This window comes from Echeneis naucrates, chromosome 3 (assembly GCF_900963305.1).
Source record: "Echeneis naucrates chromosome 3, fEcheNa1.1, whole genome shotgun sequence".
Classification (NCBI taxonomy): Eukaryota; Metazoa; Chordata; class Actinopteri; order Carangiformes; family Echeneidae; genus Echeneis; species Echeneis naucrates.
The window spans coordinates 14,437,215-14,498,162 of record NC_042513.1 but is presented as its reverse complement, the minus strand read 5'-3'; the positions used below and the strand labels follow the sequence as shown (position 1 = coordinate 14,498,162).

The 60,948-nt window shown below is 42.1% G+C and overlaps 4 protein-coding genes across 14 annotated transcripts; 2 read left to right on the top strand and 2 right to left on the bottom strand.

Annotated features, from left to right (window-relative positions):
- The first annotated feature begins 4,076 nt into the window (after positions 1-4,076).
- On the top strand, positions 4,077-6,267 carry cart3 (cocaine- and amphetamine-regulated transcript 3). Of its 3 annotated transcripts, none has more exons than XM_029498165.1 (4): positions 4,077-4,276; positions 4,722-4,805; positions 4,909-5,043; positions 5,744-6,267. In XM_029498165.1, exons 1-3 carry the CDS (start codon positions 4,085-4,087, stop codon positions 5,014-5,016), a joined length of 384 nt encoding a protein of 127 aa, XP_029354025.1. In that variant the 5' UTR covers positions 4,077-4,084; the 3' UTR covers positions 5,017-5,043; positions 5,744-6,267. The 3 variants fall into 3 exon arrangements, with proteins under 3 accessions (XP_029354025.1, XP_029354024.1, XP_029354023.1); XM_029498164.1 differs by having other exon boundaries at positions 5,709-6,267; XM_029498163.1 differs by lacking the exon at positions 5,744-6,267 and having other exon boundaries at positions 4,909-5,410.
- A 3,091-nt stretch (positions 6,268-9,358) lies between these two features.
- cdkn2aip (CDKN2A interacting protein) lies at positions 9,359-12,993 on the bottom strand. Of its 3 annotated transcripts, none has more exons than XM_029498432.1 (4): positions 12,873-12,993; positions 12,247-12,496; positions 12,016-12,140; positions 9,359-11,417 (listed from the first exon to the last, which is right to left on the bottom strand). In XM_029498432.1, exons 2-4 carry the CDS (start codon positions 12,492-12,494, stop codon positions 10,828-10,830), a joined length of 963 nt encoding a protein of 320 aa, XP_029354292.1. In that variant the 5' UTR covers positions 12,495-12,496; positions 12,873-12,993; the 3' UTR covers positions 9,359-10,827. The 3 variants fall into 3 exon arrangements, with proteins under 3 accessions (XP_029354292.1, XP_029354289.1, XP_029354290.1); XM_029498429.1 differs by having other exon boundaries at positions 12,633-12,916; XM_029498430.1 differs by having other exon boundaries at positions 12,861-12,909.
- Positions 12,994-13,217: 224 nt separating this feature from the next.
- On the top strand, positions 13,218-19,001 carry tubgcp4 (tubulin gamma complex component 4). 3 transcript variants are annotated; one of them, XM_029498563.1, is made up of 18 exons: positions 13,218-13,375; positions 13,808-13,927; positions 14,305-14,427; positions 14,507-14,560; positions 14,680-14,736; positions 15,030-15,109; positions 15,388-15,589; positions 15,671-15,836; positions 15,908-16,032; positions 16,116-16,166; positions 16,244-16,349; positions 16,463-16,570; positions 16,835-16,979; positions 17,068-17,245; positions 18,250-18,384; positions 18,462-18,578; positions 18,660-18,799; positions 18,881-19,001. In XM_029498563.1, the coding sequence occupies exons 1-18, from the start codon at positions 13,298-13,300 to the stop codon at positions 18,885-18,887; spliced, it is 1,992 nt and encodes a 663-aa protein (XP_029354423.1). In that variant the 5' UTR covers positions 13,218-13,297; the 3' UTR covers positions 18,888-19,001. The 3 variants fall into 3 exon arrangements, with proteins under 3 accessions (XP_029354423.1, XP_029354421.1, XP_029354424.1); XM_029498561.1 differs by having other exon boundaries at positions 13,799-13,927; XM_029498564.1 differs by having other exon boundaries at positions 13,309-13,375; positions 13,486-13,927.
- Positions 19,002-19,143: 142 nt separating this feature from the next.
- tp53bp1 (tumor protein p53 binding protein, 1) lies at positions 19,144-37,277 on the bottom strand. 5 transcript variants are annotated; one of them, XM_029498556.1, is made up of 28 exons: positions 36,763-37,277; positions 35,883-35,970; positions 35,691-35,775; positions 35,537-35,604; positions 35,299-35,421; positions 34,810-34,870; positions 34,568-34,737; positions 34,061-34,187; positions 33,870-33,964; positions 33,593-33,780; positions 31,675-32,785; positions 30,855-30,971; positions 30,556-30,747; positions 30,376-30,442; positions 29,722-29,814; positions 27,387-27,636; positions 26,822-26,890; positions 26,579-26,731; positions 25,612-25,832; positions 25,118-25,288; positions 24,044-24,441; positions 23,528-23,719; positions 22,520-22,699; positions 21,514-21,702; positions 21,332-21,426; positions 20,300-20,496; positions 19,542-19,678; positions 19,144-19,459 (listed from the first exon to the last, which is right to left on the bottom strand). In XM_029498556.1, the coding sequence occupies exons 1-28, from the start codon at positions 36,940-36,942 to the stop codon at positions 19,275-19,277; spliced, it is 5,202 nt and encodes a 1,733-aa protein (XP_029354416.1). In that variant the 5' UTR covers positions 36,943-37,277; the 3' UTR covers positions 19,144-19,274. The 5 variants fall into 5 exon arrangements, with proteins under 5 accessions (XP_029354416.1, XP_029354418.1, XP_029354417.1 ...); XM_029498558.1 differs by having other exon boundaries at positions 29,722-29,811; XM_029498557.1 differs by having other exon boundaries at positions 34,810-34,867.
- Between the last annotated feature and the right edge of the window lie 23,671 nt (positions 37,278-60,948).

Here is a 60,948-nt window from a genome sequence, read left to right as displayed (position 1 = left end):
AAAATAGGACCTCAAACTTTGCTTTTAGAGAACAGAAACAGAGGTAGACCGAGTGCAATCATTGTTCTATGCTGAGCTGCTGCAACATAAACAGATAAAGATGGAAGATTATATAATAAGACTATTCCTAAGAAGAAAACAATTTCTCAGGCATGACTGTAGTAATTACTAGAGCGCAATCACCTCTACCAGAACCAGTGCTTGTTGATGAGGAGGTAATGAGAGCCCAGCACTTTATACTGAACATGCAGAAAGTTAACGCCTTTATTAGGCACCTTCGATTTTAAACACAGAGCTCATTAGAAATTCTGTCAATTGAGTCACCTCCAGGTCAGGGACACTCAGTGAAATGTTAAAAAAAATGGAGCCGCTAAAGTTAAATCCAAAAACAAGAAATTAGGGCAGAATCATAACAGATATAAATGTTCCAGACAGCACACGAAGCGACACTGAAAGCTTCCTGCGTCAGAATTATTCACTGTGTTTTTCACAGTCGTCCTCTAAGGGAGACTTTGGAGCAGTGTTTTGCTTCACGAACCTCCGTTATCAAGAAACAGAAATAATGCCCCAAACAGTCATGTTTGAGGCACTGCACCCTTTAACAACATTGTAGAAAACTGCTGATGGCTGAGGGAAAAATAAATTCATTCATTCATCTTCCACCACTCATCAGTTTCCGGGTCACAGGGGATGCTGGTGCCAATCCGAGCACACCCTGGACAGGTCACCAGTGCGTCACAGGGCCAACACACAGAGACACGGTGGGAGGAAACCCACGCAAGCATGAGGAGAACATGCAAACTCCACACAGAGAGGCCACGAATCTGAATCCATGACCTTCTTATTGTGGGGCAGTAGCGGTAAGCACTATGCTGCTGTGCTGCCCCTGAGGGAAACATGTCGGACTTTTTTTCTCAGGTGATAACATTTTTTCAATGGCAATAAAAACAAGTAGTTAAAGCTGCAGCGGCTGAAAACAATCTCAGTTTTGGAGGTTACTGTTAACCCATAAACAAAGTTAATATTCAGTCATGGGATCAACAAAGCTGTTACAAGTGAACAACTACACTAACATTTCACAAAAAAAAATATAAATATCTATAGATATCAACCACATGTTAGTCACATTCATTCAATCATATTTTACTGCTTAACATCAAACTTCCGACCGTGTTGCTGTGAGCCAACAGCGCTAACCTCTATGCCACCATGCTGACACCTCATGTTAGTGCAACAGGAAGCATCAAAGGAGCACTGAAGTCAGGAAGATTCATCCTCAGGGGACCGAAAGTGCCAGTATTAAAATTTCATATTTCAGTCTGGATCAAAGTGGTAAACCCTTCAACCAGCAAACAGACCAACCATCCCTAGAGCCAGACCGCCAGCCTGGCTGAAATGGTAGAGACCTTAAAAAGAGCAACACACGTGAACTGCTATTGTTTATCCTGAGGAGACAGAAATAACTCCAATAAAATGAAACTGTAAACAGAGATATATTTAATAGATAGATCGTGCACATACATCTTTTATTGCTGTTTTTCTTCCTGCTGTTATCTGTAAATAGTTCATTGTCCCTGTCACCAAAGTAAGAGGTGGAGATAATGGGATTTGGCTCCTCACAGAGACACAGTGAATATTCAAGAGGGTGAATTCAACAAATTCATAGATGACAAATAAAGAGTTTCACAGAGAAGTATTGCAATTGTAATCTAAAACACTTATTGACACCAAAAGGCAGCAAAACCTGAGACTCTCTCTCTCTCTCTCTTTCACTGCAAGTGTTTGTTCACAGATTCGTTATTTGTGCAGGACTGAACATTCTTGGTCACACTCTGCAGGTATACAAGGCCAAAGTCTATAGCTATATCCTAAACATCTCGCCAGTCTACCATCGAAACACAGTGATTCTGACATCCAGCCCTCAGAACTGGCTTGTACATGGACAGCTGAGGACACCTCGTGTAGTAGCATGAGCAACAGCCAAAGCCTGAGGAGTTTTCTGTTGGGTTGTCCATCCACAGTTTCATTGTCCCGTCCATCCAATGCTTCTGAACTTATTATCTCAGCAATGCCTTCACAGAACGTCTTCCAATTTGGCACAAGCAGCCTCTGTGACTCATAGTTGAATTAATCATTGGGGCCTCCAAAACACTTTGTGGAGACATCCTGGTTTAAATTTGTGCTCCATGCTACGATCATGGGCGGCGGATAGCATTTATTTTTTCATGCATGCAAACTATTAATGTAATGAAAATGGAATTATTATTTTATAACTTATTATTTTCAATTTGGGTTGTTGAGGTCATTAAAATGGTTGACCTGCTTACCCAACCATGACTTTTGTTTTTCAAGCCCATGTGCACCAAGTACCCTCAACATGTTCTGGCCATGTACATAAAATACTGCACAGGGAGACCTTCAATTCAGAACCTCACACACACCACACAAGGTAGAAGGGATCATCAGTAAATTAAGGGTTGGAAAGTCAAAGCTGCAGACTCTTCACCCTGTATGGAAGATGTGTGGAGACCACCAACTTGGAGGAAACTATTTCCTACCTTGTATTGAAATTATGGGAAATTTACCCTTCTGATTTATTGCCTCAGGAAAAAGTCAAGGAATGCATGTTTAAAAACAAACTGGTGACGCCAGTGACATTTGTTTTAAACCCAGTTTTTTATCCCCCTCACAACAACGTCATAATTCTGAGGCTTCCATGTTCCATTCAAAAAAAAAAAACAAAAACCTATACATCCCAAATTATATCTATTACTGTTTCTGCAGTTTTGAATCAGCCAACTCTAAATATAATCTGTTCAACTGAATTCTTGTTATTCATGCTTGAGAGAACATAGTTTCAGGGCAGATTGAGCCAGATCGCTCATGCCACCCAGAGTTGAACCAAAAACAGAAAAACTAATCAGAATGGGAAAGCGGCTCCGACAGACCGGAGAGCCATTGGCTGACTGGCGTCGGGGACAAGATGCTAAAACTAATGAACTTGTGGCTGTGAATGAAGAAGCCAGGTTGTTGTGAATGAAATCCCAAATTGGCACCTCATTCATTAAAAGTGGTGAAGAGGAAAAAAAACATGAGTCATGCAGCCGTGAGCACAATCTGAGCCTCCTGTTCCCCCTTCCACTGTGATGGACACGAACAGCCGACTGACGATAATTCAAGCACAGGATTAAGAACACAATATGAACCAGCAATATACTCACTGCCGTTACAGTTGGCTCAGTGGTTATATAATTGGTAAAATGATATCATACTGTGGCTGCAGAGTACACACCATGTTTGGGCAAACACGCAGTCAAAAGTGCATTTTGTGCAGCTGATTACATTAATCTTTCCCAATAAATGACATTTGTTTCCCTGCTGTGTTTCTCCATCTTTTGGCCTGACAGTGATTTTATAGTATTTAATACGTTCGGAGGCTATCAGATTTTCATTGTTCAGACAAAAACAGTTAAGTAAAAATGTTGTCATGATGCTTTGTGTTGTGCACATATAGTGCACATAGTATATTAATTAGCTGAGTAAGCTAAAACTGTACAATAAGTCATGATCTGCATATTTCTTCGAAGACTGACAAAAACTGTGTTGCTGTGAGACGGCCCACTGGAGAAATGCCTTCAGTGGCAGGAGAAATAGTTACCTCTCAGTGAAGGTTTCATTGTGGCTAGTTTAGTTTAAAACTAGTTTAAAACTCTTTACCTTCATGCAAGGATCCTGGCTGCTTTGACTGAAATACAGCAGACTCAGTGTGACTGAGTCACCCAGCGGAAATACAGGAGAGGCTGAAAATGCCGTGTAATAATGGAAAAGTAGCATTATGGACCTTAAGTAACAAGTAATTATTTACTTAGACTCTAATGACGCTGCTGCTGTCTTTGTTGTTGACTTTTTCAGGCATATTTTGCCCAGCAACTTTTATGGGATGACTCACCCAAGGCGGCTGTTACGCATGACAAAAAAGAAAAAAAAAAATCAAAGGATAAGGTGGAGCGAGCAGATGGCAGGAATCAGATAAAAAGGTGTTTGGCGGGGGCTGGTCGACCACTGAAGCCGGGGAACGGGCCACATGCTGCCGCACATCAGGACCATGCGGAGCTCCGGGCTGCCCAGCGGGATGCTGCTCTGCGCGCTGCTGCTGCTGCTCTCCGGAGCCGCCGGAGCCGAGCTGCTGGACGGCGAGAGCGAAGAGGAGCTGAGCCCCAGAGCCCTGCGGGACTTCTACCCCAAAGGTCCCAACCTGACCAGCGAGAAGCAGCTGGTATGCCTCAAGTCTTCTACTTCAATCTGCAACTTCTGTTATTTTAGCAAGTACATTTCGCCGAAATTTACTTTGAATTTCTTTTGCATGCTGCTCATTGCATGGGACACCCCCCCACCCCAAAAAACAACAACAACAAAAAAAAACCCAAAAAAACAAAAACAAGAAACAAACTAGCACCATTCAAAAGTGCATGCATTTAAGCTGCATTATGGCTGATGCGATTAATCACATATTTGCCTTTATCCAATGCATGTTGAGTCTTTGTGCGCAAAATGTAGCTCTTTTTCCTGCTAGAATATATTTTGCTACACGTTAGCAGATAATAATAATAATAATAATAATAATAATAATAATAATAATAATAATAATAATAATAATAATAATAATAATAATAATAAACTGCCCATGAATTGAGCGAGTTTTTCCCGTTTTGATCGTGCAGCTTGGAGCTCTCCAAGAAGTTCTTGACAAGCTGCAGGGGAAACGGCTTCCTCTGTGGGAGAAGAAATTTGGCCAAGTCCCCACGGTACAGTTCACACGAAAACACCGTGCTGTGCAGTCACAGCGTTTCGGTGCTGCAGCAGGTAGAAATGACGCTTTCTCTGTCTCTCTCTCTCGCTCTGTGTCAGTGTGATGTCGGGGAGCAGTGCGCAGTGAGAAAAGGCGCTCGGATCGGGAAAATGTGCGACTGTCCCCGGGGAGCTTTCTGCAACTTTTTCCTGCTCAAGTGCTTATGATCTGATGTGGAGGTTCAGACTGCAGCGGTGAGATGATGAGTGAGGAGGGGGGACACGGAGAGAGAGAAAAAAAAAAAAAAAAAAAAGGAAAACGGTCTCTCCATCCTTGATAATTACTGTTGTGCAGCGGAGGAGCAGGTGGGATGACCGCCCCTCCCTGAGGAAACAAAAAAATATAATAGTTCTATGACAAGAATATATTTTATAAGTATATCGTATTACCATATTAAGCATATTATTTCAGAAAGCTATTATGATGATGGACGCAAAACTATGAAGAAGAATAAAGTTAGTTTACTATTCATATATTCAGATCCACTTTATGTCTGTAGAAAAAAAAAAAAAACAGGATCGTTGTTGTGATGTAGTAAGAGCTAAGAAATAACCCATAATGCACAGCAAACCTACCTAAGGACCATATCCACACTAACAGCAATATTATAAAATTATAAAATTATAAAATGACTTCGTCTGGGCAAATCCAAACTGTCTTTTGAACTTGAGCTATTTTGTTTCAGATGAATGTTTTGTGCATGATAATGATAATATTAATAAAGTGTGGATAAAAAGTGTGATATTGTTTTGTAAAGCAGTGAAGTGGCTGCTTCATCTTTGAAAGTGTCCTTAAGCTGCAGGCTGAATCAGTTATATAACAAGACTTGAGTTATTTTAAAATGATGTCGGTTTGATAGGTATTTGTGGCACAATGACCTGCCTGTGTCTGCAGTGACTTCATACCCCTCCAGGAGGTGGGCTCCATTGACATTAACCATGGAGGGGGCTGCACCTGATCCAGAGCATGACTGTCACATCGCAGTCAAACAGAGCGTCCCACTCAGACTGATCCTAAATTAAACGTATCAGCATCACATCTAAGCTTTAAATGAACCTGTTTGGCAACTTTGACTTTTGGCATTTGATTTTGCTTCTTACTCAGATAGCCTGAGCTTCACTGTGCCCAGTGTTTTCGCTTATTTTGTAAAACGAAATTATTTGACCAATACATATAGCTTATCACTACATATTATTTTATGGTAATTTATATTCTTCTGAAATTTTGTCGTAAGATATATTACAATTACATTGATGTGATGTCATATAAATGAAGACTATTGTTATGTTTATAAATTTTTTTGAACAGTTGCATAATCCATGTCTATATTTTCTTCTTCTTCAGACTCACAATCCCAGCACACACACACACACACACACACACACACACACATCCAGACTCCTGACATATCAGAGGTTTGAATTAATGGCTCAACTGATCGTGTGTAAAAGCAAGCAGTTACTTGAATGACAGAACTGGCAGTTAATTGGCAGCCTGCCATATTTAATTACAAGTGATTTTCACCCCACGCAGGTATGACAATATATGCTGGTTCGTAAAGGACACTTCTGACCTCTAAAGACTGAGTGCTACTTGTTAGGTGCTCCTCTCACACAAGTCATATCTAAATCTCGTTAACAGATAGACATGAATTTTCCCAGGCACATCCAAGGTCCACAGAATGGGCTGTTACAGTCTGATAAATCTCAGCCTCATTCAAAAAAATGCTGGATCTTCTGTCAAGCAATCAGCTTTGTGAAACTAGTAACTCATGACCGTTGCAATAAAATTTGCCACAATCATTCATGATTCCCACAAAATGAATTCTGTTGACTTTGGTGAGCTTCTGGCCTAAATCATCACACAATCAAAGGCCTATCCAGACAGATAATATAATGAACTGGACCTAGCAGACCAGGGATTTTATTTGAATACAATTTTCCTAATTATCTTTTCAACACTGTATCCCCCTTGAAACGAACAATCATTGTGCTTCCATTTCCCTGGTTTATTCTCTTCTGTGGACCCCACACCTGATCTGAAAGTCACCAGCCACTCATGTAAATTGAGGAGTCAGTTAGTCATCTCTGGTCCTTTAATATAACAGGATGTATGTTGTGATGACATGGGCTCATTCATGTTCCTAAGAGAAAGATCACTTTTGAATTTTGTGAAATAGACGTTAGAAGCTGTTGAAAATGTAATTTGTACTTACCTTTAGAAAACATACTCACGCAATTCCATTAGTTTGTGCACACAGTAGAAAATCGCGCACCTAAAGAAAAAAAAAAAAAAATGACACCATGTTCCCTTTATGGCAGAATCCTCTTGGACCCATTCCTGGCAGCTAGTCTGAAAATAGCAATGTTTACTTTTTTCCCTGAATGGTATTACTTTCTCCAGACAGCGAGGATTTGTTATTGATTCCTCAGGGGGATTACCTCCACTGCCAATAGAAATTGCATGTGCGGATAAGGGCTGTTTTCACACGATGAGACAGTTCAAACCTGCAGCAATTGCAGATTGAAAGAAATGATTGTTTGAGTGTGATAATTTGACAGAGATCTACAGAATGAAAAATGGAGATGCTGATGGAAATGCTGAGAAACTGAAAGGGAGGAAGAGGCATGGGATGATTGAGCATGTGATGGATGGAGATACAGGAGCAGGAGACAAATGATACAGGCTAAAATAGAGATTGCGCATTGTGTGGTGTAAACCATCAAATACGTGAACACCAGGCAAAGCTTGAGGCGAGGGAACTGATTTATAACCTGTAACACTAATAACATGCACACAGAACATGTGTTTCTGCCTATACAGTGCAAACCACGTGTAATTTAACAGCCCTCACTATTGTTATGGCTGATCGTGAAAAATACAAACGGCCAAATCACCCTCTGCCCTGTTCCCATTTTATCATTAACACTGAATATTCTGATAATATTAGACTGATACCTTTACAGTTTAGATTCATACCCATCATACAACAACTTCAGGGAGGGAACAGGCACAACTAAAACAAACAGCCAGCCCCCAGAGCATCACGGAGTCAGTCTAGGATCACATGGAGAGACACAAGACAGGCGGCCCCACTTTAAATGGCACAACAAGCACTGCTGCTCTCTAGTGGAGCAGCTGCGCAACAGCTGTGTGCAAAAATAAAACCTGCTTAAAGCAACATTTTGGATGAAAGTTTCTATTTCTCATATTAAAAAATGCCAAACTCCCACTGTAGCTTTACACAATAAGTTTACATTAAATCCAGTCCTGTCTGTAGAAATCAGTCTTCCTTGACGTAATTGTGGCGAAGTGTGTTTTATAGCCAGCAAACAAGCTTCCTGACGCCTTCAGCATAACCACAAATACCATGGTGGATTTTACACTATATCTTTGTAAATAATGTAGAATTGTACAGATGATGGGTCTCTCTGATTGTGTCTTCCTTCTCATATCACCTTGCAATCAGTCACACAATCACCTTAGAGTTGCTCCTCAATGTTACTTTGTGACTTGGGAGAGGGACGGACCATAAAATTGTGTCCCTGCTAACATTCAGCTGATGTTTTTATTTATTTTAAATACACATACTGACCTGTACAACCCTCTTCTCCAGCATGTATACATGACGTCCATCTTCCAGCATAGGGTGGGAAACGGTTTATTTAAGGCATCAGCAATGTTGCAGACCATTAGAGAAAGCTGGTGTTCACATTGTCTACTGACTCATCACGATGCAGCCATGTGAAAAAAGCGGTGTTGATGAGGCCAGAGGGAGTCCTGTTGACACAAAAGATGGTTAGTTTCTGCTGTGTGTTTGTGTGCGTGGGGGATGTCAAGCATGAATGTAACCGAGATTTTATAATTATATGATCGGGCACTGCTAGACTAAATTTGCTAACAATGAGAGTCAGGAAGTTACAGTCCAGAGATTGAGTTATTTTTTTCACTTATTAGGAAATCTTAAAACCACACTGTGACATGCTGCAGCATGCTGACAGTAGCAACATTTGCTGAACACAAAATATTGTTGACAGCTGGTTGGTATGGTGTGGAACGCCAGCACTAGTCAGCCACTAATGAAAACAGGCGCCTAACATTACATAATGACAATGATAGAGAAATAAAAACTCAGAGTGCTTTGATGGCCCACCTGCTGACCAGGCACTCCTTGTTGCAAGCCCACCTGTCTTCTGATCTTGTCTCTTCTCTCTGCACTCTGCCATTCCCCTGTGTTTAAAAATGTGGGGAGAGCCAACATTCATGCACCAACATGAGCTGCAAGCATATGGTGTGATATGAAATGGGTCTAACTGAAAGCACTGCAGGCTGCAAAGGGATCCCTGATACTGGAACAATGAGCACAGAAACTCAAGATTATAACAAAGACAATGTGATTTTGTTCCCTCTGCAGGATGCCATTAATATATCTTCGACTATAACTGTGCAACTGTAAAAGTGCCTGGCTTGATTTCCTGCGGGAAGAAACTGTAAACTAGCTTTATTTGCTTAAATTATGTTTATTTAAAAAATATACAGAAACAGGACCACTGGTGTAAACATACAGTAACATGGAACAGTGTATATATTCACACTCCAGTGCAACCCTGTTCAACTTCAACTGGACCGAAAATCAAAAAGAAAAAAACAAAACAAAAGAACACACACATCACAGCAGCACTTTAACCCAAACACATAACTGTATACACTGGATTTAACTGTCTTCAAATGATTATTCTTAATTATGGCACACTATGTTTTCAACATAGTGTGGGCCTCTGAACTAATAATTATCTTAAATAAAATAAAGCATTAGCTGTTAGTACTTCCGTGTACAGTATGATGGGTACTGTAGTTGGCCAGATATTTGAAAAGAACAGGAAAACTGAAAATCCAGTATAAGTATGTATATATATGGTGGAATGAAATTCAACCCTTCAATTCGTTTAATTAGTCTGAATGAAGAAAAAAACTCTGCATGGTTATTTGTTTAATCCCTGACCAGAAGGACAGGACTGACTGAACATTGTCTGCCATTTTTCTATTGAGTCCCAGTCCTGTGTTAACACAGTTGAAGTGCAGGTCACTTAGGAATGCAGCTCCAAGCTATCTCATGAGATGATCCCTAAAACTGAAAGAGTTGATAGGTACAAATTAGAATAGCAAAAACATAAACTATATTGGCTCTGAGCATCTGACAACCAAAAGTCAATTATAGTTATAGAAACTAAAATATAAAAACTAAGTTTGGGTTGATACTAAATATGCAGGTATGTTTGTATTCCCAAAGACCATCATTTTGATAAAATGTTAGTCTGGCTGGATTAGTTTTGACTACATCCTGCAGCCAAAATTTGTCCCATGACAGAACAGCAGGTGATTCCAACAGTAAAGGTCATTTGTTTGTTCATGTGACTTTGTTTGTTTCCTATCTAAGTGAAAAGTGGTAATCTAAACAAACCAAAATACAAAAAAATGAGGTTCACTTCCATGGTTTGGAGTAAAAAAATTAAAGAGTTGGGACAAAGTATAATCACATCACATCAGTATAATTCAATACCTTTTATGATATTAGGATTAGGATCATATGATCTTTTGAGCTGTCTTTACTTGAAGTCTTAAACTGTTTCACCCTCTGGCACTTGGGTTTATTGTCATTTTATGGTTGACTTGTAAACTATGGCACGCTAACTAATTCACTTATGTGAATACAGAATTAGATGCTTTCTTTTTTGCTGAAGTGACATGTATGTCAAACATCAAATTACCTGTGTTATGGGATGAAAGTAATGTGAGAAAAGCATCATAATAGAGAATTCTCTGAGGGCTTAATGATTCTCAAGTTGAGTTGATTTTTAGCTGCATAACAGTTTGGTCCCATTGTAGCTGTAAATTCCTCCAGTAGCTCCATTCAGTAAATACCACTTGTCGATGTTCCGACTGGGAACACAGGAGGGCACAGTCACAGTCTGTCATCTCTACGAAGAACTGTCTTCAAGCTGGTCGTCCTGAAAAGGGTAGCTGAGAGCAGGAGGAAAGCCTTGACTCCGAGGCTGTTCATCCAACAACATCAAATCCTCCACATCTTTCCCTTTGTACCTCCGTCTACAGATTTTTACTGTCACTTTACGCCCCTGAAAGACTTTTAGGGCTTCTTTGGAAGCCATTGCTCTGGCAGCAGCCTCATCCCGCCCATATCCTGTGCCCATGTAGACAGTCTGACAACGTATTTCACACACATGGCCTTCCTTCTGTGTTCGACCTGCAGGGAGGCCTGTAATGTCTTTGAGTGGCACAAATACACAGGTCAGGGTCTGTTTACATGACTCTACACAGCTACGAAGTATTTCGAAATGGTCCAGGTTGGGCCCAAAGCCCCCCGCCGACACCAACTTCCATGCCACAGCCTTGTAGAGGCGGTTGAAAAAGGGCTGATGCTCTGCTGGGGCCTGTGGAGGAGGTCCTGCTTTCTGACTCATTGCCCATGTGGATGTCCTGCCAGCAGGCCGACTGTCAGGCTCATTAGGCCCACATTTGGCTCTTTTCACAAAGCTTTCAGCATCGCCCTCTGCAAATGATGATACAAGAGGCAGGATGGTGTTGACTGGACAAAGAAAACATAAAAGTACCAAATATATAGCTACCTAATATGGAGACAGACTCCAGCTTTCACATGTGGGTGTGTAAAAGAATGTAGATAATTACACTATCATCCTGCTGTAATAGAAACACGCACTGACACATGTTGGTGGTCCATAACAAGCAACGGGAAGTGTGTGGGTGTGCCGAGTCCTTCCCACCATTTAACGCCTAATGAAGGCAGTCATAAAGGTTTTTCAAGGCAACCAAAAACAAAACAAATGGGAATGTTCACTTTTTGAGAGATCTTTTGAATTATTACATTTACAGCTCATAGCTCAATAGATAGAAATTAAACTGTTGCATGCGTGTTTGATAAGCCAAAACAAGCAGCTCCAGCTCCATAAGCTGCCAATGTCAAATATGACATTAATTAAAATTAAAATACTAAAACAATGGCATGTGAACATCTGTCAATGCAAGAACTGAGATGTTGGCTGTGCTGTTTCTAACTGACTTCAAAAGACTTAACCCACATTTTACACCGTACCAACAGTGTGCTGTGTTTAAAATGTGCATTGCATTACCAGTTGTGGCACTCCGCTTTCCTTTTGCCAAGGCTTCCTCTTTTGTCGTTTTGTGAACAGGAGGGTCCTGGACAACAATTCCCTCACCCATATCCTTGATCTTGGCCATTACAGTCTGTGGATAGCTGAGGAATGAGGACAGACAGACAGACAGACAAGTCACTCCTCACTCTCAGGGTCAACATCTGTGATGTGTGTTTGCTGTAGTTCTGATGCGTCCCTGTCTCCTACCTGCACCCGAGGAAAACGTGATTAGCCCAGACCATGGACAGAGAGAGCAGCCTGTCCAGGCTGCAGCTGGGGACTCCTGGCTCCACGGTTGGGAAAGCCTCCAAGTTTCTCAAGATAAACTCCCTCCGAGCGAGCCACTGCTTGTTGGTCTCACAGTATCCCCGGAGACTTTCGACCCACTGAGCCAGCTGCGGGTTCTGGCCCAGGTACTCTGCAACTATGTCCTCTCCGCTCCTCTCCCCCGCCATCTCTGCGAAAACAAACAGTGACTGCAAGAAGCTCTAAAACACACACACATGCCCTTATATGTTTCTCGAATAAAAGCAAGTACAACCAGAGTTAATCGGACTCATTAACATTATGTATAGACATAGATGTGAACCTACTACTCGGCGGATCAGGCAGCATTCAGCTGTGTTTGGTTGCCTAGCTGTAGCCTCGATAAGCTAACAAGTCAATGTTTTCTAAAGAGGAACGGACTTTAGCAACTGTCAACAAACGGCTAGTTCAGATCCGTTAGCTCAAGCAGAGACAAAGTTGGTAATTATAAGTCTACATTAATCTTTCTTAACACAACGATACGAGTAACAGTCATCGTGGAATCGATATTTTACCTAGAAACATACCAAGCTTTCTGTTGTGAGGTGATCCTAGCTAACTACATGACCGAATGATGACGCAGGTTGGCTCCTGGCGTTAAGAACTACATTTCCCAGGAGCACCGGGCCAGCTAACAAGTTCAACATGCTAATCGTCGTTGGCTTTTACGAGGCTTATTTATACCTCTTTAAATGCAATGAGGGTGCTAACATTGCACCATAACAGTTCTAGTACAAAATAAAATGTACAAGACATACTTTTAGTTTTGTTACACTGTAAAATGCAAGCTAAATATTAGCAAATAAAACACGGACCGTTGGTTTACGCAAGCGAGTGCATCCAATGATGCTTTGCGGCGTGACGTCTCTAGCTTGCGACAGTTCGGGCGGCTTGTCTGAATGAAAAACTGCGTTCTTCATTTTTTTTATATTTAAATTAAAGTTGAATTAAAATGATTCACGAGCTGTTGCTGGCATTAAGCGGATACCCAGGGACAATTTTTACATGGAACAAACGAGTAGGTTTACAGGTAAAGTGACAAGAGACACAGCTACGCTTCTGTACTAACAGGACCCTGCCAGCGGCAGTGTGTCTTCAACCTGAACCCTCTGAGCACTGTTTTTGTTTTCATTTTCACAGGCCACAAAGGTCACACAGGCATTATTATCCCTTGGAGTGACATAACATTTGAAGAGGGAACGAGCGGGTTCAGAGTCAATGTCTAATGAAATGACGTGATACTTGAGTTCACACTGTAATAGTTTAAAGTCTTCTGTTAGCTTCAAATTCTGTACAGTCTGCAGTTTCTTGGGCGTATTTAGCCAAAACCATCGCAGTTAGGTTTTGTCTTCAAGGCTGTCGTTTGTGCAGGTCATTGTTATTTTGTGTATCGTCATAACCTCTGTGCATTGCAGGCACAGCTTTTCGAACCTAAACTATGTGGCTTCACTAGGTGTCCCAGGACCTGCCCTTCCTCCACCCCAGTGAGACCAATGTCCTCAACCGGATCTGTAAACTGGGCTCCGATTACATTCGCTTTACAGAGTTTATAGAACAACACACTGGCCATGTGCATCAACAAGTAAGTTGTGGTCATGCATGGTGATATTTATACACATTTGAGATCTTAATTAATAATTCACTGTCTGCATCTTATGTGTGTCTTCCATCCATTCACCCGTCCATCCAATATCTACGCCACTTATCTGTCATGGTCAAGGTTGAGGAGGCGTGGGGCAATCCCAGCAGACACTGGCCTTCTCTTTTAATCACACTAATCCTGTCTGTGAGGAAATTAAAGACATGTTGCTCACTGGGTTCTTCCACACAAAGGACACTTTAAAGAAAACTGACTGACCTTTACTTCTTTAAATAAATTTCAAGTGAGAGTTTGGGAGTGTTGTTGGGATCAGTGTATCACATGAAATGTTGAACTAAAGTGTTTAATTTGGTTTATAGGAACACCACACAAACCAGCCCAATCAGACTGGACTGCATGGAATTTACTTGCGTGCATTCTGCACGGGGCTTGACTCTATGCTACAGCCGTACAGGCAGAACCTGTTGGACCTTGAACAGGAGGTAAAATGACAATACAGATAACAGCTGTGAATAGAAAAGCACATGAAAAGATGCTCATTCAACTTGTGTTGTATTTCAGTTCCTCGGAGATCCACATTTAACAATATCCCACGTGAATTATAAGCTTGATCAGGTAAAGCATCTTTTAAAGTTGTCTGAGGAGATAATATTTATATTCTCAGGTACAAGTCTGTCAATATCGAAATATTGCTTTCGTTGATTGTTTGACACTATTTTGTTTTTTCCATCAAGTTCCAGTTGTTGTTTCCCTCCGTGATGGTGGTGGTAGAAACTATAAAATCACAGAAGGTAAGGAAATTCAAATTAAGGGTTGATAAGACTTGATGTCAGTCTACCTAATTTTACTGTTTCTACCAGAGAATGAATGTTTGTTCCTGCGCTGGTCAATATTTAATATTAATGGTGTGTGAAGGTGTATCTCATTCATCCTCCTCTACATTTTAAACAAACTAAATAAAGCCTGAGTGACACAGGACCTAAGAGCTGGGGGGATGCAGGAAAACCAGATTTATTAAAATAAATTACAAATGGGTAACAGGCCTGACATCCATGTTCTCTCTGTTGTTTGTGTGCTGCTTTAGATCCATGGCTGTCAGATCCTGGAAACCGTGTACAAGCACAGCTGTGGGGGTCTCCCTCCTGTACGCATGGCCTTAGAAAAGTAAGTCACCTTCATTTGGAGTTTAGAAGTTGTATTCTGTTTTGATTTGCTACTAATGCATGTTTTATATATATTTTTGTGGGGCGACAGTGCTAACCACTATCCTACCGTGCTGCCCTGGAACAACCTTGTTTACATGTATTAATCTTGTACGTGTTCACAAGGTTACAGAGTTTGGAAGTCACATATCACGACATCATCTGAACCTAAGTTGTGCCACTCTAAATTCTAAACCATTTTTGTGTTTCTTGTTTTGTTTTTTTTTTTCTTTTCTGCAGGATTCTTGCTGTGTGTCACGGTGTGATGTACAAGCAGTTGGCAGCTTGGATGTTGCATGGGTTGCTGCTGGACCAGAGCGAGGAGTTTTTTGTGAAGCAGGGGCCCAGCGCAGGGGGAGCTGCTGCCAGCCAGGAGGAGGAGGAGGAGGACCTGGGACTCGGAGGCCTGAGTGGTAAACAGCTCAGAGAACTACAGGACCTGGTGAGAACTCGTCTGACACACAGGCACGCCTAAGAAGCGCTCAGGGGAGTCTTGATTATGTCCTATGCTGTTGTTGTGCAGAGGCTGATTGAGGAGGAGAACATGCTGGCTCCATCTCTGCAGCAGTTCTCCCTGCGAACAGAGATGCTGCCTTCTTACATTCCCATCCGAGTTGCTGAGAAGATCCTCTTTGTGGGAGAATCTGTCCAGATGTTTGAAAATCACAACCACAGCCCATCTCGAGCTGGTAAATTACAGTGAATCTAGGTGAGCTCCATCATTTAGATGTGTTGCTGAAGCATAAACACATTATTTCAGGCTCGATACTGAAGCATCAGGAGGACATATTTGCTGCTGAGCTGCACAAACTCAAACAGCAGCCTCTTTTCAGCCTGGTGGATTTTGAAAACCTCATTGACCGCATCAGGAGCACAGTGGCAGAGGTGAGCTCTTATAGTATCACCTTCTTTGAACTAACATCTGTGTAAGTCACCACACTCATCCTCACAATCTGAATAACCTGCAGCATCTATGGACTTTGATGGTGGAGGAGTCAGACCTGCTCGAGCAGCTCAAGGTTCGTGTTCACCAAGCTTAAGTCTGCATTGTAACCAGCAGCAAAATGAAAAGATAGATTTCTTTGTTTTCCTCCAGATAATTAAAGATTTCTATTTGCTGGGTCGTGGGGAGCTCTACCAGGTTTTTATTGACCTGGCACAGCACATGCTGAAGACACCTCCGACAGCAGTCACCGAGCATGGTACTGAGTTTACACGTCTGAACATGGCACATCAAACGCATCTGTCCAGGGACAAAGTGTGTTTTCAGTCAGGGCTCATCGGTTTGGATTTTAATGGGATTTCTGTCCCTCAGATGTGAACGTGGCTTTTCAGCAGGCAGCTCATAAGGTGCTACTGGACGACGACAACCTCCTGCCTCTGCTGCACCTCACTGTGGACTACCAGGGCAAAGAGAGCAAAGGTGTTCAGCTGAATGAACTGAAGTGTTGTATAAATCTATAAAATGATGTCGTGTGTTTGTGTTCTAGTGCTGAAGAGAGACAAATTCTTGATTATTTGACAGGCGTGACAAACAGAAGTCATTTTTTTTTTTCACTTATGTAATAGCTAAAACAAATATCTTGAGTGCTTTGGGAATGTTGGTCAGCCAAAACATGCAGTCACATTCAGCTCTGAACTTCCATTTATGGATCAAAAGATAAATAATTTAATTTATATTTTCCAGAGGGGTCAGGCCCTAGAGACGGAGCCAATCCCCCACAGGACACCTCCCCTCGTGAGATCCCGCCCACAGGCTGGGCAGCTCTCGGCCTCACATACAAGGTCCAGTGGCCACTGCATATCCTTTTCACCCCTGCTGTGTTGGAAAAGTGCGTCTGCTATCCTACTGAAGGTTTTACTGGCTCATGTTGTCATTCTGAGAGCAGCTGGTAAGCATCTCCTCCTGTGTGTCTTCAGGTACAATGTGGTGTTCAGGTACCTGCTGAGTGTGCGGCGGGTACAGTCGCAGCTGCAGCACTGCTGGGCCTTACAGATGCAGAGGAAACACCTCAAGTCCAGCCAGACTGATGCTGTGAAGTGGAGGCTACGCAACCACATGGCGTTCCTGATTGACAACCTGCAGTACTACCTACAGGTAATAGCAGAGTGAGTGGGATGGTTCAGATCAAATTATATAATTAATATAAATTATAGAACTAACACACTGAAAGGTTTGAAAAAGCAGTCCTAGCTCCAGTTTATGCCTCATCATTTAACAACCTTCACCACAGTTTCAGCCTCCTAACACACCCCACCCTTATATGAGCAAATTACATTTTGGGTTCTTTTCACAATTATACTTAATTTTGCTTAATTTAGACCTGTTGGCCTCATTTGTGGAAACCACCAAAGCACATTACAATGATCACTTTACAGTCAAATGGTCAACAAGTCCCACTAACACGTATACCAAATAAGAAAAAAGGATCTCCAGAATCTTCAAAGATCCTCCTGGACATCTGAGTTCTCCAAACCTCTAATCCAAAAAACATGGTGGCCAGAAGAGACATGATGTGATCCTAGTCACTTGAAGAGAAATGTGGTGTCCCGTAACTGAAAAGGTGAAAAAAAACGGACATTACACCATAATGTTTTTACTATCAAGTTATGTTGTTATTGAACAAAAGGAGCTATTCCATTGCAAAAAAATGTGAGGGACACATCTAACAGAAATAATGTTTGGTTTTCATTAATATAGTTTATTTTTCAATCCTGGGGACTCAACTAAAAGTTATTGATTAGCTTTTGGAGGCTTCATGTTACAGGTGACCGAGGTGTGGCTGATTGTGGTTTACTGGTATAAATGTGAAGTTAATGAAGGTGCTGCAGCCTTGGTAGGTTGTTTGCATCGTGACTTCACCAGTGATCAGAGATAATTGAACTCTTTCTGTATTGCTAACTGTCTCTTCATCCAGCTATGGCTCACTGTGGAGGTAGAAATCTGGCTGCCGTATTTAATACATTTTGATAAGACACAGAGACAGTCAGTATTCATCAGCATTTGTGGCTTGGGAAAGATGTATTCCTAGTGTGTGCGAGTAAAAGTGTGCATGCGCTCACGTACCTTTTTATTTGAGGTGTTTTCATGTTTGTCTTCAGGTGGATGTCCTCGAGTCTCAGTTCTCCCAGCTGCTCCAGCAGATCAACTCCACCAGAGACTTTGAGAGCATCAGACTGGCCCATGACCACTTCCTCAGTAACCTGCTCGCCCAGTCCTTCATCCTCCTCAAGCCGGTATTGAAGCTACATCAAGATAGTTTATCTAAAACTCCTGCTCATTTCAGATGGTGTACTAATTCCTCTGTCCTCAGGTCTTCCATTGTCTGAATGAAATCCTGGAGCTGTGCCATAATTTCTGTTCACTGGTCAGTCAGACGGTGGCTTCGCTTGACGACAGAGGAACAGCACAACTGGACATCCTGGTCAAGGTAAAGTCAGAGCTCCTCTTTGTGGGAAAATGTAAAAAAAAAAAAGTTTCTAATATTAATAACTTCTCAATTGAATTTCAGGGTTTCAGACGGCAGTCATCCTTACTGTTTAAAATCCTCTCAAGTGTAAGGAATCATCAGATAAACTCTGACCTCGCTCAGCTGTTACTGCGATTGGACTACAACAAGTACTACACACAGGCAGGAGGCACCCTGGGCAGGTAGGAAACCTGATGCATCGGTCATTATAAAGCAGAGCTAATGACAAGTCCATAATGGAGAAAATCTCTCTCTCTTTTCAGTGTCTAAGAAGCACAGAAAGGATCAAGATCATCTTGAGTCATCTTTCAATGCTGTTAAATTATAAAAAAAAAAAAAAAAAAAAATCTACTGCATTGAGGCTGACAACACATTAAGAAAAACCTGAAATCCAACTACGATTAGGAGAAAATGCTTCATCCAAAATGCAGTTTGCTCTGCTCTATTAACTTGTATAAATTGTAAATACTAAAACCTTGTTGCATGTGTTGTTTTCTGTAGAGAAAATAAATGTAAATGCTTTAAAATGAAACCAGGGTCACAATTTATTATCCCATAAAAACAGACAGGATAAAGTTATATACAGCTGAGGCATGCAACAGAACTAATGTTGAACATTAAACATGGTCGAAGGCATTTTGCACACGCGTAGTCAGATTAGGAAGAGTAGTTGTGGCGATACTGAGGCTTGCTGTGAAAACCTAGGCGCTCTCCGCAGATGAGACTCTGAATGAGCCACTCAGGAGACACCAGCGGTACTTCCTGTGATGTCACATTTTTCTCTACCAATGGTGGACAGGCACGGTCTGTCACCACAACATCGTACTTGCCAGTAGGAATGTCTGCAAACAGATGGAAACACAAACTGTCCATTATAACGGAGTCACATGATTAACATAGTGACATGCCTTGTTGTTTCTGTACCTGCGCTGTCCTTGTCTCCCTGGAAGTGTCGGACGAAGGACCCTCCCCCCATGGTGATCAGCTGTGCCCAAAGCTCCACGGGCTGCTCAAACACCAGAAGCACCCGCAGGGCTTTGAACGGACTGCTGCGGGGATGCCTGACAGATGAGAAGAAAAAATGCATTTAAAGCTGGATAATGACTCCTCAGTAGAAGGAAAAATCTACTCAACCATGTTTAGCTATAAAACTGAGGATCTGCTGCTTCTACGTCCTCCACTGCTGGTCAAATGAAACAAGACATTTAAAGATGCCACCGTAGATCCTGCAGAGTTTCAGCATAATGTATCATACACAAAAGTATTAATGCAACACTCCCATGGGCCAACAATGAACACAACAACGCAACCACCATAAGTTATTTGTTTTTGTTAGCTGTTTACATTTACTCATCTGTAAAGACCAATAGTCAAAAAAAATGTAGTGATATTAGCAAGGTTGGTTTACACATTCTGTCAAACATCCATTAAGTGTAGGTAGTGCCAGTTGAAGTGCATATGAAAGGAAGTTCTCTCTGAATAGATGATTTTCAAGAGCTTAAACATAAACACGTAAACATTTTCCTGAGTGAAAACAATCCCAGGGACGTGTAGCCTGCAGTCTTTAAGAAACTAAGGGATGAGCATTGCTTGACGTAAAAAGAGTTTCACCACAGTGTGATTTTATCTATCAGTGTAGTGACAGTGCACAGCAGGAGGTGAAGTCTGCGGCCAAATCGTACCATTCTACGACTCCGTCATCTGGGCCCACGCCGGCAGGCAGCAGGTAGTTCCTGTAGTTGAGCAGCTTGTTGTCTTTGCAACAGTCTCTCACCCACATATGTGACACACATGGCACGCCACTGGACAAACACAGCAGGTACTTCCTGGTACGGCAGTGCTGGTCTGCAATGAGCAGGCTCTGGTATGCTGCATTACACTGAGGAGGGAACCAAACGGGATGATGAAGAGCCGATCAATATGGAAACAAACCTTTGTCTCTAATGTTTATTAGACATTACATTTAAAATAACGTAAGCGCGAGCACGCTCATGAACTTGCAGGCTACTGATGTATAACGATCAGCCATCATGGCCACCTGTTTAATATTGTCCAAGTCTCTTTAGCCACCAAAATTGTCCTGACCCTTTAAGGCCTGGAGTTTGTGAGGTAGAGCCTCCATGGATCAGACTAATTCCCTTCGTTGGACCACTTTTAGTAGACCCTGGTCCCTGCAGACCAGGATCGCCAACAAGAGCTGCAGTGTTGGAGATACGTTGACTCAGTTGTCTGCAACTCAGTTTGGTCCTTGACAAAGTTGGTCAAATCAACACACTGGAGCATTTCTCCTGCTTTAGCACATCAACTTCAGTACTAAATGTTCACCTGCTACCTCATCTATCCCACATACTGACAGGTGTCATGGTAACCAGATCATCCATGTTTATCCTGTCTGTGGTCGTAACATTATGGCTGCTCAGCGGCTTTCTGTAAGGATTTATGTGACGGTCTGGAGATTTTGCTAAATTCTAAATCAGTAAAATATTTCAGTATAAAGTTTTTGAAGTCAACGAAATTCTTTTGCTCAGGGTTGGGGTTAGTATGTATGAAAAAACAAGTGTATTACCCAAATGAAGATGAAAAATTGAAATGAATGAGCAGGTAAAGGAATAAATTATGGCCCATCCTCCTCATTTGCAGATATAAATACTGTTACTGTATTAAATAAAATAATTACGAAACGTCGCCACAGATGGTGTTTTAAGCGGACTCACCTGTTCTTCATTGAAATCTGGCAGGATGAAGCCTCCACCTGCCAGCAGCTGGGACTCTGTGTAAGTTTTGTTGAATGGACCCGTCTCTACATAATCTGTTGGGAGAAGAAACCTTAGATTTACTCTTGAATGCCGAAAAGGAACAGGAAGGGTATCAGGTACACACAGAGTCTCTGCCTCACCCTCCTCGTCATCTGAGTTGACCTTGTTGGTCAGCCGGTCGGTCTCCGACGAGGCCGTCATCATGAACACGAAGCCCATGAATAGAGACGCGTTCTGGGGCATTGGACCAAGAGTCTCTGCCACATCACATGCCTGAGCAGGGAGATCTGTGCCGCTGCCAGAGGTGTTACACACACCAACCCGCTGAGCTGTGAACAAAAGGACCAATTTAAATAGGAAAGTCAAACAGTGAGCACAAAAACTTTTTGAGGATCTAGTCACCGAAATACTGATTAAAAAGCACTTCTCCCAAGTTTTATTTGAAATGTTGATATGCATTAGATGAGGGAACCTGATTCTATCTTCTGATTAGCTGACTGATTTCTGTTCAGTCAAGCTGGATACAAAGTTTTGTCTTTGCGAGAAAAAATGTTTTAGGTGATTTGGCCGAACACTTGAGCAAACACGACAGCTATGTTAAAGTGGTTGTTAAAGTAAATACACCCACGAAACAAACTTTGCATCTCCCCTCCACCGGTGGACCAACACCATGATAATAAAGGTGGCTTGTTATTAATTACCAGTCAGTCTCAGTAGCAGTTGGCAAACAGCAGCCGAGGGTGGAGACACTCATATCATCAACAGCTCTCAGTTGCACACAAAAAAATCATACATTACAGATTCCACACAACACCAGCATGAACATTAAAAATCATCAGACTGCTTTTAATTTTCTTCGTGCCAGTCAGAGACAGGAAACTTAAATTTAAAAAGGTGTCATGGCATATAGTAAAAAAAAAAAAAAAAAAAAAAACATGTTAAAAGTCTTTATTTAACTAAAATAAGTTAAAATCATTCACACCTGAGTCTTCTTTGTATTTTAAATCTAGTTCTGCCTGTTTTTACAAACAAGCTTCAGTTAAGAAGTGTGTCAGGACAGATAAACATGGGATAAAACACGTGTATATAAAACAACCCGCTCATCTCCACTCAGATATGCTCATGGCTGTAATGAGGTCTCTGTACCGGCTCTGGCGCCGGCCCCCCTGCGGCCTCTCTTGGCTGGCGACCTGTTGTTCTCAGAGGTCATCAGCTTCCTCTTGCCGGAGGGCCCAGGGCTGCGGGGGCTGCTGGAGGAGCTGCGGTTTGGAGTGTTCTGACCACCGGGGGCCACTCTGCGCCGCCTCTTTCCCTCCACCAGGTTATCTAAGGAAAATAATAAACACACTTTACTAGAAATCCAACAACTGGTCAACTGGTTATTTTGCTACTTTATTACTGAGATGAATACAAAAGACAATTGCACAGACATTCATGTTTCCCAGAGCATAAAAAGTACTGACCCCTTTTTTCCCCCCATTGCCACCATGAGGTAAACATTTTTGTGAGACAGTTGTATCTCTCTAGCTTCAGATCATATTTATTTATCCTGAGTCATTTAAAATATTCAATGTTTGTGGGAAATCTTGTCATATCTGCTATGTGAAATCTTGAGTAAAGGTAAAAAGGTGCTTTGTGAAGTATCAGAGATCATGATCTGTGACCAAAATAAGTTGTGCAAAGGTGCAAACATTCACTTGGAGTCAAAGGCGTTACTGAGATGTCACATTCACGTTTTGTGAGGTCACCCACCAAAATCCAATCAGCCCATTCTTGAGTCCAAGTTAATGTTTCTGCCAAATCCGAAGAAATCCTTTGATGTTAAAGAGTTTGCATCAACAGGACTGTGACCAACAATCTAATGCATGCTAATCATTACTCATCAATCTCTGCATAATGCCAGTTGATGATTGAAGATAGTGAAAAAAAGGATGTCGTCAGATGACATAATGATTAGCCATAATATTAACAGACAGGAAGGATAAACCTGCTACACGTTAGCACATCAGCCCCATCACCGTGTTTCAGCCATCACCTTCCCTTCCTCTCTTCTCTCCTCTACCAAGATAATAGCTCAATAGAGCAAAGAGGCATGTCCCTGACTGTTAATCTCTTTAAAATAATGTGTAATATGTACAGCTTTGGTCATCTCACCCAGACTGATGTCGGAGGCCTTGGCTAGCGGAGTGGAGGGCTCATAGGGCCCGAGGCTGTGCTGCTCCCTCAGCCGGTTCCCCTGCTCCAGAGAGAGGATGACTGAGGTCCTGTTGTACCACTGCCTCTGGCCGTCTTTCTCCACACTGTAGAACAGATCCTGGCCCTCTGTTTTATGGCCCCTTACAACACCTAAACACAGACACACACAAGAACCAAGAGTGTTCAAAAACCCCCTTCACATTCAGTCTGAATGATCAAATCTTGAATGTGTCTTTGGTGCATTAACTCCTGAAGTTAGAGCTGTCCACTTGGGATCCGGTTACCTGAGGTGGATGGTAATACTTCAGAGATAAGAGTACTTTATTTATCCCACATATGGGAAATTCCTTGTTGCAACAACAACCATAGGTACAGGAAAAAAGGACAAGAATATAAAACAAATATAGTCAATATATAAACAAAAAATACAAACTAAAAAAATGAGAAAACTGTTACCCCCATCTGCTCCCTCACCTATGCTGAAGTACTCGTCCTCTAGCAGAGCAGTGACCTCTGTCTCCAGGGGAATGGGATCACACAGCAGGATGTCCTTCCCCACTACCTCGCACTCGTAGCCGTCGTCAAATCGTAGGCGGAACCTGCCCTCCCCAGCATCTTTGATAATGCGGCCAGAATAGAAGTAGCCGTTGGATGACCACTTGGCCACTACTCGCAACCCCACAAAGCTGCTGCCGGCCAGGCTCGTCTCTCCGGGTGATGACCTGAGGGAGTCGGAGTGGCTGGGGAGCTCGGCCTCGGTGGAGCTGATGGGGAGGCGCGGGGGAAGCATACGGGTATAAGGCTCGTCCTCTGAGGAGGACTGACGGTGGCCATGAGGACCAAGCCTCTGCAATGAGCCAACTCCACCTCCCCTTGAACAGAAACATGGGGTCTGATCAGAAACTGTTTATCAGGCTCATGCTGTCCCCATTTTCTGAGCATTGATCACAGATAATCAAATGTGGTGGTGCTTACATCACAGCTCATGTTTTGTAAATATACAGGGTCTCACTCACTCACATTCATTAGAGTCTTGAGTTCAGATTGTTAATCCTTTAAATGAATAGTCTAAAATGGAGCTGAATGGCACACAAAATAATCATATTGTGGTTATTTTGGCAGATACTGAGAAAGCTTTATGACTCAAAATTTTAATCTCCACTGAAAAAAATTCTAAAAATGACCAAACAAATGCATCCCTTACCTCATTTTTGAAAATGTTTTCTTTTTGCCTTAATACAAAACTAATTGTTTGATTAATTCATAAGAAAGTAATTTCCTGGTTTCGGCTTCTCATTTGTGAGCATGTGCAGCTGCTGTTTCATAAAGACTAAGTGAAAAAAGTAAACCACCCGGAGATGTCAAAACCAAACTTAACACGCACTAATTTTAGACATTTCATTGACATCTGACAGTTGCAGCTCAGAGTGAGCAGATTAGGTCAAGAGGTTAGTGAAAAAAGGAAAAATAGAGTGTTAGAGAAAGTGAAGGTGAGTGGGGTTCAAGGAGTTTGCTTAGTGCGCAGGGTGAGCCTCAGGGAGGACTCACCTGGACAGGGAGTAGCGGGACGGAGGTCGGCCCCTTCTACCCCTTCCTCTGGGTGTCAGTGGGACGAAGGCCCGGGACCCCAGGGTGCTGTAGCCTCTGCCCTTTGTGATCACTGACCCTGCCCTCTGACCCCTGTGACCCCTCTGTTGATGCCCACCTCCCCTCCTGGGACTGCAGACACACAGAGGGGACGAACGGAGGTTCATACATCAGGCTGCTTCGGCAATGATCTGGTGATCCTCTCTTAAAGAAAAGAGCCATTTTGATTTGGGATGAGGGGGGCTGTTGACCCCAGATTCACGCCCTTGAAGCAACTTGTACCTGAAGCAGGCAAGGGTCAGTGAATCACTCAGAAATGATGGTGTTAAAGTCAAAGAAGGTGAAGGAGTGACAGAAGACAGCATGCAACTAGGACTGACAGGTCAAGGAGAGACCTCATGGTCAGGACTGTAGATAAACAGAGAGTTTGACTCGTAGTGAGGAGGAGGTGGTACCTCATGGATTTGGCCCCTTGAATGTGTGGCATGATGAATTCTGGCCTGCTGAAGCCAGTACTGCTACTTGTTCCTCCTGAGCTGTGCTGCAGGCTGGAGGTTTTGGACGATAGAGAGCTTATGTCAGCAAGGTCACCAGAAGTCATGGAGCTGCTGCCTGTGCGGCACGGGGAAATATCGCTGTCCAACACTTGGCAGTCCACCACTGGCTCTTCGCTCTCCTGGTAACATCAGGGGGAAAATAATAATAAAAAATAAATAAATAAAAAATAATAATAACAATAATTAATGACACACAAAGATGCTGATCATTTTCAACTTCCAGCCCAAGTGGCAAATCATGATTTGGGCCCCGTTCAGAGCTTACATTAAAGTCTGTCTCTGGTGATCCAGTCAAATGGACAGCTCTTAGTTCGGGTGTGAAAAGAAGACACATTCAGTCAGACCCCACAAAAGGGCTGTACAATTAATCAAGACATAATCCACGTCACTATACAGCCATAATGTCATTTGCAAAATCCAAATCGCAGGAACTGCATTTTTCGGATAAAGGTAGAAAGTGTCCCAATATTTAAAGCGTTTTAGTGTTCCTGGGATTCAAATTATATTCTCCAGATATCGAGGAACAAAACTGGAGACCCAACAAGAACCACTTAAGCATAATTAAAGCTTTTTGAAGTAAAAATAAAATTTAAATGATTACGTCCACAAATCTTTTTTTCTTTTTGTGCAGCTTTTAACTGTAGAGCTGTTTGGACAGCCTTCACTCAACCACATCCACGGGCTCTGTTAATTTTGTTTTCAGAGCTTGTAGAGAGGTGTTCATTCCACTGAACAGTTCAGACTCTCAGCAGTGATAAACAGTAAATCCTGTACAAACACAATGTAACAGCATTACAACCCACAACCTTTAACCCTGCTCAGAGGCCTATCTGTCAGACACAGGCAGGAACAATATGATGTTTACCTCCGAGACTTTACGCTCCACCTCTTTGCCATCCTCGTAATACACATCTGTGATGATTCGAGTGATGGTGGTCCGCACTTCCTGGATGGTGCGCACATGTCTGCAATGGGAGGGGCCTGCGGTTCTTCCAAAGGACAGAGACTCTGATTCACCCTTTTAGACAAAATGGAGCAGAGTCAGGCAGACAGTACTCTCAGACATATGCTGTAACTTCGTGCTCCGTATAAATCTGGATGCCCTTACCCGGCCAGCTGGGGAGCGCAGTCCTGGGGCATCAACGCTGGTCTGCTGGGAGACGGTCCGCTGGCGGAGCTGAGACACACAGGACAGAGTGATGATACATCTTCAGACTAAAGCTTGAAACATCATGTGAGCACTGGCCTGAGCCTTGCTTATCTTCACCACACAACAACTGTTTGTCTCCAATTGCAAATGAAATCTGACTAAACTCTTGAACTCTTTAAATGGAGCTACTTTTAGCAGCATGATGGACAAGTGGTGATCACTGTTGCCTCACAGCAAGGTTCTCCAACTTCCTCCCGCAGTCCAAAGACATGACAGTTTAGATTAGAGTGGAATGGAGAAATGGAGAGTTAGCATGAATTGTTCATTGTCTTGTATGTCACTGCAATACCTGTCCAGCGTGTACAGCACCCACACTCACACTATTTTAGCTGGGAATGACACTCTGCAGTTAGATACAAATAATATATCCAATAGCTGTGTTCAATAAGCTTTCATTATGATGGTGAAGGATTTCAGACATGCATGTGCACCCTTTACACTGGTATTGCGCTGTGTTGAGCACCTTGTTGGATGGACTGGAGGTGATGGTGTTTTCAAAGTTCACCCTCTGCCGAACATCTGTCCTGTTTGGTGTGGGAGGTTCTGAAACTTTGAGCGGTCCTCGCCTCTCCTCAGACTGCTCAGCAGGGGTGGGGGCATTTAAGGCCTTCTGCTGCTGCGACGCTGCCAATATTTCCTGCTGTGAAATTTCTGATTGGCTGTTAGAGAGGCTGTTGCATGAGCTTCTCTGCAGTGAAGTGAACAGCTCCCCCCTGGACAAATGTTAAAATAAACAGATTTAACATTGTGAAATCTCAGACTGGCAACCAGAAAAAAAAAAAAATACCAGTCAAGAGCAGAATCGACCCACAACTTAAATTAAGGAACAAATAACAGTCCAGGCTGACCAAGAATGGTTTGACTAGCCCTTATAGTTTGACAGAAGTGCTTGCCAGATAACCTTTGCTCATATATGAGAGATCAAAGGTTGGTGGAGCAGCAAGCAACCATTTCAATATCATTCTGAAATTGTTTCTTGAACATTCACACCCAGTTCCTGCAGTGATTGGTCAGGTGTGGAGACCATAATGGACATAGACTCAAGGTCTCAAAAGTGAAGCCAATGCTGAAAAATCTGTGAAGCTGAAGGTTAGCCTAAAGAGCTAAGTCAGCGTCTCTAAAAGGTCACCTAAATGTCCACAATCCTTCCTCTCCTCTGACAGCAAACCTTAAATATTTTGCCACATTTGAAAGAACACAGAGCTAATGAAAATGATTTGTATCAGTCACTCTTTTCACACTCAGAAGACCAGCTCTCTTTACTGCCGGAAACAACTACAGAAAAGAGACAGGTCCTGGAGATATTTAAGGCAGCCTCACTTTTCCAAAGTGTGAGGACAAAACTATACCTGTCTGCTCCACATGCCCACAGAGAATATGCACATGGTGCAAAAAATAACAGTCTATCCTACCTCCAGCATCCAAAAGTAGGTCTCACATATAAAGAGGATGGCAGCCAAAGTAGACCTACTTCTCTCTACTAAAATATATTACATCAAGGGAAATCTACTCATCCTACCTCAGGCCAAATGTACATGTGACGCTCCAGCAGATTAGATCAATCAGGAGAGTCTTAAAAAGTCATAAAATAAACACAAATAAAATTGACTGGAGGTTTATTTTACACAACTATAAGTTGTATGCTTTAAATCAGTGAGGATGAAGTCAGTTTTCTAAAACCTGCATATGAAAGGATTTAAAAAAAAAAAAAAAAGGAAAGTGGGACAACACTTAAATGAGCTCAGGACCAGCCATTCCCTCTGGTATCGCACTGGTTGTTAGATATTACACACACAGATCATCCATAACACAATGACCACATGTCTAATATTGTGGAGACAACCACCCCTGATTCTGTGGCACCAAAATATCCCTGATCTATGACCCATCCATCCATCCATCCATCCTCTATGGCTTTTCTGTTTTCAGGTTGTGGAGCTGCTGGAGCCAATCCCAGCCAATGTTCCTGGCGAGGGCGGGGTCGCCAGTCCATCACAGGGCAGACATACAGAGACCAACAACCACTCACGCTTGCATTTACAGCTACGCTCAATTTAGTCACCAGTTAACCTCGACATGCATGTCTTTGGATGGTGGGAGGTAACTGGAGTACCTGGAGGAAACCCACGCAGACACGGGGAGAACATGCAAACTCTGCACAGAAAGGCCTCAGGCCGGAAACTGAACCCGCGACCTTCTTACTGTGGGGCAACAGCACTAACCACTATGCCGCGCTGCCCCTGAGCTATGACATCTGGCTCAAATTAGTTAACAGAGGATCCAGAGGTCTGTAACATCTGAGCTACAGCAGCCCTTCGGTCTGATCAGACACACAATATCGTCATCCCTCTCCATGAGCATCAATGGGCCTTTGTCACTCGTGATCCTGTCGCTGGTGTCAGTTTTCCTTCCTTGGACCACTTCTGGTAGGTCCTGACCCCTTCAGACCAGGAACATCCCAGAGCTGCAATGTGAGCTATCCTCTGACCCTTTCGTCTACACTAGGGATTCAGCGATTAACCGATTTTACTATTAACCACTTTAAAACGCCACGGTTCATTTAATCCCAAAGGCTCCGCTGCACCGAGTTTTTCTGTTCTCACACCCAAAAAAAAAAAAAAAGGACATAATATATAAGTAAAAATAGAAACACTACATACATCAACAATGGCAGCTCAGTTTCAGCCTTTTTGTCTGTCATCCAACCGACCGAATCGGATCTGGCTTCATGAGATCACATTACATCAGACATCACACCAGAGACTGCACTGCTGTCCATCTGTGGAGGATGTATTTACCTGACTGGTGTAGAGTTGCCAATGGGCTGGCTGTCCTCCTCTGCCTCCTGCTGTCTGTGCACCTGCCTGACTCGACTGAACACAGACGGGCTGCTGAGACATTCAACGTTATCTCTGTTAGACCACACTCCTGCACCAGGACTTTGACAGTTGACAAAGACCTGAAGATACATTAAACTGCAGCTAAAGGGGCCCAGAGATGTGCATCACCAAAGAGAAGTTTTTGCAAACATCACAATCTGAGTTTGCTTGTTCCCATTTCAAAAAATAAAGTGACAAACTATTCAATTCAAATATTAAATAGCTTTGAGTTTGATAACATTTACTTTCAGTGTACAAATAACAGACAGCTACCATCACCCACTGGAGCCAACAGGACTGTCACATACAGAGCGATAAATCCGAAATGCAAAATAAATAATTTAAGAAATTTAAATATTTCGGTATTTGTTATCAAACAGGTTCCAAAATGTTGATGAGTAATAGCCCAATAGTACCAGATTTGAATGCTTTTGCGGACAATTTTAGGGTTCAGAGGCTCAAGAACTGAACTGGTGAGTAACCTTTGGCTAACTCTCATTATCTGGAGACTTAATAGAAAGGCAGAAATGTTCTTATGAGGGGGCTCAGTTAATAAAGCTAGGGGAAAGTTACCTGGTTACAGCCTTGGCAACAGTAGTAACCTTGACAACAGATCCATCCTCCTCTGACAGTACGGGCTCTGGTGAAAATAAATATATTGAGAGGGTAGTGAGAGCATGCAGCATCTCCATGGATACCATCTTGTCACCTTTAAGCATATGATGTGCTTTGGGTTGACTGTGAAGCTCCTACTCTGCAGGCTGAAGCACTCAGAGTTTCCCTCTTCTACAGGAGTCACCAGCTTCATCCTCAAACTCAGCTTCCCACCCCCCTTTTCCGTTCTATCCTCTCCGCTTTCGCCAGATGCAATGTCGCTAGCAGCCATTGCAACCTCTGCTGAGACATCTCCCACCATGTCTGACTTTTCAGAGAAAGACGTGATCTCTGGGTTAAAAAAGAAAAACAAAAAACAAAACAAAACATTAAATATCACATTTCAGTACTTGATACTAAGTGGAAAAGTCAGATTTGCAGCTCATGGTTGAACCCACCAATAGGAGTACTGTGTCTCAGTGTCTGCTTCAGCTGATTGATCAAAGGGGGTGTGGCACCAACAGCCGGTCCAATCAGCTCCCCTTCCTTAGGCAGCGTGAAGTGGAAGGAAATTTCTGCAGCACAGAAGCATCATCATACTCATGTTAGACCTCTTTCTACCACCTCTCAGCCCTGTTATCATACAGACCGTTTTAGAAAACATTATGGAAAACTGCTAATGCTAATATCAACACAGTTCACAGCAGCTTCCAGTGTCACGAACAAATCCTCCCTGTTTATCATTGCCTTTCTAATATAGCAGGTTAATGTAGAGGAGAAAGAAATCTGTCTGTCCCAGGGCTTTGTCCTTGCCTGTCCTTAGGTTTATGGTTCTACTTTCTGCATGCTTTTCTCTCTGTATATCATTTATGCAGCAGAAACATGGTGGGTAGAGTCCTGTGTAGATTTTCCTAGTTGGAAGCACTTAGGCCTGGAGTTTCCACCCTAAAGGAAGTCTCCTATTCAGCTCTCTTCACCGCTTCTCTTTTTTCAGCCCCTTAGCCTGTTGGATATCTTGTGCCCATACAGACGTCTTTTCACACTTAATATATTACACTTATATACATGCACCCACACCACTGACTGCACTGATGTCAGCTTGAGGTTAACTGGATAACAGTGTAAAAAAATCCATTACTATTTGTTTTTACTTTAAGTCTTACATTACTATTGTGTCATGTCAGAGCCTTGCCATCACAAGAAATTTCCTCAGTTGCTCTTTCTGAGCTTTCTTTCACACACTAAATTGGTGAGAATATATAATTGCATTCTGCTTACCTCCAGAGCTATCACTAAGGCTCTTGTCTTTGAGGCCTTCTGATTCGGACACCTCCTTCTGAGTCAGGGCTAACTTGCCAGGAGTTGTATTTGCTTCCTTTGCCTGAGCCTCAGACTTGTGGCCGTTAGTGGAAGCAGAGATGTCTCTGATTGGCTGGGAACTGTTGGTCTTTGACTGTGGTGTCGCATCTTTCTTTAGAATCTGGGAGTCTCTCTCACTGTCAATCACCACAATGACGCTGTCTGTTCCTACATCTTCACTGTCCTCCTCCATGGGCTCAGGAGACAGCAGCTGGCTCTGGGAGAGAGCCAGAGCCAATCCTGAAGCCTCACCTGCTCCTGTACTTTCCTCCTCCATCACAATCTCTTCCTCTTCAGCCTGCTCACAATCATCCATCAAATCCTTATGAGTCTGGCTGTTCACAGCAGCTTCACGCTGCTGGGAAACTGATTCTACAGACTGACTATTTGCAGTCCCTCCAGCTTTTACATCCACAGCAGATGTCTGAGAGATCATGGACTGTGAGGGCAGAGTGGATGGCGCAGTGCCTAAGGGTGTTTCCTGAACACAGCTGTTAACATTCAGATCAGAAGAATCCAGCTTTGACTGAGAGCAGGTCACCATGTTAGCAGAGGTCAACTCTTTGCAGTCACTCTTAACCTCATTTCCATTCACATTTTCTACATTCAGTAAGGTCTTTTGGTCATTCAGTGACGTTGCATCCAACTTTTGTGGCAGATCAGCCTGCTCAGTCTTGGCACGCTCGCTGTTATGTGGTGAATCAGCAGAGGTGGAGGCTTTTGAACTTGTGGTGGGTTGTAATTCTGAGGAGGCGCTGTTGCTATTGCCCCCCTGATCGCACCGTGAAATCACAGAGTCGCCACTGGGCGGCTCGCCCAATTCTTCAATCTGCGTGGCCTGAGTGTCCTCTTCAATCTGCTCTGAGGTCTGCTCCACCAGACTGCTGCTCTCCGTGTTCACAGAGAGCTGCAAAGGAAAACTGAAATGAGAAGTCTCCAGGCGTTGAGACGGTGTCTGAGAAGGAGAGGATGCTGACTTCTTATCTGACTGCTGTGGAGCCTCCTGGCTCTGTGTTGGAACAAACACATCCTGGAAAAACCAAAAACAAAACATTGTAAATTATAGACCACAACTGCAACTGGGAACATCTTATTGGGCCAAAATATCTCTTTGGGAGAGTTACATTCTTATATCCTTCACCTATTTAACAGATGCAGATTTTTTTTATTTATTTATTTTTTTAAGTAGGCCACAACCAGTCGGTGTTTGCTCATTTCATATGGAGTATTCATTGGACTGCTGTCTTCAGCTTCAGTTAGCAGGTTAGCTGGTGATGGGCTGGTTAGCGGCAACTGAACTTTAAAATGAAGTACCTAAATATAGCAGCTTTTAATGAATTAGATCATCCACCTCTGGCTGCAGATAAATTTCCTAAAAAGCCTGGTGACTATTTTCTTAAAACTGATTAATCACAGATAATGTCCTTTGAGATACAAGCTCATTTTCATATTTCAAGAAGCGGTATGAAAGTTTCCTTGTTGAACAACTCAAAACGTATATATGATTAACTAAGGGCTGGAGCAATCAGTCTGTTAGAAGAATGAATGCCAAAAAAAATCTCAAGGTGCAGCTTGACAAATGACCTTTTCCTGTAATCTAATTATCTAATTATAAATTGAAATTCTCTTGTTTCCAGCTGCTGGTTTGGTGAGACAATCTGAAGATGTGGTTTTTAAGCTTTGAGAATCGAAGACAAGCACAGCATTGTGCAAACGGCTAATTATTTTGAAAATTACCAACAGGGAAATCAATTATGAAAACAAATGCATTACAATGTGCTGCTAAAGTGTAAAACAAATTAAAATTGATTAATGTACAGGAAAATAAGGCGCATACGTGAGAGAACTCTGGCTGTGAGGGTACAGATATATTACGTTCCAACACAAAACCAGGAGAATTCTGGGATACAGGGGTAGAGGCAGATGGTTGTGGCTTAGAGGGGGCCTCCGTTTCCATTGGCTGCTCCTCCCTCTCCACTGCGTCATTTTCTGGAGACTGTGAGGTATCCATAGGCTCATCAGCACCTGATGAGCAAACAATGTTTTAGCACCAACACCAGTGAACAGGCTCTCAAGTGAATATTTTATTGCTCGTGTTAGTTTTAGTGTTTTACCGTGGTCGTTCTTGGGTGAGGTTGGAGAGCTTGAAACAATTAGAGGTGTGTTGGTAAGGTTGTCTTGTGTTGGAGCAACATAATCAACTGAACTCCTGGGGGGAAAAAAAAAACAAGAAAAAATAAAGATGAAAATCATGTCATTTACTTGGCTGCATGGTGTGTGGATGGCTGAGTATACCAAGACTTACTGGGATAAACTCTCCTGCACCAGCATTCCCTGCCCAGAGAGATGAAGCAGTTGCAGGGTGCGGGCCGGTGTTGGGGTGGGGTCACCCTGCTGCTCTGGCTCAGACACTGTGCTGTCGACTGCAACACCTGAGAGCAACACAGAGGTCATGTGACTGTACTCACAATAACAATAATAACTCAGAATTACCAGGAGATCTCTTTCTGTCTGTTAATGCCCTCTTCCAAAGCAAGACAGAACCAACACCTGGTCAGAATATGTCTGAGTAGCACTGTTGCAAGCATCAGTTATGGGCTTGAAGTTATATAAATTAGTGGTAAAGCAAGTCAAATATAATCTTTTTGTTGGCAGAAGGTCGGTCAGTTGTTGGTCAACTGCTGTGATGATCACTGACTACAGTACAGTTCTCTACAATTCTCTTTCACACTATTATGGAATGACCTGAACGGGACAGAACAAAGAACACCAGCACTGAGTGCCTGCATATGTGACACGTCTATGAACCCACTTGTCTTGTCAGCGTCAAACAGGTCCTCTTGTGATGACAGGATCTCAGAGTCCTGCTGGTTCTGCTCAGCAGAGGCCAGGAAGCCCTGTGAGTGCAGCAGAACCTGGACACTGATCTGCTTGCCTGGCTGCCCTGGAGAGTCCGATGAGCTGCTGGAGCTCACCTCAGACCTGGAGAAGGACAAGAAAAACTGTCAACACCAGATAAGCAACAGCATCCCTGATGAATGGAAAATTCTGTACCTCACAGACTTGTTGTCTTGACTCACTGGAGTCCTGAAGCTGATGTTCTGCTCTGCTGCTGCTGAAAACCAAGAGAGAGATTAGACTGACTGCAGGGCTAGATGTCGATGTGAATACTCTGATCGGGTATCAGATAATGAACTGTAATACCCTGCAGTCATGAAGCATCCATTGGGATATGCAATTTATTTTTCTGCGCCAACTGACACACATTGTGCATGTACACTTTCAATCAACACCTTTTATAGCAACCTATTATAAGGTAAAACCCACGAGAGGTTCACTTGGAGTAGATAAAAACATATCAGAAAGCTGCAAAGACAACTCAATTTTCCATTTTATGAATGGAAAAAAAAGGGTCAGATCATCCCGGTACTAGGTCTGGAAGCAACATCTCTCCATCAGCTAAAATTAGAGGTTATTAGAGATAACAGGTCTAAATGACAGTGAAATGCAAAGACGAACATCTAAAATTCAAAGTCTTCATACCTGATTTGGTGCATTGCTCACTGTCTGGCTGCGGTGCCATGTCTTCCTCCTGACTGTTCGCCTCATCCCCATGCAGGTCCTGACTCTGAGAGAGCTCAAGAAACCCAAACTGAGAGGCTTCCCCTGGAACACAGATGCACACATACTGTTGTGCTTCGCAGCATGTGAAAACATCTCACTCTTTATCTGCATTTAGTAGTAGATGTTTCTTTTCTTTGATCTGTGGGTGACCACCTACCCTCAGACTGAACGCAGCGTGTAGTAGAATCAGCTCCAGACTCCATGTCAGTGTCCTCTGCTGCACACCTGAAAAAACATGAAGCCACGTGATTTTATGCTTTCACTGGTCTCGGCATTTAAGTAGCATCAATCTGCAGAAAATGACAGCATACTTCTTCTGATCTGCAGGGGAGCAGATTTCAAGAATCTGACTTTCCTCCTGCAACACCGAACTCGGGTTTGCTGCCGTCAGAATTCCTTCATTGACAAAACAGAATATTTTCGTTTAAGTGTTCCTTCACAAAGACAATGACTGGTACAGCACATGTGTATCTGGCATTTTAAAGTGTGAGAAAAGCACTGACTGGGCTCAGACGGGTTGTTACTCTCAGAGTTCTCTGATTGGCTGTCGGTCTGAGAGCATCTGCTTCCTAGTGGAGAGGAAATCAGTTCCTGGGAAATATGAAAAAAAAACAAAACACTTCATTTGTTTTGCATTGCCATGAAAACACATTAGATTAATTCTAACTAAGCAAAAAGCTGAGGTTTTGTTTTTTTTGTTTTTTTTTTTGCTTAGAGGCAAGTGGATCACATGCTAACAAGTCAAATGAGAATAGTTTACTCTGATTTAAGGATCAGCAGTGCCAAAGAAGTTTCACATCATATTTGAGAGTAAAAAATAAATCAACCAACAACTTGATGTAAAGAGGGTCAAATAATTGCTTTCTTCCTCAGTGGTAGGACTTAAAAACCATCAAAATCTATATTTCAATGCTGATGAGCAAAATGTTTCAGAGATTCAGATATGACTGCAGGGTGATGATAATCTGGGGTGAGCCAGATAGTCTGAGCTGGTAGACAACTCGGGCATCTCTTTGAGGGGCTTGCTTGTTACTTGTTTTCCGAGTGTCCCCTGACCGACAGCATCTTCCTCCTCCACATTGAAAAGGCAAGTAAGTTGGGTAACCTGGGATCTCAGAATAACTTAGCTAATAACGATGCACGACTAATGACTGGCCAAACAGATCATTTATAACAACATAATAACGATAACAGAAGCTGGTCGTCCAGCATGTTGAGCATTTCATAGTCTACTGCTGTTTTTTTTTTTTTTTTTTATTATTATTCAAGTTACATATTATATTGTGCTGGACTTCGACCTGCACTGGTGTATTACTGAGGTATCAGTTCATTAAACGGATCATTTCTTCCATCACTGACCTATGCGATCGGTTTACATCTTACCAGTACTGGACTGCGGGCGGTCGGCTGCAGGCTGGACAGGCGGCGGGCCAACAAAGCTCGGTAGCTGGTCTCCGGATCGTCCTCCAGAGCGACGCTGTCCGGCTGGGAGTCCTCCACGATCAAACACGGGTTCTCGGGCTGAGGCAGGCTGGAGTCCAGTTCACTTCCACTGGGATCCATCGGGTCTGGCTGGGGACGGGAGTCGAGCTGCTGTTAGCTATCAACCTTAGCAGCGGCGACACAATGAGCGGAGGAGGAGGAGGAGGGGGCGGCATGTGTGAGCCGAGCAGGTCATTGTTGCCCCAGAGTCCCCGGTGGTAGCATGTTAGCTAAAGCAGGCTAACTGAGGCGCTCCGCCCAACAACACGAGTCTCTGCCCGTCGGCTGAAGCTGCTCACCGCACACGGGACCGGATGGCTTTACCGAAGAGTCTAAATGAAGCCTCAATCTTCGTCAGTCCTGCAGGTTATAACATCAACACTGGGTCCGGCTCGGCTCCGGCTCGGCTCCGCTGCTCGCGGCAAAACTTGAGAGAAGTTATTTGATTGGTCCGTGTGGGGCGATGACGTCTCGCGAGAAGGCCTGGTTAGTTTTACTGTTTCGGGACATTTTGTTTAGAAATTTCTTACATTTTTTTGTTTTATTCAATTAGAGTTAAATATTGTTTAGTTTATTTATTTTAGTGTGACTCATTGTTATACATTATGACATTTGAATTACAGATGCTCTGTGTTTATTTGATATCCTCTAGATGCAACAATTCGAAGTTTTCATTGACTGGTTTCTCACCTGTATTACCTGCAAGCTTTATTCTATTCTGAGTTATGTGCACAAAAACAACACTTCTGTTTAGACATACCAAAGTTCTACATGTTAATGTGTGCAGTTTTATGCTCTGTGCTCATAAATCACATGAAAGAGAGAAATCTAGGCCACCCCGTCCCGCAGTGGGTTCTCAGAGACCTTCATGGGTCCTTCATTCGTTTCCAGGCATTACAGCAAGATAACATATATGTTAACTTCCTCATCATTCCCCTCAGCTTGAAGAGTCACTGAGCGTGTCTGCATGTTTTAGTGCATTTGCACAGATTTCTTTCTCCCTGCTGTTATGGACTCCACATTCTATATTTTTATCTCAATTTTCTTAGGTCCGATGAATCAATACATCTGGATCACTTTTAATTTGAAATCTCCGAAAACCGCACGGCAGATTTACTTCAGGTCTAAAAGTCCATTACAAACCCTAACCCTGAAATACCACTCTCCCCTCTATCTGTGCTGAAGTCCTACCAGATATAAATCTCTGTGAATGTGACTGACTCTAAGGGATGGAAATTGCCAAGAAACACAGTTTACATTATAATGCATTTCCCAGTGAGCTTTTAATGGCTGAATGTCATCTTGTATTTTTTCGAGTTAACAGGCGGCCTTTCAAACCAAGATAACTTTATCTTCATCATTTGACAGCCTCAGTTTCCATGGAGACACCATATTTCCTGTAACACAGCAGTTTGTGCAAATACAGATCACAGGGGTAGTCTACTATTAGCAGAGAACATATAAATCATGACTGATTGAGGCTTGCTGGGAAAGGGAGTTGCTGCTCAGCAAGTCTTCAAAATCTGAAGCTAAGTAACCTGACCGGGAGGAGAACATAAAAAAATCCCACCATGCTGGAAGACTTTCTCCTCATCTCACACATGAATCATCTGTGACACCATCTGGCAGTCATCGCACAGATGCTTTAAGCTGTTGTATGAATACATTGTGAAAAGGTTTAGAAATTGTACAGCCACTGTGATGACAACGCAGTAAATCAAATACCTTGATGCAAAGGTCATTTTAACTACAGAGAGAGAATTCGACAGCACCTCAGTGTTTTTTTTTTTTTCTTTTTTTCTGGAGGGTAGAGATGACAGTGTGCACAACATTATATTAATTCGGGTCACAGAGGCTCCTGTCTGTGCAACGTCTAGGTGTGTTTGATGCCTATGAGTCTATTTTTATTCTGCTCCAAGTCAGCTGAAGGAGCATCCTGGTAGACATCAACATCGGCCAGCGTGCCTGGTTTATAGGAGAGCAGCAGCATCTCAATGTGGAGACATCCTGACAGGCAACAAAGCAATAACCAATACCCGATCCTGCCACACAGTCGGATATGGCGATTCTTTTCCCACAGACAAACAGTAGGGAATGTCATTTGAACGGATGATGTTCGGCTCCAGCCTGCCGCTTCCAAGCTCAAAAACCCAACCGGCACCGCAAAGTTCAGCTCTACGTCGTCATTTCTGCAGATCGGGCTGATCCGCTGGCTGACACCCACAATGAGAAATGCGCAGCCACTATGCAAAATGTCTAATCTGAGCCACCTCTGCTGGAGCAGACACACACACACACACAAACACACACGCAGGGAGCATAGGTTGCTGTAAACGCGGTCCCTAACCGATCACTATTTGTCTCTATGTCACCGCAATACAAGAAGAGACACATAAAGAGCGCTTTACCTTAGAAATCAATATGTCTGCTCTCGGCCTGTCCCAGTTTGTTTCACTGTCCCGTCGGCTGCAATAACAACGTGTCCAACATCGCTCAGTCCTCCCTTGCTTCTGTTTTGCTGAGAGTCAGGGTGTGGAATACACACGCATGGTACGTAAAGATGCAAAGGCATTTTTTAATGTAGGTACCATGCTCATTTCCTCCAGGAGTCACACACACACACACACACACACACACACACACACACACACACACACACACACACACACACACACGCACGCACGCACGCGCACACATACACACATAGAGATGCCACACACAGTATCATCAGCACCACAGTCACTGAGGGGGAAAAAAAAAAAAAATGTCCAGCATTTTTTCACAATTAAAAGTGAACATCAAAAATAGCTGATAAAATACTGAGTGCCAGTGTTTCATGTGCGGTGGAGAGGAGTCTCATCAAATTAAATGAAATAGTTGCATTTGTCCAGTTCATAAAAACAGCAGGTTTGTGTTTTATCTAGTCACCAGAGGTCACGTCTGATTGGAGCTAACCTTTACAGAAGCAATTCAGTTCAGTTCATACTTCAATTATACCCAGTTTCCTACATGTGGGAGGCAAATCTATCCGAGCAGGAATGATGTAAATGTATTTTTTTAATAAACGAACAAACTAAAGGTTCTAAAAGTAATGATAATCCAATCAACTGAATTTTTTTTAAAATAAAAAACAAAACCAAAACAAACAGAAACTCAGACATAATCAACAAAACTGTTGTTTAAAACTGTAAAGCATCACTATATATTACTACAACATATATAAATACTCTAAAATGCATGCCTATCAGTGCAACATTAGCTTTAGCAGCACATATTTGTTATTTTATTTATTAGATTTTCCCACATTTGACATTTCTTGACTTTTATTGTTACTTTAATTTCTTTGTTTTAGATCTATAATTGTCTCACTTAGTATTCTCATGCAAGTATATTGAAAACAGTTACTCTGCCGTGATTATATAATAATGTGTCTACAGGATTTTAAAAGGAAGGGGATGGGGACAGAAACTGTTGATCTGTGATTGAGGTTATGGCTTGAAAACGTGTCAATGACAGGAGATGATCCTGAAGCTCCAGCAGAGGTCAGCAGACACTCTGGAGTATCTGTGGCTGTGTGCTGACTCACTCCTGTTATCAAAGATCATCCCGAGGACAGAGATTTTCCACAGAAGAGAGCAGATTAAATCCAAGTATCATCCATCACCAGAAAATCAGCTAAGGATGCGACAGAACAGACTGATGGATTCACTCATTCCCGCACTCACGCTAAAGTTACTCCATGTGGGAGACTGTATCATACAATCCATTTCACCTTGGGAAAAGAAGAAGTGAGTGATACGTTCCCCTGGATTTCTTCAAGGGGAGAATGTCGTCATCCTCCAGGAGCAAACACATCCCATAGTTAAGGGCTAGTGCAGGAATTATTGAGCTATACTCTATCAGCAGGAAAACTGATAAATTAATCTGACGTGTCTCGCTCCACTGCAGCTCCTTATCTCAAATATTGTGCTTCACTACAGTTTATTGCATTAGTGACTTCAGTCTCATTTTACACTTGAGTTTCATTGGCAGCACTAACATGTTGATGTTTAACAACCATGCCAACTGAGCTTTAAAACCAGCTTCCAGGACCTCTGGGAGCTTGTGATGTCAGAAAAAAAAACCAAGACAAAACAAAACAGTCACCACCCAGACTGCACAGACACGTCCCTAAATTTCAGCTACCTGGACAACCATTCACCTTCCAGGATTTGGATTTTGAGTTGTCACAGGAGTTCCACAGAGAAGTCTAAGAGAAGAGGTGGGAAAAAAAGAAACTCAAATTAACCCTAATTATTCTCCTTATAGATCTAATTGCTACAAATTAAACACATAAAAAGTGCAAAAGATGAGATCCTTAAATTCAGATTATTATTTTCATCACATTTCATAAATAGAGTTTGAAGTCATGGCATGCTGACAAACTTTCCCATAGTCATTAAAACTCAAACTGTGAATATCTGAATTGTTGCCAAAAGAAAGTTAGCTCCATATTGGTTGCAAACAAATGTTTGAAAAAAAAAAAACATAAAATGGTATCATAAAATCTTAAATTAACAACAAAACAAAAAACAAAACTGTTTGTCCTCCCCTGTCTCTCCTTTCTCTTGCAGGGCAGCTGTCATCCATTAGCAGCATAACAGAACAAATCTGCAAAAATGTCCAAATATTCAATTCAAATATTCAAGTTCAACTTGAAGTTCAAATATTTTCTTTGCACTAAAATGAACATTAAAATGATGAGCAATGTGTTACATGTGGTCAGTTGTCATGGGATACACTGCTGTTAAGTGTGCATACATAGACACACACATTCAAATTAACACTGCTCATTGTGTTTTGAATATAAACCCTTGCTCCTTTTGTTTCGCAGAATGAGCTTATTCAAATGTTTTACAAAGCCAAAAATAACTGACTGTGAGCTTTTGTTGTCGCACTTACTCTGCACAGATGAGACATTGTTTTTCCTCACGATGGGAACAAAGAGCTGTCAGTAAAGTAATCAAAGGACATCGCCTGGTACTTGCAGTAACACTGATATAAATAGAATCTTTGTGTGTCACAAACATCTTATTTTCAGCCTCTTTTGTCAAGCAGTGGAGTTCAATATCAGAGCAATATGAGGGCAACTGTAAGTGATACCAGTTACACTCACTAACCTCCAAAAATAATCTTTAAAAGCGGTTGGCTGTTAATATTCATTGAGGGAACATTTAGACATTATCATTGTTCTGCAATTTTTGAAAACTGGTAAATAATTTGTCAATCACATAGTTCTGATAAAAAGATCTTCACCATCTTGAAGAGCTGATGACTATAAGTAAGAGGGCATATTCCTTATAACAGTCACCCTCACCACAGTCCCTATCAGTAAAAGCAGTGTCATGAAGGAAATACGATCAAAATAAATTCTCATATCCCTCGCTTCCTTTTTATCCAATAATGTTTTGTGACATCAAATAGCCACATAACGTGGGATCCAATCACATATTGAACCAGGACAGAGCCAGGCCCATCGCTCCTCCCACCTCATCCTGCACTGTCATGGTGCTTGCTCCGGATGCAGTTGTCATGGAGATGGAAAAGGGCTCGGAGTCCGCTGGTGGCACCGTTACCATGGAGATCTCCATCGCAGCAGCTGCCTCGGTGGAGCAAGCGGAGCCGGAGGAGTTCGTTCAGCACCATGGACAGCAGCACAACACCGGAGCTGCATCCCAGCGCAGAAACTATCGCATGTTGATTGTGATCGGAGATATTTCCACCAGCCATCACCTCGACGCTGCCAAGAAACAGATCACACAAGGTAGGCCCGCAGAGGAGTGATCAGACACACGCTGAGTGAGACAACGGTCAGTCAATGTGTCTTTCGGTGAATTCAGATATCTGCATTTTTTTATTTCCTTGCATGAAAACAATTCAATATTAAATCTGTAACTCTGATTTTGTCAAGGGCTGTCAAATACTTCAACTAATTAAAGCTACAAATTAAAGCTACGGTGTGAAAATATTCTGCAACAGCAGAAATTCCTGATTTCAACACGTTACTTCAGTAATTCATTATAAACTTAGCATGATATTTTCCAAATCATTTAATCATTGCGTATTGTGAGAGATTAATAAATGTAAGCCTTGTTTTATCTACGTAGTGTATGAATGTGCAGTAAGGTCTATGAACTTTACACAACTCTGGCTAGTTTAACAATGTCAGTCAATGCCATATTTAATAAGATCCTCATATATTCAATGTCTAAAAATCGGAGTCACATTTCTTCTTTGGATTAAAATTCCAACGTTATTTCTTTAGAAACTGATGAAAATGTCCTCAAATACCTGTTCAGTTGAAAAAATGAATTGTCTGTGGGCCATGTAATTATATGTGCTAAATAAATTACATTTAATAAATAGTTCAATATTTGTTTTCTTTCTAAATTAAATGTACATAGTAAACAATTGAACACAACTGAAGGGATGCTGGACCGGCTTAGGCCCCCAACTCTCCACAAAAATGTGAGAGTTTGTAAATAATGTAAGTCGTGCACTTTCCAGTCAGGCACTTCCATTACCTCCTTTGTTTGTTTATTTAAGTTTTAAAAGTTACCTCATTAGTTCATAGGGAAATTGTCTCAAACCAAAAGCCAATATTTGTTTGGACACATTTGAGGTCACATTATAATTGCGTTTACTCATCATGGCTTGTTTACTTTGCTAAAAACACACAATCTTTAATGAGTTGTAAATATTTTTTAAAGCTTCATACAATAAGTCTGATACTAACTAACTGAATTGAACTTGTAGGCCATCGGTGTCAGTTAGGTGAATCTCCAAAGGTGCTGTCAAAGAAATGCTGTCAGATATTCGAGTGGCACATTATATGTTATACTATCTGATTAAACAATTGTGTCCTTTTCCTTTTTCCAGGCCTGCTCTCCTGGAGTGTTGATCTGAGTGTTTGTGACCTGAACAAAGAGCTGCAGCTGTTTGAGACCAGACACACTGCTCAGTTTTCTGCAGAGGTCAAAGGTCAGTCTGAGTTCATCACATTTTCTAGACTATATATTGAAACTTGCAGCATTGTTTTCCAGTGGGCACAAGTTGTTTTTGAGGTGTGCGTCCACGACCATTGATCTGTTTCTGTCTGGTAGAGATAACTGTCACTTTGGGGGATTTAATATGTGGCTGCCTGTCGATCATCTTATCACACAGATCTGTTCCCCTGCAGCCAGCCTGCAGCTGTGACTACACACAGTCACTCTGAGATCAGATTGTAAAAACAACATGCTCCTTTCTTATCTAGATCTCTTTCATCCCCTCCTCTGTTGCCTGTCTAGGCATGGGTTGGGTGATATCTGGGGAGCTGCAAACAATACTGCTGATATTGATCAGTCTGTAATATGCAGACTGCATGTCAGAGCTGGAATAAATGCCCCATCTGTTAGGGGAATTGAAGATCAGGCTCTGCTTTATAGAGTGAAAGCTCTCACTTGTGTCATCAATGTTTGTAATAACTGTGGCATATTTAGCATTACTGTAGTTTAGCGGGGGTCGCATAAATGGTTCCGGAGAGAGGATGTACTGAGATGAATAAATGAATAAACTGAACTGAGCAGTCCCTGAACTCTGAGGAAAGACCTTTAAAAAGCAGTAAGCTCTTCATCTATCCTCCCACACAGGTCTCTGGCGGCTAGTGTTATGTAAAGATGAGAAATAAGTGCAAGTGTTAGTTGACATTGAGCTGTGTGTATCTTAGTAATATACAAGCATCGGAGAGCAGTAGCATGCAGTTATCAATCCAAATCCATGTTGCACTGCATTGTACTTTCATAAAGAAGAGAAACATTAAAAGGACCAGATAAAAATGTTTTGATTTATAGTCTGGCGTGGTACAATGCTCTGAAAGCACTGAATCAAGTCACAAAGCAACTAATATCATTCATTCATTCATCTTCAACTGCTTTTCCATTTCTGGGTCACGGTTGGTGCTGGAGCCAATCCCAGCTCACAGTAGGGTCAGTGAGGGAGGGTCAGTCCATCACAGGGCCAACACACAGAGACAGACAGAGACCAACAACCACTCACACTCACACTAAGACAATTTACAGTCACCAGTTAACCCAAACATGATGTCCTTGGAGGGGAGGAAACCCAAACAGACACGGGGAGAACATGCAAACTCCACACCCTAACCCGCTTCATGTGGTTTGTTAGTTTGTTGTGCACATAAACATAGTGAGTGAGGAGTTTGGAAAAACATCAGCAGAGGATTAGTGCAGAAAGTTGCCAGTTATATGTGGCTGCCTTGCTGCTCACACCGACTGAGCCTCATCCAGCTACTGTCTTCAAACTCCTAAAGCAAACACATTGTGTCCCTCAGGACCATCAGCAGACTGCTGCAGCGTTTGCACGTGCGCACGCACACATACACACACACTAGCAAGACACCAGCTATCTTGTATTTCACTAAGTAATGTGCAGCACTTGTCTGGACAGGCTTTGGATGCTGCATATCAACCTGTCCACATTTTTCCATTTGAGAAATTTAATATGGTATTGGAGATCACTCGTGCATTGCAAGGTTGCAGAAATCAATATATTCAACTCACTTTTCCAAATAAGTTATTTTATGTTGTTGTACAGAGATGTACAGAGATGATTGAACACCACAGGACCAAAGGCACTATACCTCATACTGTAGGAGATGTGATTTTTTTTTTTTTGTTGTTACTCACCCAATCAATTGAGACATTTAATAAAAAACAACAACAGAAAAAACAACAACAACTGTCAACCTCACGATGGCAGCAGAGGCAAAGTCAGCAGGCCTCATCCTAAATATTACCTCAGAAGACCATTTGTCCTGATCGGTATCCTATCAGGTGCTTCACTTGACTAAGCTGATCATGTCTATAGGCAAAACATAACGTAATACACAGCACAAGGACACACACCCAGCAGGTAAAAAAGGTGGACATAAGGCTGAAGGTGGTCAGAGTGCAGTTCAGAGCAGGGGGAAATTAACAGGTACAGTAACACTTCAGTTTGACAGCGACAGACTCAACAGTGCAATTTCCCCCGTGTTCGTTATTTGACACCAGCGATAGATGCAGGAATAAGAGAATAGACTGCAGAAGAAGAAAACAGGAAGAGAGCAAAACTCTTTCACGGAAGTCTGATGTGCTGATTCTTATTTGAAGGGATGCAGCTTTTATAAATGTATATTATATTATAATGTATAAATGTGTATGAATGTCTTTTTTTAACCAATATTTTACTAAGCTTTAGAACAGACAGAAGACACACACACACACACACACGCATATAAATATAATGAAATAAACAGCAGTGTGTGTGTTCATGCTAATGAACGAGTACATCAGCCAGTTCACATCCTTTTCTTTATAAGTACAATGAAAATAGATGTGATTTCTTTTTGCAAATGTTGATGATTTGTTGTGCTGCCCCCTTCACCTTTTTGTCCAGGATTACACGTGGCAGGTTCTTAATGACATCAGTGGTTTCAGTAAAGATTAGTGAACTGAGACACAAATCAATATTTGTGTTTGGGGTGGGGGAGAGGGTGCGCATCGAATAACAGTCCACTAATTGTGACCCTCAAGGCACCAGGGCATGCTGCTCTGATGTGAGTGCCCAATACGACTATCTTGTCATCCTTACGCTCATCAGGTTTCATGCCAGTACCATTGGAAATACATGAGCTCACAGTTTTGATGTTAGAGAACGATGCAGGATTAGACTGTTCACTCTGTTTTTGCTCGCTGGCAATGCAAAGGTCACACTGGAAAATTTATCAGATCCAGGCAGTAAAGTGGGTCCCCCCAAAAAATGAAGGCTAGTCCTTCTGAGGAACTCTCCAATGGCTCTTCTTGGGATAGAAGGGTTTAAAAAGTCACCTCTGACTCGTGTTTACCACTCAGATGCACAAGCTCTTTGCCTGTAATTTTAAAGCTCCTCCTTGCCTGTGCCCTGAATGCTAATACACAGCTTGTGGAGGAGTGCATAGTCATCATGGCTGACGAGCTCAAACATAGAGAACACAAAGGAAAATCTATAAGGCATATAGAAGGCAGGATGGCGGGCTCCTGTGCTCCAAGAAAACCAACAGTCTTCCATTTATGGTCGGGAATGTAATCAGGTAAAAAAAAAAAAAAAAGAAAAAAGAAAAGTGGCTTGTCAGCTTTTATAAAGGCGTTTATAGAGACTGGTAATGTTCGAATTTGCGTCAGTGCTCAAATTATCTCAAATATTTTTCCCAAACATCTGAAAATAGAAATGACAGAAGCCATCATGCTCATCAAGCAAAAAGACAGATTTGGATCCAGGGGAGAAAATGACTCCAACGGCAAGAAAAGCTTCCTTGCATGAGCCATGCCACTGCTTTCAAGTGGGATCAGTTTTTAAGCTGGAGTGACATCACATTTCTCATCAGCATCTCAGAGTAAGAATGTATGTCGCAGGGGGGGAAATAAGGACTGTTTGGTGCCAGTGTTTGCCTCCTTTCTGGTGCCCATGTGGAAAGGTACCAGCAGCCATGACCTCCCTGATGGGAGGCATATGTGCCTGAAGGACAGCCAATGACCTCAGGGGTCTCTCCACTATTCTGAGGGCCTTGCTACAGGTCTACAGGAAGTCTCACTCACCAATCAGTGAAGAGCAGTTTAAGATATCAACAATAAAGAAAAAGCAACATATGTAAATCACCCCTTATGTTATTCATTACATCTCACGTTTCTTCTGTTGAAGGATGTTCTGGGAAATTTAGGATTTCACTAGCTATCAGAAATACATCAGGCTGGAATGGCCAGTAAATGTTTTTATATAATTCTTGGGGTCCCTTTTAAGAAGAAATGAGAGAAGCTTCTCAAATATTAATGAGAATCGTTTAGCAGTTCCTCTTGACAGCGAGCTCAGCATCTTTGACATTTGGACTGATGCTCAACATGGTCATGTATCGTTTTTCAGAATTTTCTCTCATGCCCCAACAGTCAACATATTAAAATTACTCTCCACACATTTTAAACTCCTATGCTACCAATAATTTCCTTTTGTGGGGAAAATGCAGCTGGCATTACAAATGCAATCTCTCTGAAAGTGAGACTCAGCTACATGTTTGAGCCTCAGTCAAATCCAGACTCAGACAGAGTCAGTTGTGATGAAAATCAGAGACTAGCAGTTGTATCAGAAGAGCTGCTTGGTTTATGCTGACTTCTGACAGGCAGTAGCTGACACAATGTCAGTGGGTGTGCCAATGCCAACACCGATATCCGATATGTACTGAATCCTTTATGGCCTCGAATCAGCTCCCCGAAGACACCCAAAGTTTTCCTCAGGAGTCGTGCAATATTGACGCACTTCTGCATCTGCTGTGCCACGATGAGCGAATACACTATGACACAATAGCAATTCGAACATCCATCATTCTCTGTTCATTACTGTCTCAACCCTCAGTATTGCCACTGTTCACATCCTGATTGACTGATGGGGTGTGCAGATCATGCTTTATCCCAGGTGATGAGGAAGAAGAGTGAGAGGAGGGGGAGGATGGCAGTAACAGTGTCCATAAAGGCAGCTTTCACCCACACGGTGCAATTAATACGGACTCACTGGAGCCACATTGCAGGCTGATAGCTAATGAGGAAAACCTGGCTGTGTCATGGGACCCCCAGCAGAGACACAGTCAATAGTGGGCAGTAAAGCTCATTAGATGCTGTCACACAGGCTCATACACACAAACATCAACACACCCCAAGCATTCATAAAGCTTTGTGTCCACCCTTGCGTCAATGCAGCTTCCCTCTGGTCAGTGTTATTAATCGAGCTGAACAGTCAATATTACTGCTTACTGACTTTCACTGGGCTCGTGTTATGATGTGATGATTGCACAAATACCTTTGCCAAAATGCTATAAATAATTCCTTTTCCATTTGATACCAAACGGTGTGATGAAACCAATCAGACCCATTAAAGCAGCATTATTATTTTGGCATGGCATGTTGGCAAACAGTTCAATTCATTTCATTTCCAAGTTTGTTATTGAATGCAATGTTCCACTCTAGAAACGCCACTCATATACCATCTACTGCTCTAGTTACGTTGTGGTGGCAGCATAATCACTGCATGACTTATATGCAGAGACAACTTTATGCTTTTATTCTTAATGAGGCGCTGCATTCATTATCAATAATGGAGGTACAGCCTGACTCCGGACTACAGACGATACTGTCCAAATCAGGTACCTATTTTAACCCAAATCACCATCATTTCCTAAATCTGACCAAGTATGTTTTCAGCCTAATCGTAACCATGGTGACAAAGGCAGGTAAGCTGCTCTGGGCACAGTACGCATGTTAATTATGTAACCATGACAACCAAGGTCCTGTAAGCCTACTACCTTAGGAGTGTATTTAGGAGACACTCTGCGTTGATTTAAAGGATGAAAAATTGTGAGTTGTGTGGTTGTTCAGGTTTAAATTTATCAGGAATAAGGCCATAGTAAAAAACAGTGTCACAGCTTTTATATGAAAAGGAGTCACCAACCAGGAGGATTCATCCTCTGGAGAACCTAAATTGCTGCAAAACTGCGTCTGACTGTTTATTTCACATGTGCATCAGAATTTGAGGACCAATCGGAAAAGGAACACATTTCACCAACAGCGTCGGGGGATTCATGTCCCCCAGTGTTCACAAAATGTGTGACAAACAACCAGCCTGCACACAGAGGCTGAGTGGGTGTTCACAGAGTGTGACGGACACAACAGCAGGCTGAACCTGACAGGCACAGGCAGAGATGAGCGATGGCTGCTGTACAGAAAATACTGTCAGAAGAGCTGAGCAGCATTTTAACAGAGCCTACACACACACACACAGAGGATACCAGTATATCACTCATGGCTTCATTCACCTCATATATTCAACAACAAAACAGGGCAGAGCAAACACTATTCCCAGAGTACTGGAGGGGGATGAATCCTGAATATGCAGTGATGTAATTTTGCTGTATCAGCACATGTCGCTCCAGCATGTGACAACAGCATTATAACATTATTCAAAGCACTCACAAGTCATATAATGCCATTTTTTGTCCTCTTTGCTGAAGTTTTTACAATTTTTGGCTCTGTTGGGGAGCTTGGTAACAATACTGAGGCTGTAAAAGTGCCTCATATGACTTTGTGTCCCACACTGCACATGCATGGCTGACACTCTGTTTCTGTATTGATCTCCGTCCAAGAAGGGCTCAAATATACACCCATTCCATAAGAGATGAACTTTAAAGACATACCTGCAGGTCACATTGCTGGAGAGGACATCAATTCATATGCTGAAGAAAGTAATGGCATTTCTGCGCCATTGTTGATTACCTGAGTTGTTAAAATTTTATTGGCATGCCTTAAAAATGTCCAGCCACAGCAAATTGTATTTGTCCTGGGTGTGGCTCAGGAGAACGTGTGCAGCTTAATAATTCAGCAGCCGTTATTGATCTGTTCCTCAGCTTTTCCTGCAGTTAGGGCTGTACATCAAGCGGGAGGGTCCCCGGTGTCTGTGCCTTTCATGTGGGCCTGCTAAAACTTATGGACACTCACATACCTGCAGACGTGTCTGTCTGGGAGTACACACAAAAGGCAATAAAAGACATGAAGGACAGTCAAATTACTGTAATGTGACCTGCACTCTGGAGTAAAAGTCTTTGGGGACATTTTTAATGTCCTTTACGTGGAAGATGAATACACTAAATTACCATAAAATCTGTCTCTTACAGGGTCACAGCGTTGCAATTATCTTGAACAAATATGAGTTTCTGAAGTTACTGGTCTTCAAGGTGGATGCAAATTTGATTAAACTAGTGCATTACTTACAATTTTGAGGACAGGCTATTTGATCATTATTATTGTAAAATGAGATTTAATTTTGTTAAGATTTATTCTGTATATAGTCTTCTTCCTGTAATCTTTCCTCAGGTTTCATCTGTGTGTCCTAAAAACAGTGCATTACTGATAAAAAAAAAAAAAAAAAAAGAGAGAGGGACAGTTTGTAAATAATGTATTCTGTGTCTTAGGAAAAAATTTTAAACTATCTTCTCCACTTGTCCTGTTAAGTTAGTGAAGTCGAAGGGTTTGGGTTAGGGTTAGGGGTTTAGGATATGATGTTTGAAAGATGGGCGGTGTTGGTCAAATTTCTGTTGTCCTACAAAATGCTACAAAGAGCATTAAAGCTGGATCAGTTCAGACAGATAAAGCTGACTGCCCGAGCCACAACCTGAGCTGTAGCTTGGCTCAGAAAGACGTAAGTTACTAGTTAACCCTGTGAACAACCGGAACAATGTTATATTTCATCTATTAGTCTCAACAAAAGGAAAAACGCTAAATATCCAGGAGCCCAATTCCTTCATAATATTACTTAAAACTGAGAAAAGTGACAATATTTTGCAAATCTATATGGCTAGTATCATAAAAGGGTGCTAAGTTCCTGGAGATGAAATTTTTTTTAGGTGGTCTGAGAGGTCTGAATTTATTTTTCATGACCAGACACAGAGGAACATGTTTGCATTTATATTGTCTCGGGAACCCTCAGCTTATCATGACAGTGCACCGGCTCAGAAAGTATTTACAGGTCTGGCTCATTGAGAATACAGAAACTGTAACTGCTTTGCAAGGCGCAGCGAAAGCTGAAAGCAGCCAGTCATGGTGATAATTGTTAACAACCTCCTTAGAAAGATATTAGTCTGAGTGCATGTGTTTGTGTGAGAGGATGATGGAAAGAGGTGGGGGGTGAAGGAGAGGAGGTTCTGGAAAAGCTGAGACATTCGGGGGGAGAAAAGCAGCATGTCTGGAGAGAAGGGCGTGGCAGGCCGAGCCAACAGCTGTCTGACATTTTGGAGGTGACGGAGCTGACGCTACAACACAATGACGTCATGCACTCCTGCCTCAATTGTAACAAGACATGCAGGCCAGGAGGTTTAAAGAGCACTAACTTTCAAAGATATGTTTGAGACCTGACATGCAAAAACCACCAGGAAGGGAAAGGTGACAGCTAAAAGGGCAGCATTTCCATGCTGTTGCACCTTTGACCTCCTGTGAAAGATAATTAAAAAACTATCTTGAATGCAGTGAAGACATTATACTCCCTGGTTTAATCATAAAGTACACATTTGCTTGTATGTAAATATACATACACATACATACACACCTATTATGCTAATTATATGTACAAATGTATATAATTTAGAAGAAGGCCGTTTTAATTGTTATCATTATTATTACTAAGCATTTTAAGAAAAGTTTAACTATTTCTTCTGTATAATTTCAAAGGGACCTTTCACTCACTGAAGTCTTGAAGTTGATAAATGACAGTGTTTTAGATTCATGATCTATTTCAGTCTCAAAGAAAATCATTGTCTGTGTGATTGAAAAAGGCTGAAATTATATTTGAAGGACAATGGGAGAGTGGAACATCAGACTGTCTGCTGTGCAGATATTTTCGGATAACTCAGTGACATGTCCACGTCTCTGGGTTCTGGTGCATCTCTCGCACTTGCTGTTAGTCAAAAGTTATGATTCATGGTTTACAGTGGCTTAGAGTCTATTTTAGTTTTTGTCTGTCCCACCCAGCAGCTGCTGGTTGAATCACAGCTGTTTAAAAAGTCCCTCCCACCAGCAGATAATCCACTTCCAAGTAATAAAATCCAAATTTGCTTGTTTAACACACATAAACTCATACACACCTACGTTACATGTATATGGTTCAACGCCAATAATCTAAATGAGAAAAGTCCTTAAACAAACAAACAAACAAACAAACAAACAAACAAACAAAGTTGCTCTGAACTCTAAAATGTTTCATCACATTGGCTGCTGCCAGCCATCCTCCACACAGCAGGCAGTGGTGGAAACAAGTCTTTGGACATTTCTTCAGTTTGGAAATAACTCACAATGCTGCCTTCTTTGTCACACATCTTTCACCACTCCCTCCCCAACTTACAGCAAATTCAGACCCATTTCTGGAGAGCAGTTGTCATCAGGTTCAGAGTTTAATCGTTTCAACCTGTTTGCCTAGATTAACAAGTGAACAATAATTACGTGTGACTGTAGTTTTGAACACCACTCGTCGAGACATAATTTCTAGTTTTTGAAGAAAATGAATTGTATCTTTAGGTAGAAATCAGGAGCACAGTTGGTTGGATACTGAGGGGAGGGAGGGGGGCGTTCAGGTGGATGGAGGGGCATCCTGTTTCAACGTGTCCATTTTCAAACCTTGTTATTTTTATTCCTGGGAACTTTGAATAAAAGTAACACAAAACACACACGCAGACCTGCAGTCCGGATTACAGTTCGGATTAAAAACAATCACGACTCGCTTGATCACTTGCCAGCCGGTGAAACGCGGTTTTACGACGAGTTCCTGAATGCATCAGCAGTGTGTGTAGGTGTTGAGCTGAAGCCGGCCGATCCTGCCGTCATCCTCATCCGCATCCCAGCAGCAGCAGCAGCAGCAGCAGCAGCAGCTCCCCGCCCCTCACACCGCTCCATCCACACGCACGCTCGGTCACGTCCTGTGGACGAGGCGGCGGGTCGTCCCGTCGGAGGCTTTGTTTCCATTCGTGGCGATGATGATGGTGACGACGGCGGTGCGGACGGCGACTGTGCTGCTGGTCTGACCGGGACTTCCGTGTGGATCAGGTAGACTGTCCCGATCAACCGCACCGGCTCGGTGTCCGCAGTGGCCGTGGACCGGGAGAGGATGTGAGTAACGATGTGTGTCCTGATGTTCGCCCTGACCAGCCTGCTCCAGATAATAGACCGGTCCAGTGGTGGCATTGCGTTCATGTGGTGCAGTTCAGTCAGAAGGTGCATATGATGAAGGATTTTAGGAAACAGAGCTCATCATTCCCGATTCCTCAGCACAGCCTCAGATGGCAGAGTAGGCTTTAAGATATTTCTTTTTTTTCATTCAAACTTTATGACATACATTTACTGTTAATGCTTAAACTTCACACTATATGGTGTTTAAAGCCGCAGGGAAACATGGGTCCATTTATTGTTTTCCTTGGCCCCAAAATGGTCAATTAGAGACTGTAAGACATCCCAGAACCTGCCTTAAAGATGGACCATGTGCAATTCTTAGAAAATAAGCCACCTAAATTCCTGAAAATAACATTAAGCAATACTAGGCTATAGCCTTTTAGCCTTTTTCTGGAAATTCTTGATGCTTCGGTTGTTCCATCAGATGATCATGATGATAACAATGTCCACAGTCAGAGCAGTGTCGGCCTTCGTCAGCCTTTCTTACCCACCACAGTGTGAGCAGCCTATCTGACTGATGTTTACTCTTCTTTATGTTCATTTGTCAGAGCATTAGTTGCTCTCCATTCAGCTGAGTAAATTCAGGTGACCTGATTTTCAGGGGAATAAAAAAAAGGGGGGGGGGGGGCAAGGCATCTTCTGACCTGAAGACAGCAGCTGAGACTAAATCACCAGCTGTGAAGCTGAGACTCTGGTCCCGCTGAGGATGGAGCAGCTCGTTTGTTTGCGTGAAAACAGTGCAGGGGATGCGGATTAGACTTCACTCTCCAAATAACCCCAAATTTATGCAACCGACCACACAAAAATGTCTAAAATTAGACGCAGACAAACTGACAGCTGTTTTAATCCTGTAAAACATCGGGGTGGGGCAGTAGGCCTGTGAGCTACGCTTTGTTTACATAGAGGAAATGTAATGATTTGCTGAGGTCACTGGTCAGCAGGATTATTTATGTGCTGCTGGAGCAGTTGGTCAGTTAATCCACTAGTGAAATGATCAACAGAAATAATCCTCATTTCCAAGTTTTCGAACCGCAAAGTCTCACAGCATTGATGGCCAACTTCCAACAACGCAAAAGAGGCATGATGCCTCATCAGAGCACTTTTTAATTTAGTAAAGGACATTCAGGACTGAACTGAAAACAGGAGAAACATATAAGACGGTTCATTTTGATGGTCCAGGTTTTACTATTTGGAGCACGATGGAGCTGATATGGAGAACAGGTATTTGACGTGCTCTATCTTGGACGTGTCAGCGGCCTATCACAGTGATAGAGTTTAATATGAGAAGATAGAAACATAATGACAAGGCTGTGATAGTGTTAGTATTTCTGCAATACCGCCAATGTCCACTAGGTGTGGCCCCCTCAAATTGTGCTTATGTCATTTTATATTAAACGTCATATTATAGATTTTTCTTTTTGTGGGCGAATTAGTTTCCTGGTTGATCCATGTATTGTTGGAAAATAGTGAGAAATGTCTTCAGAGGCCTAAGGCGACGCTCTCTGTAGAGGTGGGACAATTTATGAGTCAGTCAACCAGTAAGGTTCTTTAAAGTGTTTTTTTGGCAAAAACATTTTAAATGACTCGGAAAAAGCTAAACTTTCTGTCATTTTAGCTAATTGTAGAATTGATGGACAAAACTAGCTTTTTAAAGTCATCATGAGGAACGGTTCTCTTATCAGCTAATTGGGCGACCGGCTAATTGAACCAATGAGAAAAAATAAAGTGAGTTGCAGCTCTTCTTGCACTGTGACTGTGAAGAGGCTGTTGGTTTATTTTTACTGTCCTAAGTGGGAGCTGACTTTGAAATGTCCTTGGCAGGTTTCATCTTTCACACAGGCTTAAGCATCTGAGCAGAGCAGCTCAGGTCTCCTGCCCTTCTCTTTTCATTGTGAGATTTTATTCTTTGTATTACTGTCCTCTCCTGCAGACAACACCTTCTTTGGAGCCTGTTTTGACTGATTAGCATTCTGCTGTAACACCTCAGGGTGGGCGGACCAGAGTGCTGACCTCAGCAGGATCAGGCAGAGTGGATTTAGTGTATGCCCAGCAACACGGATAATCGTATGGTGGTTAGGTTGATGTGTGGCCCCAGGCTGGCTTGGGCTACATTTATTCTTATGATCCTTCTGGCATGATGCCGAAAATTAGCCCAGGCCTCCACTGCTGCGCTGGCTGGGCTTGTTTCACCATGAACCTCAATACCCAACAGTAAAACACAAAACAATGATCAAAAATAGCCCTAGAAAGTCTAACAAAGTCTAAAAAAAAAAGCACAAAACAACAGAGTGCCTTGCAGTTAGTTTTTTGTTAACATATAATAAGAACTTGGAGTCAAAGATGGAATACCACTCACCTGGTGTGTGTCTAGCTATCTGATTTGATTCTCTCATTTTCTTCTGTGGTTCAAAAAATCCTAATGAAAAGTAATATCTGACCTGTTTGCAGCTGTGGGCGGTCTGTCAATAGTTGAGAACCTGAGTGGTGGCTTCATATCCAACTCTCTTACATCCACAATCATCCAGAGGTTGAAGAAAGGCATTCTGGGAAATGAAGAAAAATCAATAAGTAGTAGATAAGGCAAGTTTAGGAAAAATTAGTGGTACATAAAGAAAGAGATACATAAACATAGGTTAAGTATTCCTTTAGGGTGAGCCACGTTCTATATTATTTTTATTGCCGAAAAAACAACAACAACAACAAAAAAACAAAAGCAATGGACTGATCTGGTGTTTCTTGTATCTATTGAGCTCCATTATTTCCAAAAATAATTAAAACTAGTCACAACCAGTGACCCCCACAATCCCTTCATTATCACGGACACACAAACTCAGTTCCACGCACACTGTCCTGCTGCCACAAATATTCACCAGGCCAGCAATTGTGTATTTGTCTACCGCTGAAAATAGTCTCCAACAAATGCACACTAAGAATGAAATTGTATACAGTACAACACATGGCGCGCTCTACACAGCTGTTGAAGTATTTTAAACTCAATTCTGCACCACGGAGAAAATGATTTGGGTTGTTACTGCTGGTGCAAACTTGTTTCTGTTGCTGCTAACAAGCTACGGTATGTGTTGATGAGGTGAGGTGAGATTTGTCTCCCTGCAGAAGTGAAATATGTTACATCTTCATTTACAAGTTATTTGTGACATGCTGAGAAACTGGAAAATAAGGAAGTGGTGTTCTGTCGAAATCCTGATGTACAGGCTGGTCGGGATATTTGTTGTTATAAGATCATATGTGGAGTGAAATTAGCTTTCACAGAGATCAGCTTGATTTGTGCCCACTCATGCTGTGACCTGTAATTACACTGATCTGTAATTATTCATCACAGTGCTTTTCATGCTACAATCTCACATTGTCTTGAAGAGAAAATGTGAGACAGAAATGTCCAGATCTGTTGTGTAGGATTTGATGTTACTATCCCTCAGGTTTTAATGATTAATAATCAAAAAATATACTAACCAGACAAAACTTTACAGTCTGTGTAAGTACCAACTTAATAATTTCGCTAACACCACAGCTGACAAAAAATGGATGCTTGAGCTAAAATCCAAATGTGATTTCAGTCAACAATTAAATTCTCTAAGTGATACAACCAAGGCCCTCCCAGGTGAACAATTAAAAAAAATTTAGTACCATTTGATGATGTTTTTTTATAATGCATGACCATGGTTATGAATGAAATAACCAGTCAACCTGAAACCATGTCAGTATAGCAGGTCAGAGTTAGCATTAGCACAAACAGTAGCACTGTGTCAGCTACTGCCAGTTTCATGCTAACAAAGAGCACAAACAGATAAAACGGTCTGATTTTTAGAGCACCAGACTCTGGACTGAGGACCAAACATGTGGCTGAGTTTCTCTGATGCTTCCTCAAACACTAACCATCCAGAACAGTGCCACTCCATCACCGGTTAACAAGCAAAACCTCGTGAGTGCAGAGTTTGGCTCAGAGATTCGTGAGGCACTGGATACATTTTGTTTCTTGGCTATAGAGAGTAGCTGTTCCTTTAGTATTTATAACCACAATCACTTATTTGTTTCCAAATGAATGTTCCTATTTTCATTGTGGCTGCTGATTGTTTGTGCTGATGATTCATGTTTCAGAAGACAGTCACCTAATGTCTCTATAAAACATTTAGTGGTTGATCGATGAAACTCGATTAAAAAGTTTGAGAGAACGTGTTTGTGGTCTCGGATTTAGGAACTTTATGGGTAATGTATGTGCTCGGAGGCCTCATATCGTATAAAGGTAGCTGTCAAATGCTCAGTCTACAAAATACAACACACACTGTGTTTAGAGCGTTCATGTGAAATTAGCTGTATTTTCATTTTATCACCCCGCAGAAAACAGCCAGCTGAACTGAAGTGAGGCTCTGACCCTCTGTTCTGATTTACTGGCATTTGGTTCTTAAAACCACAAATATATCTTCTTATGGAGAAAACACAGAGACGGTGCAACGTATGGGACTGAAATCTTTTTCCTTGTCAAATATCCTCAGTTATACCAATAGAAATGTTACTGTAGACTGATTGACATTTTGCAGTACCATGAAATGGGACCTTCTATGTTCCGGCTGCCACACGGTCAGGTAACTTTTACGACTGTGAACAATAGCTGCTGCACCAGAGGTGGCCTTTTGCTAATTTCCCACAGGGCTTGTCTGAAAACTGCATCTGTTACGGGGAGAGGAGCGAGTATAAATCACCGGTATGTCACGGTCACATACCTCCAAGGAAACGTACACTGGAGTGCTTTTTGTTTTTTTTTTTTAAATGGCTCTCAGCTCAGATTTGTGATTCACTCGAATGTTTCATTTTCCCGCACTCGCAGTGTTAGCTTGGTGTATTGTGCTTTGTCATGTGTTTTTCGCATGTTGTCAATATGTTTGGTTTGATGGATGACAAGGCAATAAATGAATTAAGACGAGTGTGATTTCTGGAGGAGACATTCATTCATGTTCAATAACCCCGTTAGCACTGCAGGATAGTTAGTTCGTTTTTAAACCACCACTTAAACCAGTTAACAATAGTTGAATCACAGTGGAACTGAACACAACAGTTGCACATCTAACATTGTGAAAATATCTGCTCTGATATCTCTCGTGTTATGAGTGTGTTAATTGTCACGAGGGCTGCACGGCGGCACAGTGATTAGCACTGTTGCCCCATCACAGGGCCAACAGAGACCAACAACCACTCACACTCAGACCGACAGACAATTCAGAGTCACCATTTAACCCAAACAGGTTAATTTCTATTTATTTCTATTTTATGCTTCATGTGGCTGTATGTGCCTCATCTTCCTGCCTAATTCTATGAGCTTTAATGGCAGCGAAACTACTGAACCGCCGCAGGCAACATTGTCCTTTAGTTTTATTTTTAACTGCCGTGGCCATGCAGTGGAAGAATCACGCCATGTGGAGTCACATAGAGTGACACATACGGGACATGGTCTACTTTCACAGCTGAACCCAAACGCACAGCTGACAACTCTGGCGGCCTCCCCTGGCGTTTCACCTTGTGAAGCTGTGGCCTCTGCTCGGCAATGGGTGTGCAGTTCGGACAGTGGCGGCTGCAAACTGTTTCCCACCATACACCAGGAACACGAGCGTGTAGGCTCAAGTTTTTTCCTTAATGCTGTGAACGCCCACTCACTATCAAAAATCTTGGTGAGACTTTCAAGGGTAGATGGAGGAAATATTTTGTAAACCTTAGCAAAAAATACATTTAGATTGATAAATGGAAACAAACTGGAGTTAATGTACGTACTAGACAAAATTTAGCTCCAACCATTAAGAATTATGCATTTGCCTTTCGTAATCATGCTATTTTTCAGTCACTGTTGATACTGACCTATTGTTTATATATTCATAATCTCACATATATCGATGTTGCTGTCTGTTTTGGCCAACAACTGAAAGGCAGTATAGAAATGACATGTTTGTTTTGCCACAAAGCAGCTATGAATCACGGGTCACACATTTCATTTACAATCAATACTTTGTTATTCTATGACAACCTGAACCTGAAGAGGTTGCAAAATATTAGACTCTCCGTTTTTCTCTGACGCTGATCAGGTATATGACATCATTGAGCATGTTGTATTATTGGTATATAAATAACTTCAAGTTTCTTGTTTTGTGGACTAAACAATAAAGTGCTATTATATAGTTATCTGGAAATGAATCAGTTATTTTACAGTAAGAAAACTAATCCTAATAGCTCAGCGTCAGGAAACTCCCCAAATTGTTTAGTTTTAGTGGAGGTGTTTTGTATGGAAGTGAAGCTTTTTATGCTATTTATGCTAAAAAAATGTCAGGACGAAACAGTGGATGATAACAATGTACATTAACATTAGACATCTCTGAAATTATGCTGTCAAAGACATTATGAACTATTGAGAGGATTTTGCTTTGAGCTTACCACTAAACATTTGTTTATTTAAAAAGCAGATTCATTATCTCATTTATTTCTTAAGTCACTGCTTTAAAAAAAGAACTGTAGGGAGGATACTTTCTATTGCTGCCTTCACTGACTATCAATAAACACGAATGCCTTGACAATCAGTGAAGACCAACACATTAGCCTTCATAAAGTATCGCCCAAGATTTAATGTACGAATTCACCAATGAGCTCTTAATGTTCTTTAACATACTGAACAGGAAAAAATATGAACACTTAATGCTGCAGGCAGTAAGCACCTCTGCTCTGCTGATATTATTGGTGTCATGGGTTCAAAAGGGACCCAACCATCAGTTCCACTCTACTTGTTTAATGGAAAGCTGAGCAAATTCAAATTTGATTGTTTTTCCCTTTTTTTTTTTTTTCCGAGGAGGCTGTGACAGTGAAACATCAGCGAACTGGGCCACAGTGTGTTTACTCAGTAAATGTGCTGCTGATCTGATGTCAGCTGTTGATTGCAAAGACCGGCTCATAATTTAACTCCTGTTGCCTGATGCGTTACAGATACTGACAGAACTGTTGTACTATGAAGTGAAATTGCCAGCAGCATTTTGTGCGTTTATAAATGTACGGGTTTTTGACCTAATGTATAACCCCGGAATACAAAGGCATGTCAGCTTCCCTCCAGCTACTTCATTTACTTGTTACCCCCTGCTGCCCCTGGCTCTTTGCTTCCACATGTAAAGGAGAGATAACACCCCCCGCCCCCCATGACAGCTTCTTCATAAGTCTGAGGCGGAGGCAGCGTCAACTGCATCCTGAAAGCTAAATATAGAAGCACCTGACGAGGTGGCTGCATAAT

Excerpts from the sequence above, each read along its gene's own strand:
- tp53bp1 (XM_029498556.1), bottom strand. The coding sequence starts at position 36,942 with ATGGATCCCAGTGGAAGTGAACTGGACTCCAGCCTGCCTCAGCCCGAG. Across the intron at positions 35,776-35,882 it reads TAACAACCCGTCTGAGCCCA|GAATTCTGACGGCAGCAAAC; the intron begins GTCAGTGCTTTT and ends TTGTCAATGAAG. Across the intron at positions 26,891-27,386 it reads CCTCCAGTCCATCCAACAAG|CTCCGCCAGCGGACCGTCTC; the intron begins GTGCTCAACACA and ends TGTGTGTCTCAG.
- cart3 (XM_029498165.1), top strand. The coding sequence starts at position 4,085 with ATGCTGCCGCACATCAGGACCATGCGGAGCTCCGGGCTGCCCAGCGGG. Across the intron at positions 4,277-4,721 it reads TGACCAGCGAGAAGCAGCTG|CTTGGAGCTCTCCAAGAAGT; the intron begins GTATGCCTCAAG and ends TTGATCGTGCAG. Across the intron at positions 4,806-4,908 it reads AATTTGGCCAAGTCCCCACG|TGTGATGTCGGGGAGCAGTG; the intron begins GTACAGTTCACA and ends GCTCTGTGTCAG.
- tubgcp4 (XM_029498561.1), top strand. The coding sequence starts at position 13,298 with ATGATTCACGAGCTGTTGCTGGCATTAAGCGGATACCCAGGGACAATT. Across the intron at positions 14,737-15,029 it reads AAACTATAAAATCACAGAAG|ATCCATGGCTGTCAGATCCT; the intron begins GTAAGGAAATTC and ends GTGCTGCTTTAG. Across the intron at positions 18,385-18,461 it reads CCTTCATCCTCCTCAAGCCG|GTCTTCCATTGTCTGAATGA; the intron begins GTATTGAAGCTA and ends CTCTGTCCTCAG.
- cdkn2aip (XM_029498429.1), bottom strand. The coding sequence starts at position 12,654 with ATGCTGCCTGATCCGCCGAGTA. Across the intron at positions 12,497-12,632 it reads GCTGCCTGATCCGCCGAGTA|AGATGGCGGGGGAGAGGAGC; the intron begins GTAGGTTCACAT and ends TTGTTTTCGCAG. Across the intron at positions 11,418-12,015 it reads AAAGCGGAGTGCCACAACTG|AGGGCGATGCTGAAAGCTTT; the intron begins GTAATGCAATGC and ends CATCATTTGCAG.